General features: G+C 38.3%; 4 protein-coding genes and 2 pseudogenes across 9 annotated transcripts in view; all 6 read right to left on the bottom strand.

The window, feature by feature from the left end:
- Positions 1–6665, bottom strand: part of LOC131363654 (eukaryotic translation initiation factor 4 gamma 3-like) — a 9861-nt gene extending 3196 nt beyond the window's left edge. Inside the window, exons 1-11 of the mRNA XM_058406389.1 lie at positions 6608–6665; positions 6382–6455; positions 6093–6278; positions 5713–5925; positions 5374–5586; positions 5035–5247; positions 4532–4903; positions 3887–4231; positions 806–952; positions 391–600; positions 175–279 (exon numbers count right to left, since the gene is read on the bottom strand). Of these exons, the coding sequence (XP_058262372.1) occupies positions 175–279; positions 391–600; positions 806–952; positions 3887–4231; positions 4532–4903; positions 5035–5247; positions 5374–5586; positions 5713–5925; positions 6093–6278; positions 6382–6455; positions 6608–6665 (2136 nt within the window). The remainder of the gene's footprint in view (positions 1–174; positions 280–390; positions 601–805; positions 953–3886; positions 4232–4531; positions 4904–5034; positions 5248–5373; positions 5587–5712; positions 5926–6092; positions 6279–6381; positions 6456–6607) is intronic.
- Positions 6666–13262: 6597 nt separating this feature from the next.
- Positions 13263–19133, bottom strand: LOC131363247 (uncharacterized). 6 transcript variants are annotated; one of them, XM_058405587.1, is made up of 8 exons: positions 18946–19133; positions 18761–18810; positions 17792–17829; positions 16143–16173; positions 15924–15993; positions 14153–14261; positions 13919–14008; positions 13263–13546 (listed from the first exon to the last, which is right to left on the bottom strand). In XM_058405587.1, exons 1-6 carry the CDS (start codon positions 19114–19116, stop codon positions 14253–14255), a joined length of 369 nt encoding a protein of 122 aa, XP_058261570.1. In that variant the 5' UTR covers positions 19117–19133; the 3' UTR covers positions 13263–13546; positions 13919–14008; positions 14153–14252. The 6 variants fall into 6 exon arrangements, with proteins under 6 accessions (XP_058261570.1, XP_058261569.1, XP_058261571.1 ...); XM_058405586.1 differs by having other exon boundaries at positions 13264–13546; positions 17783–17829; XM_058405588.1 differs by lacking the exon at positions 16143–16173 and having other exon boundaries at positions 13266–13546.
- Positions 19134–36171: 17038 nt separating this feature from the next.
- LOC131363885 (uncharacterized) lies at positions 36172–39980 on the bottom strand. Its single transcript, XM_058406846.1, has 15 exons — positions 39649–39980; positions 38993–39030; positions 38828–38893; positions 38625–38714; positions 38459–38530; positions 38320–38367; positions 38163–38243; positions 37943–38074; positions 37792–37841; positions 37640–37709; positions 37445–37531; positions 37254–37352; positions 37060–37140; positions 36868–36966; positions 36172–36746 (listed from the first exon to the last, which is right to left on the bottom strand). Exons 1-15 carry the CDS (start codon positions 39800–39802, stop codon positions 36606–36608), a joined length of 1308 nt encoding a protein of 435 aa, XP_058262829.1. The 5' UTR covers positions 39803–39980; the 3' UTR covers positions 36172–36605.
- Positions 39981–44249: 4269 nt separating this feature from the next.
- On the bottom strand, positions 44250–52356 carry LOC131363653 (eukaryotic translation initiation factor 4 gamma 3-like; annotated as a pseudogene).
- LOC131364223 (small nucleolar RNA SNORD66) lies at positions 46093–46151 on the bottom strand (annotated as a pseudogene).
- Positions 52357–69580: 17224 nt separating the features above from the next.
- Positions 69581–71734, bottom strand: LOC131363900 (uncharacterized). Its single transcript, XM_058406872.1, has 4 exons — positions 71507–71734; positions 71194–71249; positions 70928–70966; positions 69581–70778 (listed from the first exon to the last, which is right to left on the bottom strand). The coding sequence occupies exons 1-4, from the start codon at positions 71669–71671 to the stop codon at positions 69602–69604; spliced, it is 1437 nt and encodes a 478-aa protein (XP_058262855.1). The 5' UTR covers positions 71672–71734; the 3' UTR covers positions 69581–69601.
- Positions 71735–72089: the final 355 nt, after the last annotated feature.

Here is a 72089-nt window from a genome sequence, read left to right as displayed (position 1 = left end):
CCAGGTTAAAAATATGGCAAGTGGGGAAAGTGCTGCTCTGAGCATGATCAACAAAATAAATGTGTTTGAACAACAAAAGTGCTTAAAAAAGTAGGACAATTAAAGGTAAAGTGATGAAGTGAGAGAGAGTCTCTTTTAAAATGTCTAAAGTCAAATAAAGAAAATGAAATGTACTTTTCTCAGGTCCAACACGTCCTGCAGCATGAAGCGGATCCTTGAAGATGTTTTTCTCTCCTTTACTATCTGCTCCATTTGTTGGAAGTACTGATCCATACAGGGCTATAAAACACACACACACACACAATTAACACACTGCAGCAGTGCTGAAGTTAACCTGACTAAAGAGAATTCAGCAGGGTTTGTGTGTGTGTGTGTGTGAGCACTAGTTACCTTTGACTCCTCGAGGTCCAGGTTCTTGCCGATGGTGGACAGGAGTCTGCAGAGAACCTCGAGGCTCTCCTCGTGGTTCTTCAGCAGCTTGACGATGCAGACGTGCATGATCTGCTCCTTCACCATCTTCAGCTTAAACAGCTCTCCGATGAATTTGATGTTGCCGAGGGAACGGCGGCGGGCTTCGTTTAGCCGCTGCTCAACTTCCTCCTGCAGGAAAACATCAGCGCTTAGTCACGGTGGTCACGCTGGTTACGACATTATCAGTGTAAGATTTACATACACAGCTTATTTTCTCCATGGTCTTAAACATGCTTTACATATAAAAGATCTGAAGAGTTCCTATAAATCCACATTGCGTAGTTAAAAGACGTGCGCGAGTGTGTGAGATAGAGAGATGGTGTGTGTGCAGCACCTCTGTGGCAGCATCCAGCTCCTTCTGCTTCTGCTGAAAGATCTCGTCATCGCCTTTGTCCTTCTCAAACTCTTTCTGGCAGCGATTCAGCAGCAGTCTGTGGAAACTCACAGTGGCTCCAGAGTTGTCAGAGGTGGGCACTTTCAGCTGGACAAAGGAGAAAAAAAGATGATTTAAAAACCAGACGATTATGTGCTTTTTTACTGTCACCAAACGTAAATGTCATTTTAAGCCAAAAGACACTTCGGTATATCGATGACAGCATCCTATCAAGTAACCTGCATAAAAATCAACACAGCCCTTTTGCATGTAGCTTTAGTTTTGCTGTTTTCCCCTTATGGGTAGAAATTTCTGGAAGACATGAACAGCTCTTGTGTATGTGTATAGATAGATAGATGAACAGCTCTTGTGTATGTGTATAGATAGATAGATGAACAGCTCTTGTGTATGTGTATAGATAGATAGATGAACAGCTCTTGTGTATGTGTATAGATAGATAGATGAACAGCTCTTGTGTATGTGTATAGATAGATAGATGAACAGCTCTTGTGTATGTATAGATAGATAGATGAACAGCTCTTGTGTATGTGTATAGATAGATAGATAGATAGATGAACAGCTCTTGTGTATGTATAGATAGATAGATGAACAGCTCTTGTGTATGTATAGATAGATAGATGAACAGCTCTTGTGTATGTGTATAGATAGATAGATGAACAGCTCTTGTGTATGTATAGATAGATAGATGAACAGCTCTTGTGTATGTGTATAGATAGATAGATGAACAGCTCTTGTGTATGTGTATAGATAGATAGATGAACAGCTCTTGTGTATGTATAGATAGATAGATGAACAGCTCTTGTGTATGTGTATAGATAGATAGATGAACAGCTCTTGTGTATGTATAGATAGATAGATGAACAGCTCTTGTGTATGTGTATAGATAGATAGATGAACAGCTCTTGTGTATGTGTATAGATAGATAGATGAACAGCTCTTGTGTATGTGTATAGATAGATAGATGAACAGCTCTTGTGTATGTGTATAGATAGATAGATGAACAGCTCTTGTGTATGTGTATAGATAGATAGATGAACAGCTCTTGTGTATGTGTATAGATAGATAGATGAACAGCTCTTGTGTATGTATAGATAGATAGATGAACAGCTCTTGTGTATGTGTATAGATAGATAGATGAACAGCTCTTGTGTATGTGTACAGATAGATAGATGAACAGCTCTTGTGTATGTGTACAGATAGATAGATGAACAGCTCTTGTGTATGTGTATAGATAGATAGATGAACAGCTCTTGTGTATGTGTACAGATAGATAGATGAACAGCTCTTGTGTATGTATAGATAGATAGATGAACAGCTCTTGTGTATGTATAGATAGATAGATGAACAGCTCTTGTGTATGTGTATAGATAGATAGATGAACAGCTCTTGTGTATGTGTATAGATAGATAGATGAACAGCTCTTGTGTATGTGTATAGATAGATAGATGAACAGCTCTTGTGTATGTGTATAGATAGATAGATGAACAGCTCTTGTGTATGTGTACAGATAGATAGATGAACAGCTCTTGTGTATGTGTATAGATAGATAGATGAACAGCTCTTGTGTATGTGTACAGATAGATAGATGAACAGCTCTTGTGTATGTGTATAGATAGATAGATGAACAGCTCTTGTGTATGTGTACAGATAGATAGATGAACAGCTCTTGTGTATGTATAGATAGATAGATGAACAGCTCTTGTGTATGTGTATAGATAGATAGATGAACAGCTCTTGTGTATGTGTATAGATAGATAGATGAACAGCTCTTGTGTATGTGTATAGATAGATAGATGAACAGCTCTTGTGTATGTGTATAGATAGATAGATGAACAGCTCTTGTGTATGTATAGATAGATAGATGAACAGCTCTTGTGTATGTGTATAGATAGATAGATGAACAGCTCTTGTGTATGTGTATAGACAGATAGATGAACAGCTCTTGTGTATGTGTATAGATAGATAGATGAACAGCTCTTGTGTATGTATAGATAGATAGATGAACAGCTCTTGTGTATGTGTATAGATAGATAGATGAACAGCTCTTGTGTATGTGTACAGATAGATAGATGAACAGCTCTTGTGTATGTGTACAGATAGATAGATGAACAGCTCTTGTGTATGTGTATAGATAGATAGATGAACAGCTCTTGTGTATGTGTATAGATAGATAGATGAACAGCTCTTGTGTATGTGTATAGATAGATAGATGAACAGCTCTTGTGTATGTATAGATAGATAGATGAACAGCTCTTGTGTATGTATGTATAGATAGATGAACAGCTCTTGTGTATGTGTATAGATAGATAGATGAACAGCTCTTGTGTATGTGTACAGATAGATAGATGAACAGCTCTTGTGTATGTATAGATAGATAGATGAACAGCTCTTGTGTATGTGTATAGATAGATAGATGAACAGCTCTTGTGTATGTGTATAGACAGATAGATGAACAGCTCTTGTGTATGTGTACAGATAGATAGATGAACAGCTCTTGTGTATGTATAGATAGATAGATGAACAGCTCTTGTGTATGTGTATAGATAGATAGATGAACAGCTCTTGTGTATGTGTATAGATAGATAGATGAACAGCTCTTGTGTATGTGTATAGATAGATAGATGAACAGCTCTTGTGTATGTGTATAGATAGATAGATGAACAGCTCTTGTGTATGTGTATAGATAGATAGATGAACAGCTCTTGTGTATGTATAGATAGATAGATGAACAGCTCTTGTGTATGTGTATAGATAGATAGATGAACAGCTCTTGTGTATGTATAGATAGATAGATGAACAGCTCTTGTGTATGTGTATAGATAGATAGATGAACAGCTCTTGTGTATGTGTATAGATAGATAGATGAACAGCTCTTGTGTATGTGTATAGATAGATAGATGAACAGCTCTTGTGTATGTGTATAGATAGATAGATGAACAGCTCTTGTGTATGTGTAGAATAAAGTGTAGGTTTTGACATGACCGATAAATGTGGACCGAGAGGCTGGGTGTGGCGACTCACCCCCACAAAGCAGCGGCACATGTTGGCATAAGTGACTGAGAAGTTGGGTTCAGAAATGGCTTTTTCGAAGATGAGGTCCACGACGCCTTTAAGTCTCTCCTCCGTGTCGATGGTCAGCTCCATGAACCGTTTCATGAGCTGCTGGAACATCTCCGGCGTCAGTTTATTCAAGATACTGCGCACTCTCTTGAAGAGCTCCTGGGTCTTGACCATTTCCTGGTCATCCTTGTTGCCGCGGGACTTCTTCGCCGCCGGCTTCCAGGCTTTCTCAGCCTTGTCCAGTTGCACGTCATCGTTCAGAGACACGCGGGTGATGATCTTGTTTGGCTTTTTAAGATCACACTGCTGAGAGACGACAAAAACAATTGAAAGGTTTATTTAAAACTGAAAGGCTGTGACTTCGTCAACTGCTTGGCTTATACTTTTAATTAATGCACCAAATAAAAGACTGATCAACTCTCAGATACTCAAGACTTTAATGTTACAATTAATAAAACTATCTGGTGTTTTGAAGTTCCTTTTGTGAGACTTACAGGTCCTCGACGTGCTCCAGGGCAATAAAAAGTGATATATTAGCCTGACACTTCATACTGAGTAAATCACTGTGCTCCTACAGAGCGTCATGTCACTAACGGTCATGTTTACCTTGTCTAGAACGACGCCGGGGATGTCTGGAAAACCCTCGGGTCTGCGCATGCTGGCACTGACGAACCGTAAACGCAGCAGGAATTCCCGATCGTACTTCTTCCTCTCTATTTGGTTACTAGGAGTGGCAGCGGGATGAAGCTCTGAGGGCTGGACCTCAACAGGAGCAAGCTCAAGAGTGTTGTTTGGCTCAGCCTCCTTTGGGGGTGTGGTTTGTAGAGGGGCAGGAGCCTCCACAATGTCACCCCCTGTAAGTTCCAGGTGGTCAGACAAGACATCACCAAAAATGATGTTGGCTTTCTTTGCCTTCTCTTTTTCTTCTTCGGTCATGAAGAATCTGACCGGCTCCCTGGACTTTTTCTGTGATCGGGTCTGAGGGAAAACACACACTGGATCAATGTAATGTTCATCATAATGTATCTAAACTGAAATAAAGTAATATTACACACAACACCACTAAAACAGCTGGAGTACACTGTGAAATTGTCCAGCTCAGTATTCACCTCTGAAGCAGGGGCAGTGTTTGGCTCCGCCTCCTTTGGGGGTGTGGTTTGTACAGGGGCAGGAGCCTCCACAATGTCACCCCCTGTAAGTTCCAGGTGGTCAGACAAGACATCACCAAAAACGATGTTTGCTTTCTTTGCCTCCTCTTTTTCTTCTTCCGTCAGGGGAATGAAGAATCTGACCGGTTCCCTGGTCTTTTTCTGTGATCGGGTCTGAGGGAAAACACACACTGGATCAATGTAATGTTCATCATAATGTATCTAAACTGAAATAATATAACACACAACACCACTAAATCAGCTGGAGTACACTGTGAAATTGTCCAGCTCAGTATTCACCTCTGAAGCAGGGGCAATGTTCGGCTCCGCCTCCTTTGGGGATGTGGCTTGTAGATGGACAGGAGCCTCCACAATGTCACCCCCTGTAAGTGTCAGGTGGTCGGACAACAAAGCACCAAAAACGATGTTGGCTTTCTTGGCCTCCTCTTTTTCTTCTTCCGTCAGGGGAATGAAGAATCTGACCGGTTCCCTGGTCTTTTTCTGAGATCGGGTCTGAGGGAAAACACACACTGGATCAATGTAATGTTCATCATAATGTATCTAAACTGAAATAATATAACACATAACACCACTAAATCAGCTGGAGTACACTGTGAAATTGTCCAGCTCAGTATTCACCTCTGAAGCAGCGGCAGTGTTCGGCTCCACCTCCTTTGGGGGTGTGGTTTGTAGAGGGGCAGGAGCCTCCACAATGTCACCCCCTGTAAGTGTCAGGTGGTCGGACAAGACATCACCAAAAACGATGTTGGCTTTCTTTGCCTCCTCTTTTTCTTCTTCCGTCAGGGGAATGAAGAATCTGACCGGTTCCCTGGTCTTTTTCTGTGATCGGGTCTGAGGGAAAACACACACTGGATCAATGTAATGTTCATCATAATGTATCTAAACTGAAATAAAGTAATATTACACACAACACCACTAAATCAGCTGGATTTGTTTCTTTCTTCCTGTGTAGTAGTATTTTTGTAGTACACTGTGAAATTGTCCAGCTCAGTATTCACCTCTGAAGCAGGGGCAGTGTTCGGCTCCGCCTCCTTTGGGGGTGTGGTTCTCGGGGGTACAGGATCCTTCACAGCGATGCTGCATTCAGGCCTTTTAGGAGGTGTCGTCAGTAAAGCCGACATTTTTACTCCATAGAGCTCGGCCATCATGTCTCGATCGCAGTCATCTGGGTCCGTGATTATAATCTGTAAGGAATTAGGATAAATACTTGATTCGTGAGCACAGAATGACTGTAATAAAACCAGCCAGATGTCTGCTATTCTAGCAGAACTTTATTTGATTCATTACCAGTTTGCGCTCCCTTTTCTGCAGAAGATGATGACCTTCATACAGAGGATGTAAGGTTGGATAAAACACTCCAGCTGAAAAAAAAAAAACAGACCCAACATGTAATTAATAACACCTCAGGCCCTGTCCCGAATCAGAAAAAGTTCAGCCCTATACATAATAAATTCATATTTTACCCATGTAATAGTTTTTAATAATGATAATAATAATAATAAAAAAACATTACCACTCATGAAGCCAGCACTTCTGTCCTGACCTTCCATAGGACTGGTCATTTCCGGCATCTGCCGGAAAAAAGTGCACAGTTCAATTAACTATTTTTTCTACACTATTTATTCAAGTGTTTGTGCAAAAGTGACGTGTAGTTCACGATGGAGTCGACTCCTTCAATTAGTTCATAAAAGAATCGATTCAATGAACCGACTCGCCCGTGAGCCTCACGGAGGATTAGCGATCTAAAGCGATAGCTGAAGCAAAAGCAGTAAGTAAATAAAGTTTTCTCACGGCACAGTTGTGGTGACAAGCATCGTCTCTTAGACAGCGCATTACCATTTTTAATCATAAAACGGTTTATAACTCATTATACTGACTTATAAATCTCCACAGGGTTTAGCTAGGCTAACATTACCGAGTGCTAACATTACACTCATTTATAAACGTACATGAACTACAGGAGTGTTAACGGAGCTAATGAGCTAACAAAGTAACGACAATTAGCTTTCCGTAAGCGAGTCTCGTTATTTATGAATATTAAAAGGGGTGAAGTTAATTTCCTGAAAACAGTCAAGAACATTAAGAAAACGCTAATGTTCTGTTTTATTTAAAAGACCAGTTGTTGTTAAAATACCTTTTTACACAAGCAGAAGTTGAAGTTTCTCTTGCTCGCCGGTTTTCTGACAAAATGATCTATTTGTCGCTGGTTTTTTAACAAAATGATCTCTTGTCGCTGGTTTTGTGACAAAATGATCTATTTGTTGCTGTTTTTTAACAAAATTATCGCTTTCTCGCGGTTTTTTTAAATAAAATGATCTTTTGGTTTTCGCACTCAAACTTGCGTCTTGCTTCGTCGCTGTTAGTCGATGTTGTGTTTAATCTTTGCCATGACAACCGAGGCGTCTGTTCTTAATGACGTATGATTTGATTCTGATTTCGGTTCCAACTCACCCCCCATCGCCCCCCCCTCCATCTCAACCCCCCCCCCCTCCAGTTCCAGCTAACCCCCCCATCATCCCCCCTCCAGTCTCAACCCCCCCTCCAGCTCAACCCCCCCTCCAGTTCCAGCTCACCCCCCCCTTAAACACTAGAATTGGTTATACCGTGTCTCATCAAGCACAAAGTGACTGACCCGATGCTTCATATGAAGATTGTCCACAGAAAACTGTAGAGAAAAACATCCCAAGAACAGAATCAAGAGCATAATCACTCCTAGCATTCATTTAGTGTTCATTTCTACATCATCATTCTACACCACTCTACTGAGCAGATATTAATGCCAGAGTGGATAAAACATTCATCTAGAAAACTACCATTTAAAACTCAATACTCAAATAGAAATCTTTAGTTTCTTATAATAAACTTATAATATGTATGTTTACTATTAACATTATAATTAGACTCATGAGACATTTATTATATATAGAAAATAAACATACATTTTAAAAATTAATTCTGTTTTTGTTTGCTCAAATCCTCTTTCTTTCTTTCTTTCTTTCTTTCTTTCTTTCTTTCTTTCTTTCTTTCTTTCTTTCTTTCTTTCTTTCTTTCTACTTAGTTTCATGTTTTCATGAATAGAAAATTGAATTTAATAATTCTGCAATTTTAAATAATAATTGTATCATGTTTCAGTTATTTATTTCGTTTTTCTATGGAAGACACCGAATCATGTTTGTTGTTTTTTTTAATGTGTATTGAGCCTCATTTATCAAGTTGGAGATGACTGGATTCATGTGTAAATTGTTTGTACGAGTGTTTACACATGAAAATTCTTAGTATTCTAAAAAAAAACAAAAAAAAAACCTGTGAATGTAAAGAAATAAATGCTGACATCCTCTTCGTGCTCGACCTGACCCATTTCAAATCTTATCATCTGAATGGATTACTGCACTTTGCTATCTGAAAAAAAAAACACTGTAGAGGTTAAACGACTTATTTTTAACTCTGTTTAAAGTGTTTAACTAATAAAAGAGAATTGGAGTCTCGATTAAAAAAAAAAAAACTCGATTAGTTCATTAGGTCAGGAAACATTTACTAAGAATAAGATTTTTACATTATTAAAAATCAAAAAAGTTTCGTATATATGTAATTACATGTTATACCTGTATATAACTTCCACTTGTGTTCCTTTACCCTGATGTTCATTTCATTTAATGCATTTCATGCTTAACACAGGCCGTGTAGATCAGCTTCCTGACCCAAAGTCCATCTCCTCTTCTGGTCACTAGCTCCCTGAGTGTCACAATCATGCCTATAATGATCTTGGCTATAAAATCAGGGGTTGAATGTCTTTGTCATGTCACACTCCAACCTGGTGGTTAATATGAAGCTCATATGAATGTAGACACTCAGGACTTTAAGAGTTTCTAGTGGTTCATAAGAATTTCTGTTCTTACATAGCCTACTAGTGGCAATATAATATAAACACACTCGTCTCACACTAAAAGCCCACTGAATGTCCTCACTCGTTTTATATCAGACTGATTTTCACAACCAGAAAATGTTAGTTTATTCTGAAGGAAAATATGCAGCATGTCCATTTCCATTCCACTGGTGCATTAGAACACCAGCATACTGATAGAAAGGGTTTATGCTCAAGTCATATTAATATAATATTTATTTTGTAATTATAAACAGGAAATGTTCACATTACCTATTTTATGCCCATGTCTCTCTAGAAGAACGCCAGCGCTGTACCCAACTCCAACTATGCTTCTGCTGCGGTAAAACTGATCACCAATGTGCTGCCTGTCCTGAGAAACCCTCACATCAAGGCTCTAAGGTGGGCTGGATCTCTCGTTTGTGTAGTGTAACTGTTCCTATAACATTGCACCTTGCTCATGTTACCTGTTGTTTTGTAGCCCTAGCTGTCTCCGGAGCCGCTGTCAATCTTATCGATCATCAACTCGTGGAAGAATTGCAGCTACCTACATCACCCTGCACCACCCCTCTCCACATCACGGCAGTCGACAACCAACCCATCGGAGAGGGCTACATCACCTGTCATACCATCCCTGTCACCATTCAAGTGGGACTCTTCCACATGGAGAAACTCTCCTTTTATTTCACCTCCTCACCCACCAACCCAGTTATCTTAGGTTTTCCATGGCTCCAGGTACACAACCCTATGTTCTCTTGTTGGGACAAAGAACTGACTCAATGGTTCCCATATTGCTTGAATCACTGCCTCAATGTTCACACCACCCGTCCATGCTTAACCATTCTGTGGAGAGCCCAGCCCTCAACCAGCCTACACTCATTCCTGGGGTCTATGACAATCACAGGGCAGTTTTTTTAGCAAAGAACGAGCCACTGTACTGCCCCCTCAATGACCATGGGACTGCTCCATTGTCCCAGGTTTAACTAATTCGAAGTGCTTGTCCTTAAAGTGGCACTCACAAAAAATACTTAAAAAATCCCTGCTATATCTTGCTGTGGCCACCGTGTATAGACGTTGATTTTCTAAAAGAGTTTGCACATCTACTCTCAGACCCATTGATTAATTCTGATAAATTGTTGATTGTTGGAGATTTTAATATTCATGTAGACGACAATAATGATGCTTTGGGACTCGCATTTATGGATTTGCTAAATTCCTTTGGGGTCAAACAAAACATTACTAGACCAACTCATCGTTTTAATCATATACTAGATTTAGTTATATCACCTGGAGCAGATGTCACTGATATAAATATTCTACCTCAAAGTGATGGTATCACAGACCATCAGCTTTTAGTGTACACTCTACCTGTAGAACATATTAGCAATGTCTCTCCACGTTATCGATTTCGTAGAACCATTATTCCGACCACTAAAGACAGATTCACAAGTAATCTGCTAGATCTGTCTCAACTTTTTACTAAACCCCTAAATGCAGATGATCTAGATGAAGTAACTAACAGCATAGGCCCTATTTTCATCAGCACACTAGACACTGTTGCCCCCATCCGACTACAAAAGTTCAGAGATAAAACACCTGCACCATGGTGTAATAGTCATTCTCACGCCATCAAGAGAGCAACTCGTAACCTCGACCGAGAGTGGAGAAAAACTACATTAGAAGTTTTTAGAATTGCGTATAAAGACAGTTTGTCCAGCTATAGACTGACTCTAAAAGCTGCTAGGGCTGAGCATCTGAGCAAACTGATAGAAATAAACCAAAACAATTCATTCATTCATTGTCTATACCCGCTTACTCCTAATTAGGGTCACGGGGATCTGTTGGAGCCTATCCCAGAGCACATAGGGTGAAAGGCAGGGGTACACCCTGGACAGGTCCCAAAACAATTCCAGATTCTTATTTAGTACAGTGGCTAGAGTAGCAAAACATCAGATATCTGAAAAGAGTACTCCATCACAGTTTAGTAGTGAGGACTTTATGAATTTCTTCACCGAAAAAATTGATAGTATCAGAAACAAAATATTGGATGTTGAACCTTTGACACCATCCTGTGATCCAGTCCCGCCTAAAGCTCCACATCTAGAGCTACAATGCTTTACAGGTATAGGACAGGAAGAGCTAGATAAACTTATGACCACGGCTAAATCAACAACGTGTTTGTTAGATCCAATTCCAGTTAGATTGCTGAAAGACATGATACATACAACTGGAGAGCCTCTTCTCAACATTATTAATTCATTATTAGTTCCTCGATATATTTAGGTCACGTCCCTAAACCTCTCAAGTTGGCTGTTATTAAGCCTCTTCTTAAGAAACCGAAACTAGACCCTAATGAATGATCAAATTACAGACCGATTTCTAACGCAGTACATGCAGCATGTTTTTATAAGAAATAAATAGAATAAAAAGTAGATAGAATAGATAGTACTAGTGTAAGTGGTCTAATTACTTACTGTTTACTCTTACTGGTCTGTTCTTATGCCATTGAGTGAACATTGTTATCTGTTACTTACACTGTCATAGCATTTGTTAAGTTTGTGTTTGTGTTTCTGATATTTTTGATATACTGTACTTGATCACTGGAAATACATGAAATATATATTTCAACATTTGAATGTGTATCTCGTATTATCCCTTTTTTTTAATGTAAGCCAATTATATTTCTGTCTGTGTTGTGGTAGTATAGATGGTGTATTTCTAGTGAGTTGTTGAGGGTTCATTTAGGCCTGTTTATTCATTTATAATTCGTCTGGTATTCTACCTGTTCTAATAGGGGTAGCCTAAGATTAGCAGTCTTGTGGATTAAATGAATAGGGTGGCGGTGACGGCAGCAGCAAAGGGATGGAGTCAAATTCCAGGCCTGAATTATTGTCCCAGTCCTCCACTGACCACACACACACACACACACACACACCATCACCATCACCATCGACATGGATAACTTTGAACAATGTTACAAGTACACTTGAAGGAAATAAGCACAGTTACAACACATAAATGTTAAACCTACACCTATTCTAAGCTTTAATTTGATAACGCACAATTTTGAGCAAAAACTGTGGGATTACAGAAACAAGACTCTTTGGAATTCATCACTTTCCAGCCCTGGTGACCTTCAATAGCATGGCTTACTCACCTGTTAGCCACCTCACTGCATATGTTATCATGTTAGAAAATGTACAGATCTGAGTGTCTTGTTGAACTGGATGTTGGATTTCCTCATTAATATTCTACAGTGTTATATATTTATATCTGTATTTTTGTAAAGCTGTACAGTTTGATTGCATCCTTGTGACTTTCAGAATAAAATTTAGTTTAGGATCGTTTTGCCTCGCCTTGTTTTTATTTATGTAAGAAATCCCTTTGCGTCGCCTCTATGGTTTAGATGTTAATTCTGATCTAACAGTATGTTTTTGTGTCTCTGCCTTTTTTTGACTACACACTTGACCACATTTCAGGTTTGTGTTTTAACTATTCTGACTTTTTTCTTTTAATAAACCTCATGTGTATGGATCCTTATATGCTTATATCTATGCTTATCTCCACAGTTACAACATTTAGGACCTACTCCTACCCACACTTGCTATATTGATGTTTTCTGCATCCAAATCCTAATTCTTTGGGTGTTTTGCCTTCAGCAAGTTCAATTTTTAATTCAGTTTTATTTGTATTGCACTTTTAACAAAGAGCATTGTCTCAAAGCAGCTTTACATAAGAAACAACATAAGAAAACAACAGACATATAAACAAACAGTCCTACACTGTAAAAAAAAAAAATCTGTAGATTTTACGGTAAAATACTGGCAGCTGGGTTGCCAGAATTTTACCGTAAATTGTATGGTGACACTGTTCACCATTTTACGGTATGCTTTATTAGCAACCGTAAATTTCACAGTTGAGAACGGTTCTTTATTTACAACAAATGACTGTTAAAAAAACAGACAGAATGTAAACCTGTTTACGGGAAACTACTGTAAAATAACAAATATACTGTAAACCTAATTACAGTCTTTCTCAGATAAAAACCACAACACAACCATGTATCATATTATGGTATTTTATTGTAAAGTTCAAATTTACGGTAAATTACTGGCAGCTGTGGTTGCCAGAATTTTACCGTAAAAAATACAGTACAACACATAATGCATTACAGTTGGTTTGCCTAGATTTTACTGTCAACAACTTTTTATGATTAATTACTACGTGAATAAGGTCCATTGTAAACCAAGGCACAAAAGTATTAAAATTAAAATTAAAAACATTTTGAATTGATCAAATACCTTGTCCAATACTCCCAAATTAGTAATGAAATCTTGACAAAACAGCACATGTCCATATGATGGATAATCCATGGTGAAATAAACAAACATTATGTATCAGGGCTTACTTGCCCTGGTTGAACAAGAGGAATAAGTCACTGAGTCCAGACTTGTGTGAAGACATGGGACAATGGTGACATGATGTTCGAGAAACTGGAAGCTACAGCCTTTACGGTCACTAGTTCAGCTTGAGGACTTGCATGTTGTCCAGTGTGGGCTGATCTGATCCTCTCTGCAGCCAGAAAACATACAGTACACAAAGCACATGTTAGATTGATGCAGTGTTTGACCATGATGCCTACAGAGAGATAAACAGCCTTCTAGTTGTTCAATAAGTGGTTCAAATATGTTAAACTTTGCTCCAATGAATTATACATTAACGAAGGCAATATTTATTAATTAATTAAATTATTAATATAGCTTTGCAGGTTATTTTTATAACTGATGGTCACAAGGAGAAAGTTCTCATTTCAGAAACATTTCATAAGCATTTATTTTATGTCTGTTGACATGAAGTCTAAACACAGTTGCCTCCATTGAAGCAATCAATAATCAAATTTACTACAACACTGACCAGTAACCAGTCAAATGTACAACCACTTACCAATATTTATCCTGGACAAGACCAGCGTCTGATCAAAAGGGGGGATTTGTAGAACAGGAAAGAGATTGATGAGGTCCATTTCAAGAACAACTGCTGGCAGATGACAGCAACAAAGACAGTAAGAAATATATTGCCTTAATTGAAAGTAAAATCATCTCAAGCATTTCTGTGTAGGTTGTGAACTACAAACAAATGGCTATATTAAATAAATAAATGGCTAATCAAGTGCCTCACCTGGTAGAACGCGTACCACATACTGTTCTTCAGGCAGTCAAGCTTCAGTTCCAGCTTAGGCCCTTTGCTGCAAATCATCCCATCTCACTCCACTGTGTTTTTACTGCCACTGTCCAAAAAAAGCCAAAAAAACAAAAATTACAATCTTTAAAATACAAAAAAAATGGTTTACTTCTTGGAGTTTAAAGAGTTTAGAATCTCACCATGTTCCTGGTCATGACAGTGGGCAGCCAGTGGTTTCCTCCAAGTCTATAACCGCTCAGGAGTTTAAATGCATACATGAAATGTTGCAGAAGTGAAATACTTCAACTTATTTTTATATTAATAATTTATTTAAAATAAAAAAATCAAAACTGTGTTCTGTTCATATGTCACTGGATCTGGCAATGAGCCCTGGAACCCCACAATTCACCTGGGACAGACAATATGGCTGGCCTCTAAAGACTTTCCCTTGTGGAATCCAAAAAACTCCTGCTTTGGTCTGTTGGCATATTGAAAATCCTGAGAACTCGGATTTCCCCATTAACTATAACTCCCCATGCACATTAACTATCACACAGTTTTCTTTTCTCTTGCCTTTTAAGGTCATTTAATCTGTTGCAAAAATTACTGATATAAATTAGTTAACTAATGTTCAGAGTGGAAAACATGCAGTCAGTTCCATGCACATGTTTGATTTCTAACCTAGATTTATTGTACAGTTGTGTGCATTTATGATTCATACATAGCTGCAGAGATCTTTTCTGATGAATGAATTTAGATTGAAATTCAAGTACACTTAAGGTCTCTGAGATTACACAATTAAATGTCATTTCCCTGTTTAAGCATCCTTCTTGTATTATTTTCAGTGGCAATGTCATAAAGGAATTTTAGGACAATGTAATTATATAATTTTAATATCGGTCGAAGCTTGTGCCTCGAATGACTTTTTAAAATTCTAGTACTCTAGTATTCTAGTATTTAGTAAGTGTTACTAAATTGCGTCATCTATTGTTGGACTTATCAAATGCATTCTTTTTATTCAGACTGGTGAAGCAAACGTATTCCTAAATGTGATAAAAAATTAAAAACAGAGTTTGAAGAATATTTATCATAGCTCAAAAGAAAGCAATCTTTTTTTCTCTATCAAAGTCATGATTCATGATTCTGGAACTTTGGAAACTTTGGTTTATGCTACCAAATATATATATATATATATATATAACTTGTGTGTGTGTGTGTGTGTGTGTTAAAAACTAGAAACAGGAAATATTAAAGAAACAATAAATCACAAAGCCTGAATTCTAAGCCTGAATATTTAGAAAGAATGTTCATTATAATATTATAGGCTGCTGTAATTAAGTTATTGTCTTTTATTTTCTCATTTTATTCACAATTATATATGAATTCTGTTATATTGAACTGAACCTGAAATTTATGGTCAGAATTCCAGTCTCTCATTTCATCATCTTCCAGATTTTGAATAAAATGATACAAGTTTTTGTTAAAGATATAATAATTTAAGAAGACAATATTCATTTTAATCTGATGACTTATTACTAAATTAATTAAATTAAACATACAGGGAAGATGAGATTTTCTACCTAAACAAGGACTATTCGTTGTGTATATCCAAACTTCAGAAATATTATTCCTTTCTTTAATTTCTTTAATTAGCAAAAATGTATCTTTTAAATCTTTTCTATAATTCAATGTTTTTTTTAGAATTCTGTTTAATATGATCTAAAACCTCTTTATCAGACATCTTAATACAGACTGTATAATTATTTACATTGATGAAATTCCATTCAACTTTATTCTTCTGGCCTTCTGTCCTTTCTGGGTTTGTTGATGGAGCAGTTCTGTAAGAAAACAAAAGGTTTTATTCTTAATAAATAGACAGACAGATCAGAACTAGAGCCTCATGTAATATATTGAAATAATCATCAATATCATTTATAATAATTTGGTTATTCTATGTAATTTGGATTTTTATCATTATAATACTCACTTTATCTCACAACTTTCATTGCTGATTTTTACTGAGGAACAATCACAAAATCATCATCATCATCATCATCACACACACACACACAGAATGAATTTAGATTCATTTGCAATTACTTTGAGATACTAAGATAAACATGCAAAAAGAAATAATTAAAGTTAGACAGTTAGATGTAGGCAGGATTGTTGCTTATTCTTAACCTCTGGTGGTAAAGAAGTGGAACACGGTTTCATAGAATCCTGATTAAAAAAAGAAACAGAACAAAACATTTTATTTACAGCTTAACTGAAAAATTGTTTCTTAAGCCCCCTTCATTCCTTCTCTCCTTCTCTCTCCCCTCCTGTTTCTCGCTATCTTTACTTGATTGTTTTAACTTTCAGTTTCAATTCTGTCCTTTTAACAATGAGCAATGAGCAAGCCTGAGGCGACTGTGGTGAGAAAAAACTCCCTGAGATCATATGAGGAAGAAACCTAGAGAGGAACCAGGCTCAGAAGGGAACCCATCCTCATTTGGGTGACACTGGACAGTAAATAATGTAAATGTAAATAATGTCCTTGCTTCAACAGCAACCAAGAGCTAGTTAGTGAGTTAGTTTTAGACTTAGCATTAATTCCTTCCTGCTGAATGCTGACTGATGCAGCGACAGTTCAGAGATGGTGTGATAGTCTCCAAGTGGTTCTATCTACAGCAGTCCCCTGGGTCTTTTTTTTATGTGTGCGTGTGTGTGTGTGTTCACAGACAATGCAATTCATGGTAAAATATAGTAAATTTATTCGAAAAATGAGGAAAGAAAACACAAATTAATAGTCAGCTTAGGCTAATGGGATAAACACGGGATAATGTTCAATGGCCTGTATCTTGTTCAGGTAGAATCGAACAACCTGTTCATTAATAATTTCAGTGATTTGTTTGCCTAATTCTTTAGTCCACACCTTCTTACATATATTTATAACAGTGTCAGTTGGAATTTTTTTTTTTGATATGTTCATTTTCTCAAATTTTGGGAATGTAACAGAAAACTTAACTTGCTGTAAATTATAATATTCAATAATTTTCATCCAATCGTCTTCCAGTTCTTTACTGTTTCCAATAATATCAGCAATGTTTTTGATAAATACATAAAATGTACTGAAGGCAATATACATTTTAATTCCATAGTTCTTACTTAATTTGACTGATAAATCAATTAATTTACACATACAAGGAATTTGACCTTTTCTCCCTATACAGGGACTATTTACTGTGTAAATCAAAATTTTAGAGTAATGAATGATCTCATTTTTTTTTACCAATTCAGAAATTTCTTCAATAATGAAATCTTCACTATGTCTGTGTCTTCGGGAAAATGGTCCTCTCATAAGTACAGATCCATCTTTCTTACATAAATATGCAACTGCATATTGGCGTCTCTTTTCATTAGGATCTATTCTGATTTTTTTTAATGTATCGTAACACATTTTAATATCTTCAATATATGGTGTGTATTTATATATTTCATTTTCATAACTAGAAGTTTCTAAAATAGATGGAATATACTTCAAAGTTACTTCCTTTATATTCTCATATATATACAATGTATGCTGACTAGTACATTCCAGTACATTTATGTTTAATATCATAAACATATATTTATCTTTATTACATATATTACTCTTCTGGTCAGGTGAAGGTGTATCTCCCAGAGCAGATCTACAAAACATGAACATACAACACAATACACGGATTAGTGAATACAAGCACACTACATTATTGACTTCAATCCTTAGGGCATTGGATATTCATATCTAATGTATGCAAAGGGTCAGACACAGCTGTATGTCAGATGTAGCTTGACACAGTTGGAAAAGTACAGGCATAAACTGTAGACATTTTTGAGCCGCTGTAAATTAAAATGTAAAACGTCTGCTTAGTTCAGTGAAGTGCTTATTTTAATTTGTGATGACAAGAATAGAAATAGATAGAAATAGAATTAAAATACTGTCAGTAAATATTTGTACTATAACAGCGCTTAGCTCTCAGATTCGATCCTGAGCTCAGGTTAATGTCTTTGTGGAATTGTACATATTCTCTCTGTGTCTGAGTGAGATTTCTACCAAAAGCATGTTACTCGCTGTAACACAAGCAAGAATAAAATGGATGAAGTGAATGAATCTTAGCTAACTGTATATGGTATTTAAATATTATTTAAAAAACACAATTATAACAACAATAGTTGCTCAAATATTACATGGAACAGGTGACAGGACCATTTTAATTTGGAGAGAAGTAAAATGTGTGTGTGTGTGTGTGTTCAATACACACACAGACACACACACACACACACACACAGACAGGGTGCACTAGTACATTAAGTTGTTGCCTTCATGTCGCTTTGCAATTTTTGTTAAGAAAGCATTATTTATTATTACTTCTACAAATAACATTAATATTATAAATAAAGTTAATAATAATGTGTACTATTTTTTAACATTGTTTCTTACACGATTCCTTCACCAAAAGGTTTCTGGGTGTGTTTAACAGTGTGTGCTTGTTATGATCTTGGTCTAGGACATGAGTTCATATGAGTTATATTATTATTCTAATGCAAAGCCACCATCAAACAGTTGTGTATTAGACTTACCTTGATGCCTCTGGTGGACAAGGAGAGGTGTTCATGGAATGTTGGTCAGTCTGATTCAAACAAAGACACACAGAGACAGTTTTTTCACACAACCCTCCATGAAATTCATTCCCTTCCACAACACACACACACACACACACACACACACACATACACTGTATGAAAAGTAAAAAATGAAATCTCACCATGATTTTGACTCCCAGTTCTTGAGGGCTGGGACACAGAACCGATGGCATAGACAGCGATGTCTCTGTATCCAAGTCCTCCTGGGATTTCTTTCTTTCTTTCTCTCCTTCAGAGATGACTGAAGTAATTGTTTGCTCGTGTTCAGAAGTGCCCCAGCCCTCTTCTAACATAGCTAAATAAGATAGAAATGCAAGTAATGATTGGCATCTACAGTTGTCTGTTCCTTTTTATTCCTGATGAAGTGAAACTGGATTCCAAGTACTTTGACGTACATCGCATCATAACAGACAACACCCACTGTTTTATCTCCAACTTTGACAGGTTGACAGCAGCACTAGAGAATGCTTCCTGGTTACTGAAATGCCCCCACAGGTAAATTAAACAATGACTGAAGACCTAGCTCTTCACAAAGTAGTGAAATTAACACTTGAAAAAAAAAGTTTTTATTAGTGTGCGTGTGTTTTGAGCGTTGTGCTATCCATCTCAACCATGTTTTTAGAATGATGTTACTCTTAGCCCCTGACCTCATAAACCAGTATAAGGATCAGTATCAGCATGAGGTTTATAGATAGGGAATGAACCGGCTCTCAAGGGACCAAAGGGAGCGAATCGATGCTGATAGACTCATTGAGCTGGCCTGCAGGAATGACTCTTGACTCTCTCTGAGCCATGTCTGTTTGTCATATCATGCATAAGAATCGAGGCAAACGAAGAAATCCACCCCATAGAACCCATTCAACTCAGACAGGTCAAACTAACCAAAGGAGAAATTGTGTTATTACAGTTGCAGCCCTAGCATCAATTCATGCGCTGCTCCTCTAGGACATCATCAAATGTTTCTCAGTCTGTCTTTGAGTCATGTGTTATAACATTCTTATGTCATTATTGATCATTTCTACATCATTATAAGACAATTAATAGAGCATTACTATACGATAAATAAGATAATTATTACACGCTTATTGTCATCATTATTACAACATTAATACATCACATAGTATTTCAGCACTATTATAGGATTATTGACTGTTATAACATTTCTTGGAAACTTTTCACAACATTTTGGAATGTGGGTGTGGGTATTAGTGAGGTTAAGCTGTGATCTTAGCCTGGCATGCATCAATATGCGAGACAAAGAGAAAGCAAAACAAATAAGACTAATGAAATGACAGTAGATATTTGTACTATAACAGCGCTTAGCGCTCAGATTCGATCCTGAGCTCAGGTTTATGTCTTTGTGGAATTGTGCATATTCTCTCTGGGTCTGAGTGAGCTTTCTACCAAAAACATGTTATTCACTGTAACACTAGCAAGAATAAAGTGGATAAAGTGAATGAATCTTAGCTAACTGTATGTGGTTTTTATGAAAACAACAATAGTTGCCCAAATATTACGTGGAGCCAGTCACAGGACCATTTTACTTTGGAGAGAAGTTAAATGAGTGTGTGTGTAATGAACATACACACACAGAAACAGATATAAAGCAGGGTGCCTTCGCAATCTTTGTAAAATTCATTGTTTGTTATTACTGCTACAAATAACATTAATGTTATAAATTACACTGTTATTACACCCTTATTGACATTATTATTACAGCTTTAATACAGCAGTATTTCAGCACTATTACAGGATTATTGACGGAATTATTCCACCATTTTCTACAGATTTGCTCTCCTATTGCTGCTATCACATCCGGCACTCTTCTGAGAAAGGAGACATTTCTCAGAAACATTTTGGAATGTGGGTGTGGGCATTAGTGAGGTTGAGCTCTAATCTTAGCCTGGCATGCAACAAAATGCGAGACAAAGAGAAAGCCAAACAAATATGATTAATGTAATAAGAGAAGATATAAGTAATATGGTGTAGATGTAAGCACTGAGAAATGAGAGCAAATGCAGTTTATTACTCGTGAATTTTGCGTGCAGTGATACAGAAAGAATCAGGTGACTTTTTAATGTTGAGGAAGTATTATCTACTGCTGCTGTCAAACTCTCAAAGCCGGAGATGAGCTGTCGGTATGGTATGATAATCGATGTACGTCAAAGTTCTTGGAATCCTGTTTGATTACATTTGGGACAAATTAGGAATCCACAAATGCAATGTCTAAATATAATTCTAAATTGTTTTGTTTTGATAGACTTAAATCTGAAACTTTTTGAATGTTGGCATCTATTCTGAAATGGACCAGAAAAGTGTGATCCCTGAGGAAGTATATTCATCTCTCAGTGTAGCACAGACCATGTTACTGTTCATTTTGCCATTTTACAGGCTACATAGAGGTTATGGAAAGTTGGATAGATGTACATAGATATAATTTAAATGTGACTTCTATTGACATCTGAATTCTTTCTGCTGCTACCGTCATCAGTTCCATCATCAGTAAAGATTAGAGAGAAGCAGACTTGCAAACCTGAGCCAACGCACCACTGCGTTTGACTGATGCAGCTAGTATGAGTTAGTCAGGTAGTGTAATAAGGATTAGGTTATGCTGCTAGCTCATACTACTAACTATTACAACATTAAAACAGTTGACATTAAGTTGACATTTATCATAGCTAGCTAAAGCTATCTTATCTCTCTAAAATTGTGATTACTCTAAAACTTCACTTCAGAAAAGAACAATGTCTTTCTCTGTTTCCAGCGCTCTGTGTGTCTGTGTGTGTGTGTGTCTGTGTGTGTGTGTGTCTGTGTGTGTGTGTCTGTGTGTGTGTGTGTGTGTCTGTGTGTGTGTGTGTGTGTGTGTGTGTGTGTCTGTGTGTGTCTGTGTGTGTCTGTGTGTGTGTGTGTGTGTGTGTGTGTGTGTGTGTGTGTGTCTGTGTGTGTCTGTGTGTCTGTGTGTGTCTGTGTGTGTGTCTGTGTGTCTGTGTGTGTGTCTGTGTGTGTGTGTGTGTGTGTCCATATGCTGAGAGAAGTTAGGTTATCTAACTTGTACTACTACTACTAATAATGCTAATTATGCTTCCATAATGCTAATGCTAAAAAAATGTATTTAGTTCCTATAGAAATTCCTCATACCCATATGGAAATTGAGAACTAGACTACTAAAGCCATGCCCCCACCGGAGTATAGGACTCAGTTCTGTATTCATTTTAATCACTGCTACTAAACATTTGTGAAAGAAGTTTGTCTGCAGTGGTGTAATATTTGCTACTGAACTATTAACCACTGAATCACTTTTCTATAATATTGACTATACTTTTAAGTAGTGATTCACTTTTCAATGTATAGCCAATGGTGTCACAGCTCAGCTCACTTTGACACACACACACACAAAAGAAGGAGAGAGAATGAATGAATGAATGAATGAATGAATGAATGAATGAATGAATGAATTCGGTGTGCTCTGTTCTAACTTGTTAATTTCCCCACAATTCCACTGCAGACTTTATATAGAGATATTTCTGTCTATTTATCTATTTTTATAGCAACTCTTCTAGGTTAGAACACAGACAAAGCTGAGACGAGGATTGTGGAAAACAGTGCTCTTTTATTTAGTGAAAAGGTGGTTGAAGGCATGGAGGGATTGACCTGTGCAGTAAACATCTTTAATGTTGAGGAGCAGGGACGAGGCATGACACAGGAGGCAGGGTACAGCGGTATCAGGGAGGGTCGTCTTCCATTTCTCTCACAAGCGCTGCGGATGAGACACAAACATGCGTTACTCCACTGCCTGACAAATGCATCTTATCTCCCTGAGGGTGTGGCACCCCATCAGACTCTCTCCTCTTCTCCCAGAAGGTGAAGAGTTTGTGCTGCCACTCTGATTGGCTGCCAGTTTTGGCGTGTTCTGGGCGCCCCACCCCTCAGCCAAATCCTCCACTGCAGTCCACAACAGTTGGGGTAGCAAAGTGGCTCTGTCCTATCAGCACTCGGCTTGCCATTACAGCTACAGAACTACTATAGTGCAACTCTTATCTTAAACATAGGGCAATCTCAGTGGACATAAGTTTTTGTTTCTTCCTCTGTCCTGTCACCTGGGGCTCAGTAGTCCATCCTGGCGCTGGTTCTCTTCTTATTGTACATTCTTCCACTTGATAACATTATTAAGAAATATAACATCTCCTTTCACCTCTATGCTGATGATTCACAGCTGTATCTTCCACTAAACCCTGGGTATTCCCTATAGTCTCTCCTAGGCAGCCTGTAGAACATTAAAAGGTGGATGGCAAATAATAATAACACCTTAAGCCATATGTAAACTATGCAACTTTACATCCACTTTTCAAAAATCTTGTTGTTATTCAAGAAATGTTGTTATTCCTGATTGGGAGCTCTGTTTTGATAAACAAATCAGTTAGGTTGTTGCTGATAGCAGCTAAGGATTTTTCCAAACCCAGTAATTTCTGTTTTTCTGTGATCTGGAAAAAGTCATCCACACCTGTACTACATCACTACTGGACTTTTGCAGTTCTGTATGCCTAGGTCTTCCCCGGTCACTAACACACTTGTAGAAGGTCCATAATGCAGCTGCAAGACTGTTGACTGGTACTGAAAATGTGCTTGGATTATATTCTGGCCTCTTTTCCCTTGATCACAGCCTGCCAAGAAAGTTCTCTTATGTCCAGTGTCCACGCCTCAAACCAAAAATTGATAGAGTCTTTTAACAATAGGCTGATCCCTAACGTGCAAGTCAGTGGTGATAGTGCCAAGAAAAAACTCCATAAGGTGATGAAGATGAAGAGGAAACCTTGAGAGGAACCAGACTCAAAAGAGAACCCATCCTCAGCTGAGTGAATCTGTTTGATAAATCATTTACTGTAACCATATACAGTATACAGAATGCACAACAATGGAGCAGAGGATGAAACACTACAATGCAGAAAGATTGACACAAGTTGAAGTTACTAACAGTACCTTCCATCTGTGAATATTATCATGTGGAGAGCGGAACAGGTGTAGGAGTGGCAGCAGAATTGGAGCAAAAAGACACAGACTAGAGACTGTAGTGAACTGACCTGCACAAACTAAAGAACACACACACACACACACACACACAAAAGAACACACAAAGAACAGGCTATGGTCAGCTGATGAATTAACATGATAATCTGGGCTAAGGGCAAAAAAGCAAAATGGGAAAGAAGAAAGAATCTGACAAAAACCTGTTAGGGGTGACGCTGAACCTAAGGTAAAAAGTTAGCAAATTCATCTTTGCCATCGGAATTTCTGCAGCTCTTTGATGGTCATGGGAATGGGCCAGTGGTCGATGGCAGTGACCTGGTCCTGGTCCATAAATGCCCCTTCTTGGCACTTGACTACTGGTCTTTCCTGGTATCTCTATCCAGGGCTTAGATGTTGGAGGGCTGCTGTAGCAGCTGATGAGGAAGCTGAACCTGTGTGTGTTTCCAGCAGCACCAGAGTCATTAGAGTTGAAATGGAAGTAGCATTCCTTATTTGTGCTATCTGAATTGATAATACAAAGTTTGAGTGACTGAGGAACTTAGAGGGACTCACTTTGTGGGAGCAAGATGTGGAGGATTTTTGTAACAACTCGGAAAGGCACTGGTTACACACAAGATCTGGGTTCTTAACAGGGTATACAACAAAAACCACACAACAACCCAACACACCCCAACAGAGACAGCCCATTTAAGCAATATATTTGAACCTTTATTGTCATTGGATCATCCTCACCTGTTTCTCAGTCCCCAAGGTGAACGAATCCACAAAGTTCACCAGAAAGTCCTTCTGTGTGGTAATCCACAATTTAAAGAAGAAAGGTATTCCCAAAGTAAAAGTTGCAATAATCTACTGCAGAGTTCCTTTTCCTACTGAGCCACAGTCATAGTCATATTCTCCTTTTGACATGAAGGTTGGTCTGGCCTGGCCAAGTGGAATTTGATGATGAGAGAGATGAGGGTGGTTTCCTGCTATGCCAGATCTGTGAGTGTAATGCAGCCACAAGAGAGATGCAGTACAGCAGGTGAAAAGTAAGGATCACCTACTCCCCCATGAAAAAAATAAAAATTCTATCTGTGTTTAGTTATAAGGGTTAATTTGGAAAAACTTAGGGAAATGTTCAATTCTCTCCATGCCTTCTAAATAGAGTAGAACCACCTTTTTGCTGATAATATCACTGAATATTTCATCTAAGTTTCTGTCCCACAAATCATTAAACAGCAATTTAAACTTTTCAAAAAAATCATTATCTACGCTCTCTCTTATCTCCTTGATACCTTTAAGGCTTAACATGAGTGTTTCTGCTGTTTCTCTTCCTGTCTGTTTCCACTCTTCATAAGTTCTTCCTGTCTGAACCGACTCTTTGCATTCATGAAGATGTTCATCTATATTTTTATAATCTACACGACATTTATCAGGAAGAATATCTTCCATGCATGATTTACATTTTTCTAAAATATTGAATTCAAATTGAAATTGATTTTGAAGACCCAAATTATAATATTCAATTATTCTCTTCCAAGAATCTTGTAATTGTTTGCTGTTATTGATAAAATCAGCAATGTTTTAAATAAATATATATAACTTAGTGAAGCCAATGTACATTTTAATCCCATACTCCATACTTAAAGTCTTTGATAAAGAGATTAAGTTATACATGCACGGTGTACGATTTAATATTTATTGAAGGAACATAGTGGAAGTGTTTTCTGTTGTAACTAAAAGGTGTAGCTTTTTACTTTCACACATAGGAGAGTCTTCAGGCTGTTGAGGGAATAATTATTTATAGCTGCTAGCTGCTACTTGATAAGTAATAGCAGGAAGTAACTCAGGGGTACCGTATGTGGGTTTGTGAATGAAACTCAAAATCTCATCTTTTTTATTATATTCATTTATTTTACAAATGAAAATGACAGACATCTGTATGTACTATGATGAAATGTTACCGTGACTCACATTCAAATAAGTCATACACTAATGAGGAGTGTGAGTTCAACAATCACTGAATTTCTACCTCCACTCCTCCATTAGTTCCTCAAGGACATTGAGTGACTTTGACTCAGTAGAACAGAGCTCAAGAAAAATAATTGTGCTATAGCTTTAGGCTGAGTTTTAGGCTGATGGTATCCTAAGTGAACCAGTGTTGATGTATTCACTGATAGAGACTTCAAAGCACTGTTGTATGTCACTCTGGATAAGGTCATAAGACAAATGTCATAAATGTAAATGTAAGAAAAGAAATATACAAATATGGTAAGTATTAAATATGGATTTTCAGGCGTGACAATAAACAACAAGGAGAAACCCATATGTGTGATGGAGTTTTGGGACACTGTGTGCCCTGATAATAATGGTTCCTTCACCAGCTTCTGTAAGTGTGAAGCTGTATTCAAAGTATTCGTCTCCATTAAGTAAGGATTAACCGACTTCACACTGTAGTGTAATTCTGATTATTTTCGTATAGCAGCATAACTAACATCCAAACATATCAATTCAACGTCCCCCGCTCCCTCCCCCTGCGGTCTCTTTAAAATGGGGGTAGCTAATGGATAGAAGAGTTAACAGAAAACCAAAGCCACAGGAATCATAAAACATAAATGACAGAAATCAAGAATGAGAAGGAAAAAAAATTACAGCATTCATTCTGAGTGATCATTGTTTTGTATAATAACAGTAAATTACTGTCAAAAACATTAACAGTTTATTAATGTTTATTTGCACTTTTTTTTTTTTTACTGTAAACTACAAATATGTTATCATATTGAGAAATGGTCAGCTAAGAAAAAAAGGAATTAATTTTCTAAAGTCCAGTCAAATCCATGGTAAATGGAAGCTGAAATGCGCTAGCCTGACAGATGAAAACTTCCAAAATGAACGTCAAATGCTCATCTTGTCTAGCTCTGTGTGTACTGTGTATTCCGGTTCAAGACAGTTAGGGTATGTCAAAAAACTCCCATTTCATTTTCTCCTCCAACTTCAGAATCGTCCTACAAACTCACAGGCACAAAAAACAACAAAAAATATAATTCATTATTGTATATTAATATTCTTATTACTGAGTGGACTTTTTCCAAGCTGCAACACAGAAGGTTACAGATCAAATTCAAATCCATCTTTTATTGTTCATATACACAACCATACACAGGACAGTGGACTGTCAAATGATTTTTTGAATGTCTGTGATATAAAAATAAATAAATAAATAAAAAATAAATAGAATTTAAATAATTCAGACTTTACTTCTATACAGGTAGGAAAGGAAAAAAAATATGAGGAGAAAATATAAAAATATAATAGAAGCAATACAGAGACTGGTGGCAGAAACAGTATGATGTTATTTTGAATACAGTGCAGATGTGTGCAGATGTTTGTGTGATGTATGCTCTGTAAATCCAGGCTGAGGTTGTGTGTACTATTGTCACGGTTGAGGACCAGAACTGAACATCCTGTGGGAAGAAGCTCCTCATCATTCTCTCTGTGTTGGCCTTCAGGGAGCAGAAGTGCTTCCCAGACCACAACAGAGAGAAGAGAGAGATGTTCAGATGTCTGAGGTCCATCACTATCTCAGTCCAGCACTGCTTCCTGTAGATTGTCTTGTCATCTTTTATAACACAACGAGCTGAAAAACACCCTTATTGCAATATATCTTTATAACACAGGGTTATTACTGCTTTGTTACACAGAATCTACTGCAGCGTCTGGTAGAGGAATGAATCAGGAATGCTAGGTTATATTTCATTGATATTTTTGCAGGAAGTCCAAAAACATTTTTTAGAACTAAAGATAGCGCTGTTTAAATAGAAGCTGATGTCCGGAATTGTTTGTAATGATTCATGATTCAGTCACACAGGAACACTGTAGTGTATTAAATACACATCAGCAATGTCTTTTAGTTTATTTACTTTTGCAAATAATTATGATGCTAATAATTTATTTGTGTTGAATTGTGCTGATTTGAATCAGGTCATCACTTTTCAGTGCAGTGTTCCACTTTCTTGTGATTCAGGTCCATGTTCATCTCCAGTAAGTGCTGTGTCCTGCAGAGTCGAGGAGAACATGCTGAAAATGTCCTGGTGTTGGGAGATGGAGAGAACCGAAGAACCCAGAGGCAACCTATGAAGAACATCACTCAGGAACAGGATGGAAAACTGGAAATGAGGGAAAAACATATAAACATATCAAGATTAGTTTTAAAAACAGTATATAAACCTGTGAGCAGTAGTTACAGAGTTTTGTTGAAGGTTGGGTTTATGGGAGAAAAGAATTCATGATTTTTGAATGCTGAGGTTTTATTCAGTGCTTTTTATGTCAAAGCGATGAAAAGTGATCCACAGTTCATAATGAACTCATTGTATAGTCATAAACATGTTATAAGTACATAATCAACAATAAACACTTGTTTACAAAACTTGTAGTTTTTCAGTATCATATTTAGAAAACATTACACAATGAATATGTCCCTCTGATCGACTCTTTTTATTTATACCCCTATAGTTCTTTTAATATATTTCAAATCATGTGTAAGATTGTAACCATAGGTTTTAGTTTACATGACAACACTGGACCTCTGCACAAGTGAAAATATCTTAACTCATTCTGGGGTTTTTATAGAACAGTTATAAAGATAAGATAAGATAAGATAAGATAAGATAAGATAAGATAAGATAAGATAAGATAAGATAAGATAAGATAAGATACACTATATTACCAAAAGTATTCGCTCACCCATCCAAATAATCAGAAACAGGTGTTCCAATCACTTCCATGGCCACAGGTGTATAAATTCAAGCACCTAGGCATGCAGACTGTTTTTACAAACATTTGTGAAAGAATGGGTCGCTCTCAGGAGCTCAGTGAATTCCAGCGTGGAACTGTGATAGGATGCCACCTGTGCAACAAATCCACTCGTGAAATTTCCTCGCTCCTAAATATTCCACAGTCAACTGTCAGCTGTATTATAAGAACGTGGAAGTGTTTGGGAACGACAGCAACTCAGCCACGAAGTGGTAGGCCACGTAAACTGACGGAGCGGGGTCAGCGGATGCTGAGGCGCATAGTGCGAAGAGGTCGCCAACTTTCTGCAGAGTCAATCGCTACAGACCTCCAAACTTCATGTGGCCTTCAGATTAGCTCAAGAACAGTGCGCAGAGAGCTTCATGGAATGGGTTTCCATGGCCGAGCAGCTGCATCCAAGCCATACATCACCAAGTGCAATGCAAAGCGTTGGATGCAGTGGTGTAAAGCACACCGCCACTGGACTCTAGAGCAGTGGAGACGCGTTCTCTGGAGTGACGAATCACGCTTCTCCATCTGGCAATCTGATGGACGAGTCTGGGTTTGGCGGTTGCCAGGAGAACGGTACTTGTCTGACTGCATTGTGCCAAGTGTAAAGTTTGGTGGAGGGGGGATTATGGTGTGGGGTTGTTTTTCAGGAGCTGGGCTTGGCCCCTTAGTTCCAGTGAAAGGAACTCTGAATGCTTCAGCATACCAAGACATTTTGGACAATTCCATGCTCCCAACTTTGTGGGAACAGTTTGGAGCTGGCCCCTTCCTCTTCCAACATGACTGTGCACCAGTGCACAAAGCAAGGTCCATAAAGACATGGATGACAGAGTCTGGTGTGGATGAACTTGACTGGCCTGCACAGAGTCCTGACCTCAACCCGATAGAACACCTTTGGGATGAATTAGAGCGGAGACTGAGAGCCAGGCCTTCTCGTCCAACATCAGTGTGTGACCTCACAAATGTGCTTCTGGAAGAATGGTCAAAAATTCCCATAAACACACTCCTAAACCTTGTGGACAGCCTTCCCAGAAGAGTTGAAGCTGTTATAGCTGCAAAGGGTGGACCAACGTCATATTGAACCCTATGGATTAGGAATGGGATGTCACTTAAGTTCATATGCGAGTCAAGGCAGGTGAGCGAATACTTTTGGCAATATAGTGTAAGATGTAAATGAAAAATAAATGAAATTATCTATATATACAAATATACAGAAGTACAGAATGTATTCAAAAATATAAATGAGATATAAAATATAAAGGAAAAATAAATGAAATGAAATATTCTATATATATACAAAATGTATTCTAAGTACAGAAAAGGTGCTAGGGAACTTGAACATATTGCAGATAATAAGATATTGTGATAATGTGATATTGCAGTCAGTATGGATACGACCATTAATCCTATTTCTAGACATCTTTTTTCATCAAAGCTTAAAGTTGCTTTATTATTATATTTGAAGATCATTCTTGCAGAATTCTAAAAATAAATGCTTAAAATCCACAACATTAAGCCACAGAATAAGACAATCTGAGTACAAATATCTAGAATTAGTTCACATACTCTGTGTGTGTGTGTGTGTTTATATTTAGTAATTTGGTAACACTCTTTACACTTTATTATTCACCTCTAGTCTGAACTAAAGGAACTGAAAAAAAAAACTACATTCAGAAAAAGTACCTTTTTAAAATAATTGCTATCATTATGTATCTTTCACCTAGTAACATGACGAGTGTAGGAAATCTTTTAAAGCACAAAGTGAACATTAAGGAGCAGCATTTTCATTTTTAAAGTTACGCTTTAGGGGTAAACTGCATTAAAACTATACACTACAGCTACAGGAACATACAGTGTGGTACCTTTATTCTATGGACTTTTGATCTGCCTCTTACACAGATTTTATAATATAAAGTGGACTGACAGTGAAATGATTTGATAACAAATTTCTGATGAATCACTGAATTATAAATCAGTCGCATCAGACACCTGAGACACTACTGGTCTGTGAAAAATATATATCTGTGTACTCCATTTACACCAGACATAAATACAGGAACCATATTCTGCAGTGGCTACAGAGTGTGAACTTCTCTCACAATGAATATATATATACTGTATGTGTGTATATATATATATATATATATATATATATATATATATATATATATATATATATATATATATATATATATATATATATATATAAAGGGATGTAAAAGAACTGTTACTTTCCAATAATTCTCTAAGGAGGGCAAAAATAGAAGTGTTCCTAAAATCTTTAGTACAAGTAAATGCTGTTTTAAGTCGATTTGTAATTTGTACCAAATTATATTAAATCTTTAACAGCACTGTCTCACTGGATAACAGACACAACAACTGCAGTCCAAAATTAAACAAGTCCAGACAGATATGAAGAAGATAAAGCAGTTTTACTATCCACTATCCCCTGGTGTGCAGGCACACTGGTCAGGAGTCAGGAGTCAGGACGATGATGGTGGAAGGAAAATAGTATAATTAATATCAGAAGGTTTATGAGGTTTTATTTCATTCAGAGTTAAATTAGACAGAATATGTTTGTAACAGGTCTTAGTGACATGTGTTTTGAATAAGTGTGACACTCTCATAGGTTTGACCAGAACTGAGGAGACAAGAGGCAGATATCAGACATTTACATTTACGTTTCTGGCATTTAGCAGATGCCCTTATCCAGAGAGACTTACATTTTATCTTATTTTATACAACTGAGTAATTGAGGGTTGAGGGCCTTGCTCAGGGGCCCAGCAGTGGCAGCCTGGTGGATCTGGGATTGGAACTCACAACCTTCTGATTTTATTTAGCTTTCAGTGATTTCATCTCAGTACACACACACACACACACACACACACACACACACTCTCTCTCTCTCTCTCTCTGACAGCATTTCACACAGTAACATGTCTGTTGTTTTAGAAAAATCCTGATATGTAATACAGCAATACTGTACTCTGTTTACTGTGTAATTATATGAGAAACAAATGAGAAATGTTTATGATGTGTTATAAAAAAAGACACTCGAGACAGGTGTGTATTGAACCAAAAAATAATGTACAATGTACAAGCAATGACAAACTGTACACTTATTACAGATATTAATATTTTATATAATAGTTTAACATTTTATAACACAACACTACATTTGTATAACTTAATATTAAAATCTAAATCTTAAAAATGTAATATTTACATATTTACAACAATGCATGATTCTACAACAATACAATTATAATTATTTATTAATATAAATTAGGATAATACACATGACATAAATAAACAACACTAATATTATAAAAATCCTATATATTTAACACAAACTAAATGCAAATGCAAAATGCAAAAGAAACAACAGACTCACATTTTTAACTAGATGCCATAACTAAAAGTCTAACTAAAAGACTAATGTTGAAATCTAGGGGTGAAATACTTACCACAGATACACTATATTGCCAAAAGTATTCGCTCACCCATCCACATAATCAGAATCAGGTGTTCCAATCACTTCCATGGCCACAGGTGTATAAAATCAAGCACCTAGGCATGCAGACTGTTTTTACAAACATTTGTGAAAGAATGGGTCGCTCTCAGGAGCTCAGTGAATTCCAGCGTGGAACTGTGATAGGATGCCACCTGTGCAACAAATCCAGTCGTGAAATTTCCTCACTCCTAAATATTCCACAGTCAACTGTCAGCTGTATTATAAGAACGTGGAAGTGTTTGGGAACGACAGCAACTCAGCCACGAAGTGGTAGGCCACGTAAACTAACGGAGCGGGGTCAGCGGATGCTGAGGCGCATAGTGCGAAGAGGTCGCCAACTTTCTGCAGAGTCAATCACTACAGACCTCCAAACTTCATGTGGCCTTCAGATTAGCTCAAGAACAGTGCGCAGAGAGCTTCATGGAATGGGTTTCCATGGCCGAGCAGCTGCATCCAAGTCATACACCACCAAGTGCAATGCAAAGCGTCGGATGCGGTGGTGTAAAGCACGCCGCCACTGGACTCTAGAGCAGTGGAGACGCGTTCTCTGGAGTGACGAATCACGCTTCTCCATCTGGCAATCTGATGGACGAGTCTGGGTTTGGCGGTTATCAGGAGAACGGTACTTGTCTGACTGCACTGTGCCAAGTGTAAAGTTTGGTGGAGGGGGATTATGGTGTGGGGTTGTTTTTCAGGGGTTGTTCTCGGCCCCTTAGTTCCAGTGAAAGGAACTCTTAATGCTTCAGCATACCAAGACATTTTGGACAATTTCATGCTCCCAAGTTTGTGAGAACAGTTTGGGGATGACCCCTTCCTGTTCCAACATGACTGCACACCAGTGCACAAAGCAAGGTCCATAAAGACATGGATGAGTGAGTTTGGTGTGGAGGAACTTGATTCTAGAGGAATGGTCAAAAATTCCCATAAACACTCTCCTAAACCTTGTGGAAAGCCTTCCCAGAAGAGTTGAAACTGTTATAGCTGTAAAGGGCGGATCAACTCCATATTAAATGTCATTAAAGTTCATGTGCATGTAAAGGCAGATGTTGAAAGATGAAAACTTTCATCAATATCGTGTAACTTATATTTGTTACTGCCTCTAACACGTCACTTCAGCGCCTCCTACTGGTGGTCGTGTAGTTTAGTGTTTGTCCCTTCAGTGTTGCATTAATCCAGGGATTCCCAAACTAGCAGTCGTTACCCTACTTTCACAATAAACAAACTCCTTTTTTTACTCAATTATTTTACATATTAAAAACATTGAAGATAGATTTTGTGTGCTAATATTTTTAAATGTTACTTTTTCTCTATTCTGACATGCTGCACATTTCCCCGCCCATCGCTCTCTGTTGAGTTGTGTCCCAAATCACAGCATTATGTAATACTCTAAAGCACTAACACTAACCGGCTCTGCTATTACAGTTAGTGTACAACTTTATTGTCATTACAAAGTACAGGGACATAGCAACGAAATGCTGTTTAGCATCTACCAGGAGTGCAGAGTAGAAAATGTGCAAATGAACAAGTGCAAATAAATATGTAAACATACACTGATCAGCCATAACATTATGACCACCTGCCTAATATTGTGTTGGTCCCCCTTTTACTGCCAAAACCCTGACCCATCGAGGCATGGACTCCACTAGACCCCTGAAGGTGTGCTGTGGTATCTGGCACCAAGATGTTAGCAGCAGATCCTTTAAGTCCTATAAGTTGTGAGGTGGGGCCTCCATGGATCGGACTTGTTTGTCCAGCACATCCCACAGATGCTCCATTGGATTGAGATCTGGGGATTTTGGAGGCCAATCAACACCTCAAACTTATTGTTGTACTCATCAAACCATTCCTGAACCATTTCTGCTTTGTGACACGGCGCATTATCCTGCTGAAAGAGACCACAGCCATCAGGGAATACCGTTTCCATGAAAGGGTGTACATGGTCTGTAACAATGCTTAGGTAGGTGGTACGTGTCAAAATAACATCCACATGGATGGCAGGACCCAAGGTTTCCCAGCAGAACTTTGCCCAAAGCATGACACTGTCTCCACCAGCTTGCCTTATTCCCATAGTGCATCCTGGTACCATGTGTTCCCGAGGTAAGCAATGTACATGCGCCAGGCCATCCACGTGATGTAAAAGAAAACGTGATTCATCAGACCAGGCCACCTTCTTCCACTGCTCCATGGTCCAGTTCTGATGCTCAGGTGCCTATTGGTGGTGCTTTCAGCAGTGCACAGGGGTCAGCATGGGCACCCTAACTGGTCTGCGGCTCCATATGCAACAAACTGTGATGCACTGTGTATTCTGACCCCTTTCTATCAGAACCAGCATTAACTTCTTCAGCAATTTGAGCAACAGTAGCTTGTCTGTTGGATCGGATCACACGGGCCAGCCTTCACTCCCCACGTGCATCAATGAGCCTTGGCTGCCCACGACCCTGTCTCCGGTTCACCACTGTTCCTTCCTTGGACCACTTTTAATAGATAATGACCAATGCAGACTGGGAACACCCCACAAGAGCTGCAGTTTTGGAGATGCTCTGATCCAGTCGTCTAGACATCACAATTTGGCCCTTTGTCAAACTCGCTCAAATCCTTACGCTTGTTCATTTTTCCTGCTTCTAACACATCAACTTTGAGGACAAAATGTTGACTTGCTGCATAATATATCCCACCCACTAACAGGTGCCATGATGAGGAGATCATCAGAGTTATTCACCTCACCTGATAGTGGTCATAATGTTATGGCTGGTTGGTGTATATAAAACTCTTATGTATGAATCTTCCTTCCATCCATTTTCTGAACTGTTTATCCTACACAGGGTCAATGAGAGCCTGATCCTATCCAAGGGGACCAGGGGACACCCTAAACAGGATGCCAGCCCAACACAGGGAACACTCACACACTGGACAATTTAGAGATGCCAATCAACCTACCACACATCACTGGACTGGAAGAGGTAATCAGAATACCAGGAGGAAAACAGACACACACACACACACACACAGAGGCAGGAACTGAATCACTAACCCCAGAGATAAATGTACTAAACACTAAGCCACTGTGTCTCTCCTCTGTATGAATCAGTTTTGTTGATAGAAAACACAAATGCAGAATTAGATTAGAAATGCAGATTATAAGAGTTAAGTAAGATTATTTATGTATGGAATACTTTACACATAAAACTACAAATTGTAAAATAAAAATAAAAGTAGTCTCTGCTAGATTTTGTGGCCATACAGCAACTTGTCATTTAGTCTGAGCTTAAAAAGAAACCATGGTGTAAAGCTTTTATAGGAGGATCTTTTACATTTCATTTCATCAGATAAAAACACACCCAGTCCTCCTCTATACCATGATGAACATTAGATATTTAACAACATAGAACAGAAGAATCTGAAAAGAGGGAATGATCACCATGAAATCTCAAATGTGAGCCAATATATTTTTATCATCTATATAAAATAATACAAAACAATAATAAACATTAAACATAAACTTCATAAATATCTAATAAATCTTAAATATCTAATAAAATGTAGAAAAAAGCTTAAATATCTAATAAAATGTAGAAAAAAAGCTTAAATATCTAATAAAATGTAGTAAAAAGCTTAAATATCTAATAAAATGTAGAAAAAAGCTTAAATATCTAATAAAATGTAGAAAAAAAGCTTAAATATCTAATAAAATGTAGAAAAAAGCTTAAATATCTAATAAAATGTAGAAAAAAGCTTAAATACCGAATAAAATGTAGAATAAAGCTTAAATATCTAATAAAATGTAGAATAAAGCTTAAATATCTAATAAAATGTAGAAAAAAAGCTTAAATATCTAATAAAATGTAGAAAAAAAGCTTAAATATCTAATAAAATGTAGAATAAAGCTTAAATATCTAATAAAATGTAGAAAAAAAGCTTAAATATCTAATAAAATGTAGAATAAAGCTTAAATATCTAATAAAATGTAGAAAAAAAGCTTAAATATCTAATAAAATGTAGAATAAAGCTTAAATATATAATAAAAGGTCAATGGAGAATAAAAGGTCAATAGAAATGTCTATGTGAACTCCAGCGATGTTTCTACAGCTGCTCAGGAATGAAGAAAAGTGAAAGAGGTTATTAATCAGTTCACAATAACAACAAACACTGAAATAACTATTTACTTACCTACAGAGAGCTCAAGCAACATGTCAAGAGAAAGAAGAGTGTTTAAAGTGTGACCAGGACATGGATTAGTTTATTAAACTTTGGTTAGTTATGAATAAGTTAATAATCATCTAGGATTAAACTAAATGGAGAATAAAAACAGTTCTATGTTACCAATGAGCAAAACATACAGAGTTTAATCTACTGATGAGGATCCAATAGCAAATAATAGATTTGTGTCCTGATCACTCTTTAAGACAAAAGGGATAGAGGTGTGTGTGTGTGTGTGTGTGTGTGTTAGAGGGGTGTGAATGTTGCTCAGACTCTCTCTATGGTCTTCATCATTTCCTGGACACGCTGCTTCACGATCTTCAACACTACGGAGGCTAAAGCTGCTGGATCTCCGTAAAGCTCCAGAGGCTGATGGAAAAGGTCCTCAAGCAGAACTGTCAGTATATTCTGTACACACACACACACACACACACACATATCCAGCATGACATTGATGAGATTGATCAGAGAATTTAAAGCAGATTCTTTAGAACGTGTATCATGGCATTAGAAAAAGTTCCTGACTTACAGAAAGCCTTAAAAAGAGTCGCTCTGCCTCAGGCTCCCTGACCTCCACGTCCCACTGGCTGATAGCTAAAAACAGAGGCTGCAATAATCCTCCATCCGACTTTAAAGAAGAAAAACGAGAAACATGATGTTACGTGATAGAACCTTCTCCCAAGTTTTGCTGGCAGTTCTATAGTGTTTATGAGACTCTTACAGCTGGAGGCGGCGAGCTGTGTATAAAGCACCTGAACAAGACGAGCTCGAAGAACACATCGAGGAAGCTGAAATGGTGCAGCTGTACAGGAGAGAAACGTTAGAAAAAGCAGTTCCATTTACACCTTAAAGACTCCATCTCTAATCCTTTCCATTTAGCCAGGTGGAATTGTAAACGCTTATTTCCCAGCTTACCTGAGCCTGGAGCAACTCCGCCTCGATCCACTCCCAGTTGGACGGCTTTCTCACGAAACGGATCACGGAGTCGTAGGCCCGCTTAACACCGTCCACGTCCTGTCCGGAAAAGGAGACACCTCGTCACTGCTGTGTCACCTGGGCTAACGCCGGGTGTGTACGAGACAGAACCGGGGGAAATCAGCACTCACCTTTTTGTTGGCTGCTGCCAGACGCATGAGAATCTTCTTCCCTGACAAGTACAGGAGGTTCTGCACGAGCATGCAGTCCAACATTCCCTGAACACCAGAGATAACACACAACACGAGTCAAGCCAGAGTGGAATCTACCGTGTAGGAACAACACGTCTTCAGAGAGACTAGACGAGTAAAGAAAGGTTGACTCACAGAGAACGCCTCGCGAATGGCAGGCAGCTTCAGAGCAACGTCTGTAACTCCATCGAGCCAGAGGTGTGCGCTAAAACAAAACACGAGCTGACGATGAGCCGATTTTTGTTACACTGACATGAGACAACGTCAAAAGGTGAAGATGACCCTACCTGATGAAGGGTACCTCGCTCTCCTCAGGAGAAAGATCATCGATACTTTCCTGCAGACAGAAAACAGCATGAGATCATTAAACAGCACACAGTACATTTATCCAGAATCCCACTGATGTAGATACAAATCCGGTCTGAGACACTGGATTACCTCAAAATCTGACTCAATATCCAAGTCAGCATGAGGAGTGAGGGATCTTTCCTCTTCCTCCAGATGGGACGTGTCCACCTGATCCTCCACACTCACAGGTAGGTGAGAGCATCTCCCCTGATTAAAGGTTTGCTGTGAATAAAACACAAACATTGACAGTGCACATGAACAAACCCCAGAAGTGAACTCCACAATGTAGTGGACAGAGGAATGAATTTACCTCGCCGTCCTCGTGAGGCACAGAGGTGACGGTCTCCACACCAAGGCAGGACTCCGGCTCTTTCACGCTCCCAGAGACTCGCTTATGAGGAAAAAAGGAGAAACTCAGTCGCTGTACTTACTAAAGCTTTGTGGTGCTGCAACAATTCAGCTCTTACCTGTACGCTGGTGAAAGACTCCTCACATGCGGTGGAGTTCGAGGATCCCTGTTAATAACAACCACGACAACTGCATGTCACTCAAACGCTCATCTATTCATAATGAATGCTTTATAAACAGAAAGAAGACTGCTATTACCAAAGGAACGCAGGAGGTCTCGGTGACGGTAAACCTCCACGGCTGGATGAAATACCTCCGCACTTCCACCGACTAGAGACAGAAACACAACACAGAGTGTGACTACGACATACAAACAAGAGCGTACATTCGTGTCTCTGCTGCTGCGCTGACTTTAATAAAACACCTGAAACTGGGAGCCGTAGATGTGGGAGGTGAGAAACCGGACGTTACTCCGAGCGCTGTGCAGGTCACCGGCACCACTGTGGCGTGAAAACTACAGCACAAACATTCCAGTGTGACTCTCATCAAAGCAGTTTCATACAAACACATGGAACAATTTCATTACAGTAAAAACTAGACTGAGAAAAGGAGGAAATATGAAATTACCAGGACGACAGCTGACGTCTGAGGGAGGAGTTCAGTGGGAGGGAGCTGCTGGATCGGCTCAGTGACCTTCATAAACACACACACTCTGTTAGAAATGATCAGCTAATAGAATTTTCATTGTAGTATGAAGTGTTTTAACTCTAGTGCTTTATTACTGACACATACCTGGACATCCTCCACTTCCTCCACATCAGCAACAGCTCCTGTAATCAATTGTACACATTTAACCAAATCACTATTTATTCATGTCCCTGCAGAGGGTGTGTGTGTGTGTGTGTGTGTGTGTCTGTGTGTGTGTGTGTGTGTGTGTGTGTGTGTGTGTGACAACAAGATCTCACTTGTTTCTGCAACATTAACTGTAACTTTAAAGTGTTAAAGATAATTGATGAAAGTTTTGAATAAAGACTGAAAATAGAGAATAAATCTCTGTGGTTTGAGAGGAAGAAGAGGAAAGCTAACAGTAACTCCGCTTCATGTCGGGCTTCTGGACATCACCCTGTCCTTCATTCATTTCATCTAAAAGCACAACTCCAAGTCTTTTATTCCTCACATCATCACTTTTAGACCTAAAATCCTCTTCTTAAGAGCCATGTAGCATCGCGGGCTAACGTTAGCTCGGCTAAGCGCTTTATAGCTAGCTCTGTTAGCTAAACTACACACCGGGGTTTATCCTGTTTATCCGCTGTAGCTGTGTATTAAAGTCTTTCATTTCTCTCACACACACACACACACACACACACACACACACACTGTGTCTCTGTAAACTGTAAGCTGATTATAAAGACACAAGCTAAGTGCTAAGTGAGCTCTTCTCTTCTTACCTGGAGCAGGTTGAGGATCGGCAGCGGGCAGACCGCTTCTCCTCTTCAGCCTGTGATAAGCCCAGTATCCCGCAGAGGCGAGCGCGAGCAGACCGCCGGCGCAGGCCACACCCCGGAAAGTGCTCGCGCTGGGAAGAAACTTACTGAAGTTCATCTTCTTGGTAGAGTAATCGTGGATTTGAAGCAGCGAGAGTCCACTAGCAGTCCAAATTGTTGTTGTTTGTTGCCGTGTTTAATTTTAAATACCTCTAGAACGCCTCCTGGTTACGTCACGCATTTTAAAAATCAACTACATGGTGACGTATGTTTCGTGTATTTATTTAGGTATTAAATAAAATAATAATTAATAATGAAATTATTCGTTATTAATTATAACGAGGCGGGAGTGGTAAAATAATTTTAATGAAATAATTTTAATTAAAAAACATGTCAATTCTATATTTTTAAACAGTATCGTGTTTTGTACCGGATATTGATATGGACACCGACACGCCAATGCGTCCGCCATATTGGAAGGGGCAGAAGTCGTTCATAATCCAGTGCAGGTTTTATCTACAATTTGTAGTCGACCTTTATAAACTCATGCTGTAACTCGCTTTGTCTTTGTTACAGATGACCTCCTTTTCGTAGTCTCCATCTATCTGCAGATCTGCTTTGACACATTTATATCTTCCACAACACTTCATTAATAAAAATGGAATAATGAGTCGATCATGTGCTCCAAACCAGGGGCGTCGCTAGGGCTATTCATTCGGGGCTCGAGCACACGAACACACACACACACACACACACACACACACACCTTGGATGAGCTTTTTATTGTACATCTGTCATTATTGGTGTTTTATTGGATTATTAAGGATTGTTTTCTCTGTAATGTTTGATGTGTTTTGTCTGTGTGTGTTTGCTGGATTGCTATTAACTGGATCATTGCCAGAAATTAAACCATCATCTCAAGAAGTGAGAAGCATTTCCACTCAGCAAGTTTTGGAGTTTCCGCCATATTTCTCTGAATAAATATAGTTTGGCTGGGTTTTTTTTCCTCAAACCTGGCAAACCTGGTTAATAATACTACCTCGAGCTGAATCATTCAAAATGAGCTGCTAGACTGTACCCTAGAGGATTCTGTTGTTGACTTTCAAGGGCTAATTCTAGAATTACTCTAAAATTTCTCTAGCTGTCTGCCAACCAAAGGCTACGGTCACGAGTCACTGCTGCCACCCAAAACGCTGCTATGAGACCATACTTTTTGTAGAACGTCTTGCTAATTAAAATAAAAAAATGAAAGAAAAGGGTTTAGGATGCCAAAACACAGATACTTCACTGTAGTGAACCAGTTTCTTATATAGTTTTGAAATAACAACCCTTATGGCTTTTGGTCACATCTTCGCATCTTGGCCTCTCACTACAATCATCTTCCCATGTCCTAATCTTATTGTTCATTTGTGTCAGGGATCAAATCTAACAGTGCGAAAGTTCTTGAGCCTTTTCATCAAGTTCCTTAATTATCAAAAGTAACAAAAATGGTCAAAGAGTGTATAAAAAGAAAGTGACAGTGACATAATGGAAATTATATCAGTCCAAAAGTTTGTATCCCCCTTTATGAAATTTTTTCTAATACTTTGTATGTCCTCCCTTTGCCTTTATAACTTCCTCCAACCTTTTTGGGTAACCTCTGAGCAGCTTTTGTATCCTCTCAGGTGTAATTTTAGCCCATTCCTCCTGGCATATTTGTTCCAAGTCTACCAGATTGCTTGGCTGTGTGTCCTGCACGGCCTTCTTCAAATCTATCCACAGGTTTTCTATTATATTCAAGTCTGGAGACTGGGAAGGCCATGGCAAAACATTCACCTTATTCTTTTTAAACCATTCCTGAGTTGACTTTGCTTTGTGTTTTGGATCATTGTCTTGTTGAAGATCCACTGCCTTTTCATTTTTAGCTTTTTGACTGATGGTGGAAGGCTTGGCTTTAAAATCTGATATTGGGCTCGTTAATTTGCAAATCGTGGTTAAAATCCTGTAGTGTGAACTCGGCTTTAGTGTGAGTCTTAAGCCTAGTTCACTCTACAGGATTTTAAGACCGACTTGTAAATTAACTCTCCAGCTTTATGAAAGTTTACCAATTTAATTTTTAGATCTTCTGACAGCTGTTTCCCTGATCCCATTGTTGCTTGAGACTGCTCCTGGAGATCTATAAAATTCATGCTAATTTAACATACCTGGTGTCATTCATCAAGCATTAAGTGTTGATGATGTTTCTTAAAGGATCAGACACTCAACTTTACATATTAAGTCAAATACCTAGAGGGTTAATCAAAGGGGATGTAAACTTTTTAGCTTGCTATTAAAAATAAATTTAGACTTGGACTCTGCTATTTTAACATTGAGGAAATACCGTAAAAGGTTATAGATACATACATACATACATATATATACAATAATATATATAAACACACATACACTACCAGTCAAAAGTTTGGACACACCTTTTAATTCAATGTTTTTTTGTTTAGGGATTTATTTTCTACATTCTAGAACAATACCGAAGATTTCAAAACTATGAAATAACACACATGGACTTAAGTAATCCATATGTAATGACAACCAAAATCAGTCAGTTGTTATTTTAAGACACGAAGGTCAGGTGTTCTGGAATAGTTCTTGCAAGAACAGTATTGTCAAGTGCATTTGCAAAACCCATCAAGCACCATGATGAAACTGGCTCACATGAAGACCATCCCAGTAAAGCAAGACCAAAACTGACCTCTGCTGCAGAGGAGAAGTTCATTTAGAGTTACCAGCCTCAGAAATCACCAATTAACAGCACCTCAGATTAGAGCCATTATGAAGGCTTTACAGAGCATCAGTAGCAGACATATCTCAATATCAACTGTTCAAAGGACATTATTGTGTATTTCGGTCGCCTTCAGCATTGTTTTACAATGTAGAAAGAAATAAACATCAGGAAAGACCATGGGATTAGAAGATGTGTCCAAACTTTTGACTGGTAGTGTATATATATGTATAATGTTCCATACAATGTCAAATAGCATATACTGAGAAAATATTTCATATCCACTGCTGATTCAAGGTCAATTCATTCAGCATGATGTCAAGACATCCCTGATGCTAAAATGTGAAGAATCTCTTCAACAGTGTTCCTGTGGTAAAGCAATAGATACATTTACATTTACATTTCTGGCATTTGCCAGACGCTCTTATCCAGAGCGACATACGAAAGTGTTTTAAGTCTCTGTCATTGAAAACATTAACACTGGTTCAATAGGTTACAGACTTAGGATACCATTAGCTTAAAATTATAAAACATATAAAAATACATAAACAGGGAAAGATAAGAGCTAGTTTAAGTGCTTCAGGAAAAGGTAGGTCTTAAGCCGTCGTTTGAAGATAGTCAGAGACTCTGCTGTACAAACATCTAGGTTGAAGTTCATTCCACCACCTCGGTACCAGAAGAGAGAAGAGTCTAGATGAATACCTACCTTTTACCCTGAGAGATGGTGGGACCAGTCAGGCAGTGCTAGTGGATCAGAGGGAGCGAGGTGCAGTGCGAGGAGTAATAAGATCTTTGAGGTAAGATGGTGCTGGTCCATTCTTAGCTTTGTAGGCAAGCATCAGTGTTCATGTTAAGCTGCACAAAAAAGCAAGTGTGATAGAAATCCCCAGTACAGCATGTGCCCAAAGATTGCAGTGTAGTCAATGATAGGGCACAATCATGTCCATGTCCCAATAGTCATTCATTGTCATAGCAGCAGCCTATGTGCTTGTCCCTTTAGAAAAACATGTGAATCAGAATCAGCTTTATTGTCAAGTCCTGTTGGTTTTACATGTACAAGGAATTTGCCTTGGTGTATTGGTGCACAACAATAAAAATCTAAATATAAAAAATATCAAGAAAAGTCTAAGCAAATCTTTAGCAAGAGGAAATGAAGTGTGTAACAGGGCAGTATTATATTGTATAAAAAGTGAACCAGTGCAAGCAATAAATTAGCAGTGCTACGGTCAGTGCAGATAGAAACATTAAGTGGACATTCACTGTACATTAGTGGACCAATGCAAAACTCAGTTTGAGGTAGGAAGGTAAAATAAGGTGCAGGTGCAGTATGGCTGTCTGAGTCGAGTGTGTTAATGTGACATGTACAAACAAAACAAAGGGGGTTTGTGCGTCCAAGGAGGCAGAGACCATGGTGCGTCCTGCATGTTGTTGATGAGGCCAGTTGCTGATCAAAAAAGAAAGTTTTTATGCCATGAGGTTTTGTCTTGATGGACCACAGTCTTCTGCAGGAGGGGAGTGCCTTGAAAAGATGATGTGAAAGTCCTTAGGTGAAAATGATCAAAATGAAGGAGGCTGTGTTGTAGTGGATGTTGGAGTCTGGTGCAGCCATGCTTGTAGGCCATAGTGCATTGTGGGAAATGAAGTTTATCTCTTCACATACTAAGAACTGTTATCACATGACAGGTTTTATGAGTGATTCAACTTCTAAATCAAGTCTATGGAGCAAAAACAAGCCCATGGCCATACATTTCTACACACAATGTCACTAATGTTTCTTTCAATGATTCTTTTATTGTCAGATAACTGATTAAATATTATTGCTCAGCTCCTTGGCTCTCAGCTCCTTCTTTCTCAGCTTCTCCAGCTTCTCCTTCTTTCTTTAGCTCCTTCTTTCTGGGCTCCACACCAACGTAAACTCCACTTTCTACAAACAAAGAGCATTCGGAATCAGATTGAAATTTTGGTTGGATGAAGAAACTATTTATTATTTTGGGGGTTCAGTGTAAAAACAGACCATTGTCTGAGGGAAGCTCTAAATGAAAATCAGTAGGTAATTATAGACACAAGTTAAATACAATTTGTACAGAGATTATTTTCTCTTTTTAAGACCAACAAAACAAAGCAAACCAACACACACAGAATTTGACTTGCTGCAGAGGAGTCGAATTTCTTTCTTCGTGAGAGTTACACCGTGCTGAGTGCAGTGTTCAGCTGTGTGTGGGGAATAACACACACACACACACACACACACACACAGAGGTATATAAAAGCAGTCTTGTTACCTGCTCTGCCACAAACTTGTTGACATCCTCATCCTCAGGTAGGAAGTCCTTCCAGTTGAGTTCAGCATCAATCCACAAAGCACCAGCTTTATTGTGACCCTAAAAATAAAAGGAGGAAAAATTATAAACATTTACATTGACGTTCTAGACGCCTCACATGTTACTTTAGAGTGTAGAGTCAGCAGTAACCAGGGCAGTAGCAGAACTGATCATTTCATATGAGGTAGTAACTGCTCAGATATTTCAGATCTCAAACAGAGAGAGAGAGAGAGAGAGAGAGAGAGAGAGAGAGAGAGAGAAAGAAAGAGAGAGAGAGACACGTACCAGTCGGTTGAGGATGTGAACCAGCAGCACAGCAGCTTTTCCTATTGGCAGCAATGGCTTCGTCAGCTCTCTACACACACACACAGTGAGAGTTTATGTTAATTACCTACAAATATTACATTATCTGTTAGAAATAGTGGAAGCAGTACAGCAGCATGTGACTGTGTCTCTGACAGAAGAACAGTTCATCAAATCACAGACTTCTGCACAACCCTAAACCAGGATACAGTGTTATTACTGCCTGAATCTTAACCTCCAAACCTTCTGAAAGCTCTGCTTCCAGTTGCACTCTTCTGGATTTTGAAGATTATTCAATATTTGGGAACAGTGAGGGGTTTCTGAGGACATCTAGGTTTTGTGTCTGATGTGGCGTCTAGTGAACGCTTCTTCAGTGTAACTTATGTGAGCAGTTTAAACTCACGCAGGTCTCACGTACGCGCTGCTTCCTTCTCTAACAGAGCTATGATTAGTCGTGATGTACGAACTGTAACCGCCCCGTTTTTCAAAACACAGACTGAAATTCGTGTATTATTGTATCTTTTTTCACCTAAATCGGGTTCCTATTTCCAGAATGTGCTTATCCCTATCACGCTGTGAAAGGAAGGTTTTGCTGCTCGATAAACACCGTTACAGTAAGAAGTGTACCTGAAGAGCGGCCCCATGGGGATTCCTCCATCATGCAGCATGGGTGTGATGATCTCTGCCAGATACTGCCAGATGTGAGGAATGTCGATGGCCATGTCATCAGCCACCTCCAGAATCTCCCGAAGCCTGAAAAGACACACACACAATTTTATAGACGGTTCAAAGAGTCCACCATAAGCACCCCCAGATTTTTAGCCTCTAAATAAAAGTTTGCCTCTCAAAAGACAAATAACTCGATCGATAAAGTATTTATTTTTTGTGCCATAGTTCTGCATTGCAGAAGGACAATAACCTACATGTTGTGACATTGATGAGCTGCACTGCTTGGAAAAGTTGAAATCATTTTAACATAAGACGCGCGAGGGGCTGCAAAAGATGCGCACGCAACGGTCAAACACATTCGTATATCGCATATAGTGGCCCAGACACGTTGCACAAAACTGAGGTCATAATCCGAGCAGGGTGACGAGAGTGAAGAATATAAGGACATGTATCACGATGATATAAAAAAAAAACTGACAAAGTCTATTGGGACATTTATCAGTAATGTAAAATAGCAGGGGTTTGTGATTAATGTCTGTGGAACCAACAGCGTTCTCCTGCTGGTCTGAGGAACACTCACCCTCTGAAGTACTGCTCAGGAGGTAAAATCCTGGTGCTGATCAGTTCATGCAGCAGAAGGCCCAGGCGCTCTCGGGCGACGGTGCTGCGTTCGAGCGTCAACTCCACGGCGTTACGTACGAAGACGAAGAGCACAGACGCACTGTTCAGCTCCTCTACACACTGCACTGCCTCCTACAGGACAGAGAGAGAAAGAGTTTGAACATAACACTTCTGGCTTTAAAGCGACTGCAGTACAGAATTTCACTTGCAGTCATTTTCACCTTCAGGTCGTTGATGTGCAGGTACTCCTCGATGATGGCGGTGGTTTTCTTCTCCACCTCCTCCTCACTCAGGGCCGGTTTGCAGATACCTTTTCTGTCCAGCCCCTGGTCCTGGGGAACTCTGCACTTAGAGTCCAATGAGGATGAGCAGGATGTGGATGAAGGTCCTGACTGATGAAGGACTGAGAATCGGTTCAGGGTGCACATGGCCGACTGTCCTGCATCAGGCTGTGACAATAAAATAAATAAAGAAATAAATACACACACACACACACACACACACCAAACTGACCTTAACCCACTTTATGGTCTATGAGCATTACGTTCATTTCAATTTCTCAAACAAACTCGTCATAAATTGATGGTTTTGTTGTTTTGCACTCAGGTGTTCAGTACCTCGGTGAGGCGGGGCGTGTCGATGGGCTGCTTCATGGTCCTGTTGGGTACCGCGTTCCAGCCCTCGTCCTGAGGGTGATTCATTTTGCCTCGTCTTTCTTGACACGAGTTTTTCTTGGACTGAAGCAGCTGCTGCACTTTAATCAGCTCTCTTTGTTCCTCCAGTTCTGCATCTTTATGGATCTGGCCAATGGTTTTAGGGCCCTGGTCACCTCGCCGGGGAACCCAGTTATTCTGTACACACGGAAAAGAGCAGGAGGATCAGAGGCAGAAGAATGTGAACAAACTCAAATCCTTCTGGCTCACTCAGATATCTGATCCACCATTATCTGGCTTGGATCTGGTCTGATAACGATCCTGCATGCGGATTCAGTGCCTCCTCTACTGTTTACACCATGTTTTTACACCCAGTATAACGTGAATTATTACACCCTTTCTTATGACACAACACAAAACAGCCCTAATCTTTTATAGAAACACTAAAGAAAAAGCTCTTCAAAACACCAGGTTAAAAATATGGCAAGTGGGGAAAGTGCTGCTCTGAGCATGATCAACAAAATAAATGTATTTGAACAACAAAAGTGCTTAAAAAAGTAGGACAATTAAAGGTAAAGTGATGAAGTGAGAGAGAGTCTCTTTTAAAATGTCTAAAGTCAAATAAAGAAAATGAAATGTACTTTTCTCAGGTCCAACACGTCTTGCAGCATGAAGCGGATCCTTGAAGATGTTTTTCTCTCCTTTACTATCTGCTCCATTTGTTGGAAGTACTGATCCATACAGGGCTATAAAACACACACACACACACACACACACAATTAACACACTGCAGCAGTGCTGAAGTTAACATGACTAAAGAGAATTCAGCAGGGTTTGTGTGTGTGTGTGTGTGTGTGTGAGCACTAGTTACCTTTGACTCCTCGAGGTCCAGGTTCTTGCCGATGGTGGACAGGAGTCTGCAGAGAACCTCGAGGCTCTCCTCGTGGTTCTTCAGCAGCTTGACGATGCAGACGTGCATGATCTGCTCCTTCACCATCTTCAGCTTAAACAGCTCTCCGATGAATTTGATGTTGCCGAGGGAACGGCGGCGGGCTTCGTTTAGCCGCTGCTCAACTTCCTCCTGCAGGAAAACATCAGTCACGGTGGTCACGCTGGTTACGACATTATCAGTGTAAGATTTACATACACAGCTTATTTTCTCCATGGTCTTAAACATGCTTTACATATAAAAGATCTGAAGAGTTCCTATAAATCCACATTGCGTAGTTAAAAGACGTGCGCGAGTGTGTGAGATAGAGAGATGGTGTGTGTGCAGCACCTCTGTGGCAGCATCCAGCTCCTTCTGCTTCTGCTGAAAGATCTCGTCATCGCCTTTGTCCTTCTCAAACTCTTTCTGGCAGCGATTCAGCAGCAGTCTGTGGAAACTCACAGTGGCTCCAGAGTTGTCAGAGGTGGGCACTTTCAGCTGGACAAAGGAGAAAAAAAGATGATTTAAAAACCAGACGATTATGTGCTTTTTTACTGTCACCAAACGTAAATGTCATTTTAAGCCAAAAGACACTTCGGTATATCGATGACAGCATCCTATCAAGTAACCTGCATAAAAATCAACACAGCCCTTTTGCATGTAGCTTTAGTTTTGCTGTTTTCCCCATATGGGTAGAAATTTCTGGAAGACATGAACAGCTCTTGTGTATGTGTATAGATAGATAGATGAACAGCTCTTGTGTATGTGTATAGATAGATAGATGAACAGCTCTTGTGTATGTGTATAGATAGATAGATGAACAGCTCTTGTGTATGTGTATAGATAGATAGATGAACAGCTCTTGTGTATGTGTACAGATAGATAGATGAACAGCTCTTGTGTATGTGTATAGACAGATAGATGAACAGCTCTTGTGTATGTGTATAGATAGATAGATGAACAGCTCTTGTGTATGTGTATAGATAGATAGATGAACAGCTCTTGTGTATGTGTATAGATAGATAGATGAACAGCTCTTGTGTATGTGTACAGATAGATAGATGAACAGCTCTTGTGTATGTGTATAGATAGATAGATGAACAGCTCTTGTGTGTGTATAGATAGATAGATGAACAGCTCTTGTGTATGTGTATAGATAGATAGATGAACAGCTCTTGTGTGTGTATAGATAGATAGATGAACAGCTCTTGTGTGTGTATAGATAGATAGATGAACAGCTCTTGTGTGTGTGTATAGATGGATAGATGAACAGCTCTTGTGTATGTGTATAGATAGATAGATGAACAGCTCTTGTGTATGTGTATAGATAGATAGATGAACAGCTCTTGTGTATGTATAGATAGATAGATGAACAGCTCTTGTGTATGTGTATAGATAGATAGATGAACAGCTCTTGTGTGTGTATAGACAGATAGATGAACAGCTCTTGTGTGTGTGTATAGATGGATAGATGAACAGCTCTTGTGTATGTGTATAGATAGATAGATGAACAGCTCTTGTGTATGTGTATAGATAGATAGATGAACAGCTCTTGTGTATGTGTATAGACAGATAGATGAACAGCTCTTGTGTGTGTGTATAGATGGATAGATGAACAGCTCTTGTGTATGTGTATAGATAGATAGATGAACAGCTCTTGTGTATGTGTATAGACAGATAGATGAACAGCTCTTGTGTGTGTGTATAGATGGATAGATGAACAGCTCTTGTGTATGTGTATAGATAGATAGATGAACAGCTCTTGTGTATGTGTATAGATAGATAGATGAACAGCTCTTGTGTATGTGTATAGATAGATAGATGAACAGCTCTTGTGTATGTATAGATAGATAGATGAACAGCTCTTGTGTATGTATAGATAGATAGATGAACAGCTCTTGTGTATGTGTAGAATAAAGTGTAGGTTTTGACATGACCGATAAATGTGGACCGAGAGGCTGGGTGTGGCGACTCACCCCCACAAAGCAGCGGCACATGTTGGCATAAGTGACTGAGAAGTTGGGTTCAGAAATGGCTTTTTCGAAGATGAGGTCCACGACGCCTTTAAGTCTCTCCTCCGTGTCGATGGTCAGCTCCATGAACCGTTTCATGAGCTGCTGGAACATCTCCGGCGTCAGTTTATTCAAGATACTGCGCACTCTCTTGAAGAGCTCCTGGGTCTTGACCATTTCCTGGTCATCCTTGTTGCCGCGGGACTTCTTCGCCGCCGGCTTCCAGGCTTTCTCAGCCTTGTCCAGTTGCACGTCATCGTTCAGAGACACGCGGGTGATGATCTTGTTTGGCTTTTTAAGATCACACTGCTGAGAGACGACAAAAACAATTGAAAGGTTTATTTAAAACTGAAAGGCTGTGACTTCGTCAACTGCTTGGCTTATACTTTTAATTAATGCACCAAATAAAAGACTGATCAACTCTCAGATACTCAAGACTTTAATGTTACAATTAATAAAACTATCTGGTGTTTTGAAGTTCCTTTTGTGAGACTTACAGGTCCTCGACCTGCTCCAGGGCAATAAAAAGTGATATATTAGCCTGACACTTCATACTGAGTAAATCACTGTGCTCCTACAGAGCGTCATGTCACTAACGGTCATGTTTACCTTGTCTAGAACGACGCCGGGGATGTCTGGAAAACCCTCGGGTCTGCACATGCTGGCACTGACGAACCGTAAACGCAGCAGGAATTCCCGATCGTACTTCCTCCTCTCTTTTTGGTTACTAGGAGTGGCAGCGGGATGAAGCTCTGAGGGCTGGACCTCAACAGGAGCAAGCTCAAGAGTGTTGTTTGGCTCCGCCTCCTTTGGGGGTGTGGTTTGTAGAGGGGCAGGAGCCTCCACAATGTCACCCCCTGTAAGTTCCAGGTGGTCAGACAAGACATCACCAAAAATGATGTTGGCTTTCTTTGCCTTCTCTTTTTCTTCTTCCGTCATGGAGAATCTGACCGGTTCCCTGGACTTTTTCTGTGATCGGGTCTGAGGGAAAACACACACTGGATCAATGTAATGTTCATCATAATGTATCTAAACTGAAATAAAGTAATATTACACACAACACCACTAAAACAGCTGGAGTACACTGTGAAATTGTCCAGCTCAGTATTCACCTCTGAAGCAGGGGCAGTGTTTGGCTCCGCCTCCTTTGGGGGTGTGGTTTGTACAGGGGCAGGAGCCTCCACAATGTCACCCCCTGTAAGTTCCAGGTGGTCAGACAAGACATCACCAAAAACGATGTTTGCTTTCTTTGCCTCCTCTTTTTCTTCTTCCGTCAGGGGAATGAAGAATCTGACCGGTTCCCTGGTCTTTTTCTGTGATCGGGTCTGAGGGAAAACACACACTGGATCAATGTAATGTTCATCATAATGTATCTAAACTGAAATAATATAACACACAACACCACTAAATCAGCTGGAGTACACTGTGAAATTGTCCAGCTCAGTATTCACCTCTGAAGCAGGGGCAGTGTTTGGCTCCACCTCCTTTGGGGGTGTGGTTTGTAGAGGGGCAGGAGCCTCCACAATGTCACCCCCTGTAAGTGTCAGGTGGTCGGACAAGACATCACCAAAAACGATGTTGGCTTTCTTTGCCTCCTCTTTTTCTTCTTCCGTCAGGGGAATGAAGAATCTGACCGGTTCCCCGGTCTTTTTCTGTGATCGGGTCTGAGGGAAAACACACACTGGATCAATGTAATGTTCATCATAATGTATCTAAACTGAAATAAAGTAATATTACACACAACACCACTAAATCAGCTGGATTTGTTTCTTTCTTCCTGTGTAGTAGTATTTTTGTAGTACACTGTGAAATTGTCCAGCTCAGTATTCACCTCTGAAGCAGGGGCAGTGTTCGGCTCCGCCTCCTTTGGGGGTGTAGTTCTCGGGGGTACAGGATCCTTCACAGCGATGCTGCATTCAGGCCTTTTAGGAGGTGTCGTCAGTAAAGCCGACATTTTTACTCCATAGAGCTCGGCCATCATGTCTCGATCGCAGTCATCTGGGTCCGTGATTATAATCTGTAAGGAATTAGGATAAATACTTGATTCGTGAGCACAGAATGACTGTAATAAAACCAGCCAGATGTCTGCTATTCTAGCAGAACTTTATTTGATTCATTACCAGTTTGCGCTCCCTTTTCTGCAGAAGATGATGACCTTCATACAGAGGATGTAAGGTTGGATAAAACACTCCAGCTGAAAAAAAAAAAACAGACCCAACATGTAATTAATAACACCTCAGGCCCTGTCCCGAATCAGAAAAAGTTCAGCCCTATACATAATAAATTCATATTTTACCCATGTAATAGTTTTTAATAATGATAATAATAATAATAATAAAAAAACATTACCACTCATGAAGCCAGCACTTCTGTCCTGACCTTCCATAGGACTGGTCATTTCCGGCATCTGCCGGAAAAAAGTGCACAGTTCAATTAACTATTTTTTCTACACTATTTATTCAAGTGTTTGTGCAAAAGTGACGTGTAGTTCACGATGGAGTCGACTCCTTCAATTAGTTCATAAAAGAATCGATTCAATGAACCGACTCGCCCGTGAGCCTCACGGAGGATTAGCGATCTAAAGCGATAGCTGAAGCAAAAGCAGTAAGTAAATAAAGTTTTCTCACGGCACAGTTGTGGTGACAAGCATCGTCTCTTAGACAGCGCATTACCATTTTTAATCATAAAACGGTTTATAACTCATTATACTGACTTATAAATCTCCACAGGGTTTAGCTAGGCTAACATTACCGAGTGCTAACATTACACTCATTTATAAACGTACATGAACTACAGGAGTGTTAACGGAGCTAATGAGCTAACAAAGTAACGACAATTAGCTTTCCGTAAGCGAGTCTCGTTATTTATGAATATTAAAAGGGGTGAAGTTAATTTCCTGAAAACAGTCAAGAACATTAAGAAAACGCTAATGTTCTGTTTTATTTAAAAGACCAGTTGTTGTTAAAATACCTTTTTACACAAGCAGAAGTTGAAGTTTCTCTTGCTCGCCGGTTTTCTGACAAAATGATCTATTTGTCGCTGGTTTTTTAACAAAATGATCTCTTGTCGCTGGTTTTGTGACAAAATGATCTATTTGTTGCTGTTTTTTAACAAAATTATCGCTTTCTCGCGGTTTTTTTTAAATAAAATGATCTTTTGGTTTTCGCACTCAAACTTGCGTCTTGCTTCGTCGCTGTTAGTCGATGTTGTGTTTAATCTTTGCCATGACAACCGAGGCGTCTGTTCTTAATGACGTATGATTTGATTCTGATTTCGGTTCCAACTAACCCCCCCATCGCCCCCCCCATCTCAACCCCACCCCCAGTTCCAGCTCACCCCCCCCTTAAACACTAGAATTGGTTATACCGTGTCTCATCAAGCACAAAGTGACTGACCCGATGCTTCATATGAAGATTGTCCACAGAAAACTGTAGAGAAAAACATCCCAAGAACAGAATCAAGAGCATAATCACTCCTAGCATTCATTTAGTGTTCATTTCTACATCATCATTCTACACCACTCTACTGAGCAGATATTAATGCCAGAGTGGATAAAACATTCATCTAGAAAACTACCATTTAAAACTCAATACTCAAATAGAAATCTTTAGTTTCTTATAATAAATTTATAATATGTATGTAATTAACATTATAATTAGACTCATGAGACATTTATTATATATAGAAAATAAACATACATTTTAAAAATTAATTCTGTTTTTGTTCAAATCCTCTTTCTTTCTTTCTTTCTTTCTTTCTTTCTTTCTTTCTTTCTTTCTTTCTCTCTACTTAGTTTCATGTTTTCATGAATAGAAAATTGAATTTAATAATTCTGCAATTTTAAATAATAATTGTATCATGTTTCAGTTATTTATTTCGTTTTTCTATGGAAGACACCGAATCATGTTTGTTGTTTTTTTAATGTGTATTGAGCCTCATTTATCAAGTTGGAGATGACTGGATTCATGTGTAAATTGTTTGTACGAGTGTTTACACATGAAAATTCTTAGTATTCTAAAAAAAAACCAAAAAAAAAAACCTGTGAATGTAAAGAAATAAATGCTGACATCCTCTTCGTGCTCGACCTGACCCATTTCAAATCTTATCATCTGAATGGATTACTGCACTTTGCTATCTGAAAAAAAAAAAAACACTGTAGAGGTTAAACGACTTATTTTTAACTCTGTTTAAAGTGTTTAACTAATAAAAGAGAATTGGAGTCTCGATTAAAAAAAAAAAACTCTATTAGTTCATTAGGTCAGGAAACATTTACTAAGAATAAGATTTTTACATTATTAAAAATCAAAAAAGTTTCGTATATATGTAATTACATGTTATACCTGTATATAACTTCCACTTGTGTTCCTTTACCCTGATGTTCATTTCATTTAATGCATTTCATGCTTAACACAGGCCGTGTAGATCAGCTTCCTGACCCAAAGTCCATCTCCTCTTCTGGTCACTAGCTCCCTGAGTGTCACAGTCATGCCTATAATGATCTTGGCTATAAAATCAGGGGTTGAATGTCTTTGTCATGTCACACTCCAACCTGGTGGTTAATATGAAGCTCATATGAATGTAGATACTCAGGACTTTAAGAGTTTCTAGTGGTTCATAAGAATTTCTGTTCTTACATAGCCTACTAGTGGCAATATAATATAAACACACTCGTCTCACACTAAAAGCCCACTGAATGTCCTCACTCGTTTTATATCAGACTGATTTTCACAACCAGAAAATGTTAGTTTATACTGAAGGAAAATATGCAGCATGTCCATTTCCATTCCACTGGTGCATTAGAACACCAGCATACTGATAGAAAGGGTTTATGCTCAAGTCATATTAATATAATATTTATTATGTAATTATAAACAGGAAATGTTCACATTACCTATTTTATGCCCATGTCTCTCTAGAAGAACGCCAGCGCTGTACCCAACTCCAACTATGCTTCTGCTGCGGTAAAACTGATCACCAATGTGCTGCCTGTCCTGAGAAACCCTCACATCAAGGCTCTAAGGTGGGCTGGATCTCTCGTTTGTGTAGTGTAACTGTTCCTATAACATTGCACCTTGCTCATGTTACCTGTTGTTTTGTAGCCCTAGCTGTCTCCGGAGCCGCTGTCAATCTTATCGATCATCAACTCGTGGAAGAATTGCAGCTACCTACATCACCCTGCACCACCCCTCTCCACATCACGGCAGTCGACAACCAACCCATCGGAGAGGGCTACATCACCTGTCATACCATCCCTGTCACCATTCAAGTGGGACTCTTCCACATGGAGAAACTCTCCTTTTATTTCACCTCCTCACCCACCAACCCAGTTATCTTAGGTTTTCCATGGCTCCAGGTACACAACCCTATGTTCTCTTGTTGGGACAAAGAACTGACTCAATGGTTCCCATATTGCTTGAATCACTGCCTCAATGTTCACACCACCCGTCCATGCTTAACCATTCTGTGGAGAGCCCAGCCCTCAACCAGCCTACACTCATTCCTGGGGTCTATGACAATCACAGGGAAGTTTTTTTAGCAAAGAACGAGCCACTGTACTGCCCCCTCAATGACCATGGGACTGCTCCATTGTCCCACTGCCCCCCAGATGCTGGATACACCGATCTGGCATAACATTATGCCCAATTTTGTGTTGGTCCCCCTTTTGCTGCCAGAACAGCCCTGACCCGGCGAGGCATTTTTGGGAGCGTCCTAGGCTCTACTGTGCTGATTGCCTGCACCCTAGCAGAGTTGGAGCAGAAGTCCTCTCGGACAACATTTCCAGGACACTACACACCCTCTGACTGGTAAGTCATACCTCAGATCACAGCTATGGTTCAACTCACCAGATTGCTACAAGTGCACACATAGCTTCTTACTTTTACTCAGGAAACAGGACCCAGGTTTAACTAATTCGAAGTGCTTGTCCTTAAAGTGGCACTCACAAAAAATACTTAAAAAATCCCTGCTATATCTTGCTGTGGCCACCGTGTATAGACGTTGATTTTCTAAAAGAGTTTGCACATCTACTCTCAGACCCATTGATTAATTCTGATAAATTGTTGATTGTTGGAGATTTTAATATTCATGTAGACGACAATAATGATGCTTTGGGACTCGCATTTATGGATTTGCTAAATTCCTTTGGTGTCAAACAAAACATTACTAGACCAACTCATCGTTTTAATCATATACTAGATTTAGTTATATCACCTGGAGCAGATGTCACTGATTTTTTTTAATTTTTTAATTTTTTTATTGAAATAACTTGAGACAATACAACATAGAATACAAAGCACATTAAATACAGTTTAACAATAACAACAACAACAACAACAAAAAAAACATTAATTACAACAAATCAAACACAAAGGACAAAAAATTATAAATAATATGGCAGTCCAAGTAACGTTAAAAGACACGAGAGGAAAGTTATGATATATAAACAGTGGGAAAGATGTAGCAAGACATATATTTACTTCAATTAAAAACAGTGTCATAGAAATGTAGAAGTCTATTATTCTTCTTATTAAATCGAATTAGTTTAAGAGACTTAAAAAGTGAAGTCATTTCCATTATGAAAAGGGGGAAATTCAATTGTTCCTTTCGAATTCTTTGTTTATGTATAAAGAATTTTGCATTTAAGACAAAATAATTAACTACAAATTCAAGAGGTTTATTTTCCGAATTCTCATAATAGAAAATTATGTCTTTAATGCCAAAGGAGTGAGATACATTGAGGTGGTCCAAGAGGTGGCATTTTAGGAGTGTTGCAGATGTCACTGATATAAATATTCTACCTCAAAGTGATGGTATCACAGACCATCAGCTTTTAGTGTACACTCTACCTGTAGAACATATTAGCAATGTCTCTCCACGTTATCGATTTCGTAGAACCATTATTCCGACCACTAAAGACAGATTCACAAGTAATCTGCTAGATCTGTCTCAACTTTTTACTAAACCCCTAAATGCAGATGATCTAGATGAAGTAACTAACAGCATAGGCCCTATTTTCATCAGCACACTAGACACTGTTGCCCCCATCCGACTACAAAAGGTCAGAGATAAAACACCTGCACCATGGTGTAATAGTCATTCTCACGCCATCAAGAGAGCAACTCGTAACCTCCACCGAGAGTGGAGAAAAACTACATTAGAAGTTTTTAGAATTGCGTATAAAGACAGTGTGTCCAGCTATAGACTGACTCTGAAAGCTGCTAGGGCTGAGCATCTGAGCAAACTGATAGAAATAAACCAATAAACCTGTTGGAGCGTATCCCAGCGCACATAGGGTGAAAGGCAGGGGTACACCCTGGACAGGTCCCAAAACAATTCCAGATTCTTATTTAGTACAGTGGCTAGAGTAGCAAAACTTCAGATATCTGAAAAGAGTACTCCATCACAGTTTAGTAGTGAGGACTTTATGAATTTCTTCACCGAAAAAATTGATAGTATCAGAAACAAAATATTGGATGTTGAACCTTTGACACCATCCTGTGATCCAGTCCCGCCTAAAGCTCCACATCTAGAGCTACAATGCTTTACAGGTATAGGACAGGAAGAGCTAGATAAACTTATGACCACGGCTAAATCAACAACGTGTTTGTTAGATCCAATTCCAGTTAGATTGCTGAAAGACATGATACATACAACTGGAGAGCCTCTTCTCAACATTATTAATTCATTATTAATACCTGGCTATATTTAGGTCACGTCCCTAAACCTCTCAAGTTGGCTGTTATTAAGCCTCTTCTTAAGAAACCGAAACTAGACCCTAATGAATGATCAAATTACAGACCGATTTCTTTTTTGTGAACAATTGTTTTATTAAGGAAAATAGTTCAGTATAACACAAAAAACAACACATCAATTTAGTCTGTAGCCATAAACCCCACCCTCCCGGTAGACTCAAACTGTACTAAGAAAGCGTAAGAGATTGCAGTGGAAAAAGGTACAAACTATAATGCTTAATCACAAAGATAGAAAGAAAAGAAAAATAAATGAACAGTAGTAGAAATAATAATAATATATACATAAATACAAAGAAAATTATACATCAAAGAGAGGAAACAAAGGATTTAACAGTTTCCAAAATAGCCCTCCAGATCTTCAGAGTTTTTGTCTTTGCTCCATGAATGCGGGCTGTTGATAGTTCCATAGAGACAATGTCAAGCAGAGATAGGCCCCATATACGTCTGGACATTAAATGGGGAGGAGCCCAGCGACTGACTAACATTTTCTTAGCAGCAGTAAAAGCAGCTAAAAGTAAGTATCTTTGTTGTGGAGACAGAGCCAGGTCAGAAAAGTTATTTAAGAAAAAAAGGTCTGGAGTCAAAACCACATCCTTTTCTACTAAAAAATATATGTCATGAGCAAGCTGAGACCAGAAGAGAGAAAGTGTAGAACATTCCCAAAAAAAATGTAAATAGGTACCAAGTGCCCTCTGTGGACATAAATTGCAATTTGGGGAGGATAACACATGCATATAAAAGAGTTTTACAGGGGACAAATAGAGTCTATGTAGTAATTTCCAGTGGGTCATCTGATGATTGGGGTTTTTTGAGGATGATGTGATTGTTATCCAAATTTGATCAGAGGATAAAGTTTGTGTATCATAACTGATATCCTTAAACCAGATGGTTGTTATGGGTAATGGTTTGGATGAGTTTGGAGGAGAAAAGAGTAAATAACTGAGGCAGAAATAACAGAATTATCAGTGGAGAGAAAAACTTTCCGCAAAGGATGTACAGGTAATTGTGTATCCCAGGGAACTCCATATGCGCGAAGCGCTGACCTAATGCGAAGGTACATGAAAAAGGAGGTTCCTGGTAGATTAAAGAGGGCCTTAATATCTTGAAACGATTTCAAACCTTTGTCATCAAAAATGTCACCAAAGGAATTCACTTTGCATTTAATCCATTGTGGACAGTAAAATGGGTTTTTACCTGATAAGAAATTATTATTATGAAACAAAGGTGAATGGCGATGCCACTTCACGTTTGGGTCTATCTTCCTGGTCACCGTTCTTCAAGTGGAGATAAAATGTGTTATGATGGGGCCAAAGCGTAGTTTACATTGTCTAAGAGAGACACCAGCAAAAACCAAATGCTCTATATTGTGAGGGAGAACAAGAGATTCTTCAATAGTCCACCATGAAGTTGACACATTTGGCTTAAACCAGGCTGAGAGTGCATGGAGAGTGAAGGAGTCAGCGTATAATTTAAAATTTGGAAAGGACCAGCCCCCATCTGATCTGCTGCGCTGTAGAGTGGATAATTTGATTCTGGGGCGTTTACCATTCCAAATATAGTGGGAGACTACTGAGTTAAGTTTTTTCCAATAGCCAGCAGGTGGGGGTAAAGGAATCATGGAGGAATAAAAATTTACACGAGGAAGGATGTTCATTTTAATAACAGATATCCTTGCATGGAAAGAAGTAGGAAGATGCGTCCAATTTGCGAGATCTGAGGTGATTCTAGTCAGGTTGTTATTCAAATTTTTTGAGACAATATCTCGCAGGGACGGATAGATATCTACACCTAAGTATGTAAAGGAATGCACCACCGGAATAAAACCAGAGAATGCTGCAGGTCCAACCCGAGAATTGAGAGGAAGCAGACATGACTTTGTCCAATTAATTTTGTACCCTGACAGATTACTGAACTGATTAAATAAATTTAAAACGTGGGGGACTGATAGAACTGGATTGTCTAAAAATAGCAATATGTCATCTGCAAATAAAGATATATGATGTGGAGTGTTCCTAACCAATATAGGAAGTATAAGTTCTGACTGACGCACAGCTTGAGCAAGAGGTTCTAGAGACAAGGCAAACAGTAGAGGTGAAAGAGGGCAGCCCTGACGGGCGCCTCTTCCAATTAGGAATGATTGTGAACTTATCTGGCCAGTAAGAATGGTGGCTGAGGGATTAACATAAAGAATTTTAATCATGTTTATAAAGTTAGAGCTAAATCCTAAGTGATCTAGCACTGCCCATAAATAGTTCCACTCCAAATGATCAAAAGCTTTCATTGCATCTAAAGAGAGAATAGCAGAGGGAGAAATCGACTGTTCGGATGAGGAGATTATGTGAAGAAGTCTACGCAGATTGTCTGAAGCAGAGCGAGATTTAATAAACCCTGTTTGGTCACAATTGACAAGTTTAGACATAAAGCCTTCTAAGTGGCAGGATAAAACCTTTGCATAAATTTTAACATCTGTACCTAATAGAGAGAGTGGGTGGTAACTAGAACATAAAGTAGATTCTTTATCTTTTTTTAACAGAAGAGATATAATGGCCATATTCATGTTTTGTGGAAAGGATCCTTGATCTATCGAATATTGCATCATAAGTAACATAAGTGGCCCCAAATCGGACCGGAAGGTCAAATAAAACTCAACTGGTATGCTATCTAGGCCTGGGGATTTCCCTTTGCTCATAACTTTGATCGAAGACTCTAGTTCAATAAGTGATAAAGGTCTAGCTAAAAACTCTGAATCTGAATCTGACAGATGTGGAAGATTAAGAGAAGATAAAAAGGAAGTGTAGGATGTGGGTTCACATTTAGAGTTGGAGCTGTATAGTTCACAATAAAAAGAGCGAAAAGTGTTATTTATGCTCTTCTGGTCAGTCAGAACCTCATCGGTATGAGATTTCACCGCTGTAATATTAGCAAATTTTTCACTATTACGTAGTCTTAGAGCTAGTAAATGGCTAGGTCTGCTACCTTGAAAGTAATAATTTTGTCTGGATCTTTGAATAAGAAATTTGGCTCTGCCTCTATATAATAAATTAAGTTCTTTCCTAATAGTTTCAATTTTAACTGCCGTACACTCCGAAAAAGTGTGCTGGTTTGTCTGTTCTAATGATCGGAGATTGGATTCCAGGTCAAAAATTTTCTTTCGATGAATTTTCCGGCAATGGGAAGCATATGAAATTGAAAAATTCCTGATAAAGCCCTTTGTCGCCTCCCACAATATCCGTGGGTCGTCTACCGAGCCTTTATTGATGGCGATAAATTCACGTAGTTTACTTCTGAATTGATCACAAAAAGACTCATCTTTTAATAGATTGGTATTAAAGCGCCATCTGGGTGCTCGTGAAGGACGCTGGATAATTGAAAGTTTCAAGAAATTAGTGCTATGGTCCGAGAGCGATAGAGGAGAGATGTCAACTTCACATATCATTGAAGTTAAGGAAGAGGAAGCAAAAATGTAGTCAATCCGTGAATATGATTTGTGTCTAGCTGAGAAAAAAGTATATGTTTTTTGGGAGGGGTTGAATAATCGCCATAGATCTACTAGTGAAAAAGAGGTTATGCATTGGTTAAGGTGTTCAGTGTGTAAGAAAAATCTGGGAGTAAGAAAAATTGTCACCGGATCTATCAAGGTCATTGGACATTACAGCATTCATAACTGCACCCATTACTACCTCAAAGTCTGCTAGATCAGTGAAATAGGTAGATAATTCGGAGAAGAAAGTTGGATCTGGGCTACATGGTGCGTAAACTGAGAGAAATGCTAACTTCCTATTCCCAACCATGGACTTCATATAAGCTATTCTTCCAGCATTATCACCACTTCTGTCTAGAAGAAATGTCTGGAAATATTCAAATGTCTTCTAACGATTATCAAAACACCTTTAGATTTATTGTCAGTCGCAGCAAAAGAAACCACCTCGTAGTATTTATTATTGCATCTGTGAACATCATCCTTCTGCAAATGAGCTTCCTGGATTAAAGCAATGTCAATCTTCCTTATGGGGGCCATTTAAACCATTAACAGTACAACTCAGTATCTTCATTTCAGTCATAACTATCAAACAAATAAGTGAACCGAACCAATGGGACAAAGTAATACCACTGCAAATGAATTCTTATAAGTCTACCTTTAACCCAACCCTCCCTTACTGAAAAACCCAACAACCCACCGTAAACCCACCCCATAGAACTTTTACAAACTGGGGTGGAAACAAACCCCAGGCTGCCACCTTCCCTTGTCTCAATCAGTGACAGTAACATGACAGCCCGTATGAAACTCTAAAACACCGCCATTAACCCTATTATGAGAAAACAGAATAACCTCAAATTCGCCCGAGTAAAAAAGTGGGGTACAAAAACAAAAATAAGAAGTTTTAAATAAAGTGTATATACTCTTCATAATGAGGAAGTGACCATAAATAGTTAAGTCGTGTATATTGGAAACTGTACATTAGTGATACCAAATTTCCTTACATGGAGAAACAGCCAGTAGAAGATTGTCGTATTGAGATCAGGATGAGCAAATTAGGAGTGGAGTCACTCAGTATTATCTAGCCTTTGTGCCACGTCCATCCTAGGAGAGTGAGGACCGGGGATCGAGCTTAGGAATTGACGCGCTTCATCCGGGGAATGCATTAATTTGGTCTCGCCGTGTTTCATGACGATCCTCAGCGTAGCTGGATACTGAAGAAAGGTCTGCAGGCCTGCCTCTTTCAATTCCCTCCGTATTGTACCGAAGGAGCTCCGCTTCTTTGCCGTCACAGGAGAGAAGTCGGGGAAGAAGCTCAGCATCGCGCCGTCACTCGTTGTTACGGGGCCGTGATGTCTTGCTTCATTTAAAATCAAATTCCTGTCGTTATAGCGTAACAGCTTGAGGAGATACACTCGCGGTTCAGAATGATCAGTTGAAGCTCTGGAGTAAACACGGTGTGCACGTTTGATCTCGATATCTTTACCCGCAAGTGATGGGATCCAGATCGGCAGTGACCGCCTCAGAAAGCCAATTGGGTCATCTTTTTCTGCCCCTTCAGGTAATCCCAGTAGCCGGAGATTATTACGTCTGCTGCGGTCTTGAAGATCAGTCAATTGTTGCTCGAGGGCATCCAGACGGCTAGTGTGTTCGTTGATTACTCTCTTTTGTTCCCTCTGTTCCCTGGTTAAAAACTCAACTTTAGAGCACATATTCTGGATTATAGTCATGTGAGAGACAAATTCAGTGTGCATTGCTGCTAATTCAGTTTTTAGAATATCCTCAAACCGCTTTATAGTGGCCGCCATGTTGTCCTCCATATCCGCTCGGCCTGCCGCGATTGCTGGTTTAGATTTCTTCTTAGTTGGCGAGGATGACGGTGAAGGATAAGCGAGTTTCCGATTGTGTGACATCTACAAACCAATGGCGAACAGAAAAAAACTACCCCAATGTACAAAAAGAAGACGAACAACAGTAAAAAAGGGCTACATGTGCGGAGCTTTACTAATGTGCGACTTGGTTCATGAAAACGTCAAGTGATCTCCCCACAGACCGATTTCTAACGCAGTACATGCAGCATGTTTTTATAAGAAATAAAAAGAATAAAAAGTAGATAGAATAGATAGTGTAAGTGGTCTAATTACTTACTGTTTACTCTTACTGGTCTGTTCTTATGCCATTGAGTGAACATTGTTATCTGTTACTTACACTGTCATAGCATTTGTTAAGTTTGTGTTTGTGTTTCTGATATTTTTGATATACTGTACTTGATCACTGGAAATACATGAAATATATATTTCAACATTTGAATGTGTATCTCGTATTATCCCTTTTTTTTTTAATGTAAGCCAATTATATTTCTGTCTGTGTTGTGGTAGTATAGATGGTGTATTTCTAGTGAGTTGTTGAGGGTTCATTTAGGCCTGTTTATTCATTTATAATTCGTCTGGTATTCTACCTGTTCTAATAGGGGTAGCCTAAGATTAGCAGTCTTGTGGATTAAATGAATAGGGTGGCGGTGACGGCAGCAGCAAAGGGATGGAGTCAAATTCCAGGCCTGAATTATTGTCCCAGTCCTCCACTGACCACACACACACACACACACACACACCATCACCATCACCATCGACATGGATAACTTTGAACAATGTTACAAGTACACTTGAAGGAAATAAGCACAGTTACAACACATAAATGTTAAACCTACACCTATTCTAAGCTTTAATTTGATAACGCACAATTTTGAGCAAAAACTGTGGGATTACAGAAACAAGACTCTTTGGAATTCATCACTTTCCAGCCCTGTTGACCTTCAATAGCATGGCTTACTCACCTGTTAGCCACCTCACTGCATATGTTATCATGTTAGAAAATGTACAGATCTGAGTGTCTTGTTGAACTGGATGTTGGATTTCCTCATTAATATTCTACAGTGTTATATATCTATATCTGTATTTTTGTAAAGCTGTACAGTTTGATTGCATCCTTGTGACTTTCAGAATAAAATTTAGTTTAGGATCGTTTTGCCTCGCCTTGTTTTTATTTATGTAAGAAATCCCTTTGCGTCGCCTCTATGGTTTAGATGTTAATTCTGATCTAACAGTATGTTTTTGCGTCTCTGCCTTTTTTTGACTACACACTTGACCACATTTCAGGTTTGTGTTTTAACTATTCTGACTTTTTTCTTTTAATAAACCTCATGTGTATGGATCCTTATATGCTTATATCTATGCTTATCTCCACAGTTACAACATTTAGGACCTACTCCTACCCACACTTGCTATATTGATGTTTTCTGCATCCAAATCCTAATTCTTTGGGTCTTTTGGCTTCAGCAAGTTCAATTTTCAATTCAGTTTTATTTGTATAGCACTTTTAACAAAGAGCATTGTCTCAAAGCAGCTTTATATAAGAAACAACATAAGAAAAGAACAGACATATAAACAAACAGTCCTACACTGTAAAAAAAAAAAAATCTGTAGATTTTTGGCAACCCAGCTGCCAGAATTTTACCGTAAATTGTATGGTGACACTGTTCACCATTTTACGGTATGCTTTATTAGCAACCGTAAATTTCACAGTTGAGAACGGTTCTTTATTTACAACAAATGACTGTTAAAAAACAGACAGAATGTAAACCTGTTTACGGGAAACTACTGTAAAATAACAAATATACTGTAAACCTAATTACAGTCTTTCTCAGATAAAAACCACAACACAACCATGTATCATATTATGGTATTTTACTGTAAAGTTCAAATTTACAGTAAATTACTGGCAGCTGTGGTTGCCAGAATTTTACTGTAAAAAATACAGTACAACACATAATGCATTACAGTTGGTTTGCCTAGATTTTACTGTCAACATCTTTTTATGTTTAATTACTAAGTGAATAAGGTCCACTGAATAAGGTTTGCTAAAATCTGACTCCAAACTCCACATTGACCCGACAGCTCAGTTAAACAGGACTCTAACTAAAGAAGACGAATCATGCAGACTGGATGAATGCAGATACAAGGTTTTATTTGTAATCAGCGCTGGTTACAAGAATTGAGCTACTCATGAATGAACATCCCAACAACCTCTGAAATAATCATCACAAAACATAACCTTTTATTCTTTTCTCTTATCTTTTCGTAATATTCAAACCAAACCCTCTTTACTGAGAAAATCCCACCTATCTTTTTCTTGGAATTTCGGGTTCTGCACACCATTATCTCTTAATTTATAACTCTCACACATTCCATTACAATTGGACTTTCGAGATCAGTCATATAAAAATAATGGACATCTGTGCTCTTATCAGTGGCACTTTCTAGCTTTTTCCATTTAGCAGTTCACTCTGATCTCTGAAGACAGCATGGTTGAGCCTCGGGGCCTCTGCTCCATCTTTAATTGCTTTGGTTTAATTTATTGCTTTATTTTCCTTTACATTTGCACTAGCCTGCAGTTTTAATCGCGTTCTCTCACGTACTCACAGCTCTATCTCTTCTGACCTCTGACTGAGGGCCCAACTCTCCCCTCCTTGAGGTACCCATACACCTATAGTTGGTTTCAACGACCCTTAATACGGCTCCAAGTTTTGTCCACCACTAAAAAGGCCTGCCAAACTGACGTTACCCCCACCGTTAATCACTCTACACAGCAATCTCAGTCCAGAGTTAGCGACCATACCCAAACCTCTCATCCTCATGTGTGTGTGCGGGACACCGGACAAACGAGTGTGTGTTGGTCCGTGAAATTTTGAAAAGCACATGACTTGAGGCTGAGCTCTGATTGGCTTGTTTCAAATTGTCCTTGAACCTGCCCAGTTTTGTTAGCGAATCAATTTTGTTTTTATATATTTGGCCTCGTGTGATTGGAGCATTCTCAACGAGTCTCATTAGCACTCAGCAGATTGTCAGTTAAGAGCCGCCACTGATTGTGATTCTTCTCAATTCACCGGGTGGGAAACAACCTCAACTAGTACTTTAAAAGATAATAGAGCATTTCACCTAACATTTCCTTAAATGAACTCAGGCTTTAATGGGCATTAAACGATAGATATCTACAAAATATGTTTGCAACCATCTCCAAAGCACTTAAATTTCTGTGAAGCCTTCAGTAAAGTACAAGTTGCAGCGACAAAAAATAAACCGGGGCAATATCAGACACAAATAAACACAACATAAACAAACACAAAACCACAAAACAACCACAAACACTGAAACATTTACAGCCTATAATCATTTTTATTGGATATAGCACATTAATTATCAGATTCAGCCCATATTTAAACATATTTTAATTTGAAATCAACCTAATTTAACAAACACATTCCATATTTTTAACATCTTGTTTCTGTAGAAATGAAGGTATGTTTTGCTGTATGTTTTTGTTTTTTAGGGCTTAAGAAAAGTTTTTGTTGCCTGGGGGCAACGCTGTGCAGTACAGGGTTAATAATAGTTTAGTGATGAAGTATAATTTTCACTCCTAATTTGGCCATAACTTTCAGTGTATTTCAGTAAATGGAATGATCTTTGGTGACGAACCTTAATTTGACATAACATTTGGAAATATGATTAAATGGTCAATAATACACATATTTCAATAGGTCAATTCACTACCCTTATTTTATGTTCTGGATGAAAACATCCACTAAATTAATCTGCTGTAAAAATATATCAGATAAATATTTTTTTTCAACTTTGTTTCACTTAAATCTGTTAATCAACTTCAGTCCTGATCAAAACTACTAAATATTTTTCAATAATCCAGGATTTTAACTCTTTAATTGTAAATTTCATAAGTGATGTCACTGATTTGGTGTAAAAAATGACTGATTTTCAATATAAAATGTCTTGGAAATGTCAAAGATTAGTAACAACATTGACTCTGATGCATTGTTAGTTTTTGTGCAGCATCAGATTTTACATTTTTCTGAATCATTTACTGTTCCTGGATGTATTTGCCCCATTGACTGTCATTATATCGACATTTTGTGACTGCACAGCCATGACACCATATAATCATGCATTCTTGATAGTTGCTGGTTTTCCCTTTTGAGAACAGGTACAATTTGTGATTTTTACTGTTGAAAACCAAGTGGCCCCATTAACCCTTTACATAGGCCTTTACAAGGTTTGCACTTGTTATGACCTTGCTGTATTACCTACCATAAACTGGCTGCTGGATGCTGGATGTACCAGGATGGTTAAGAACTCCATATACGGCATATAATCCATATACAGCAACTGCATATCTCACAACAGCGTTAAGCTAAAACGATACACCAACTGAATGAATTGCACTGCAATAACAGGCAGTACCATAGAGAGTGGTACATAAGAGAGTGTGTAGTTCCAAAAGATCCGAAATATATTCTAAAAAGGATTATCTAAATTATGGAGGAAGAAATTGACACTAATTCAGATGTCAGTTATTTTCTTCCTCCTTCTCATTTGATGCATTCCTGTAAGAAAATGAAAGGTTTTATTCTACCTGGATACGTAGCTGGAGCAGAACTACAGCATGATCACACAACACAGCAACAAAAAATAATTATACTTTCAAATAACACACACACACACACACACACACACACATCTTCTGCCTGTTTTTTTCATTGTGATTTTTGCCTGCCGTTTTGGACTGTTTGCACTATTTGTGAATAAACCACATTTGAATTCTATACCATCTGCTTCCATGAATTCTTCACTATAATAAAAATTGATAATTATTACAATACTTGATTCTTCTGAAATTCAGGTTCCCTTTGACTCAGTAGAAAATAGTTGAACAGATAAATAATAACAAAAATAATACAAATTAAAATAAAAATTAAAATACATTGACAAAATTACTAGTATTTTTAATATTTGTAACAGTGGCCATAATAATAATAATAATAATAATAATAATAATAATAATAATAATGGTCACTTTTATAGTCAGGTGCAGGTAATGTGTGTGGAGTCTCAACATGTGTGTGGCATTTCTCATACAATGGCAATGATTTATTAAGTTTCGCTTTTAGTTCCTAAAACAAAAGAGGAGTTTCATTTCTCAGGAACCATTTTCCAACATGTTGTAAGAGGTGTGTCAAATCCTCCTGATGTTGTAAGATGTTGTGTCAAAGATGGCATCCTTGGCATCCTGTTCGACTACATCTGGGACAGAAGGTGCACCAAAATATAATGTCTAAATGTTATTCCAATGAACTTTTAATTTTGGTTTTCATTTTAAATTGAAAGCAAAATATACTTTCATTTTGTCAGTGGTTTCACAACAGTCCTGAGTGTAACACTAAATTCTAGGATCTTATTACTTTGGAAATATGAACTTGTAGCACAGACTCCGCCCTCTTGCCGCTCTGTGAAGTACACTGATGCACTCATTTTAGGGCATTTTGCTGTTTGAATGCCAGTTTCACACTTCACACCTCCCAATGTTTGCTGAACAGTAGTAGGAGGTGGGGGTCCCAGCAAAATAATACACCAGTGTCACTGGGTCTGGCAATGAGCCCTGGAACCCCACAATTCACCTGGGACAGACAATATGGCTGGCTTCTAAAGACTTTCCCTTGTGGAATCCAAAAAACTCCTGCTTTGGTCTGTTGGCATATTGAAAATCCTGAGAACTCGGATTTCCCCATTAACTATAACTCCCCATGCACATTAACTATCACACAGTTTTCTTTTCTCTTGCCTTTTAAGGTCATTTAATCTGTTACAAAAATTACTGATATAAATTAGTTAACTAATGTTCAGAGTGTTAAACATGCAGTCAGTTCCATGAACATGATTGATTTCTAACCTAAATTTATTGTACAGTTGTGTGCATTTATGATTCATACATAGCTGCAGAGATCTTTTCTGATGAATGAATTTAGATTGAAATTCAAGTACATTTAAGGTCTCTGAGATTACACAATTAAATGTCATTTCCCTGTTTAAGCATCCTTCTTGTATTATTTTCAGTGGCAATGTCATAAAGGAATTTTAGGACAATGTAATTATATCATTTTAATATCGGTCGAAGCTTGTGCCTCAAATGACTTTTTAAAATTACACCATCTATTGTTGGACTTATCAAATGCATTCTTTTTATTCAGACTGGTGAAGCAAACGTATTCCTACCTGTGATAAAAAATTAAAAACAGAGTTTGAAGAATATTTATCATAGCTCAAAAGAAAGCACTCTTTTTTTCTCTATCAAAGTCATGATTCATGATTCTGGAACTTTGGAAACTTTGGTTTATGCTACCAAAACTGTGTGTGTGTTTATATATATATATATATATATATATATATATATATATATAAAACTTGTGTGTGTGTGTGTGTGTGTGTGTGTTAAGAACTAGAAACAGGAAATATTAAAGAAACAATAAATCACAAAGGGACAAGTTAGCATTAGCGAGATTTATTCCAATTGTATTCCAATTATTCCTCATTAGCCAAATTAAAGCAATCCTCCAAATCAACCTGGAAAAACTCCAGATTAGGACAAAAGTCATGGATTTTCTCTAAAATGGATGGAACTACATGTCTGTTGAGATTTTCATCTATGCTCAGAGTCCACCATTTCTTACACTCATCTGTAATCTCGCTGAACTCTTCATCAGAGCTCTCCATCATCTCTCTCCTTTCCATCTCTTCTCTCAGTTTGGACTCAAGCTCTGCTAATATTTCTGATCCTGTCTGATGCCAATCTTTATACATCTTTTCTAATCCTAAATATTTAGAAGGTATATTCATTATAATTTTACAGGTTGCAGTCAGGCAATTGTCTTTTATTTTCATCTCTCTCCTTTTCTTCATCTCTTCTCTCAGTGTGGACTCAAGCTCTGCTAATGTTTCTGATCCTGTCTGATGCCAATCTTTATACGTCTTTTCTAAGCCTGAATATTTAGAAAGAATGTTCATTATAATATTATAGGCTGCTGTAATTAAGTTATTGTCTTTTATTTTCTTATTTTCTTCACAATTATATTTGAATTCTCTTACATTGAACTGAACCTGAAATTTATGGTCAGAATTCCAGTTTCTCGTTTCATCATCTTCCTGATTTTGAATAAAACGATACATGTTTTTGTTAAAGATATAATAATTTGAGAAGCCAATATAGATTTTAATCAGATGACTTTTTGCAAAATTAATTAATTTAGACATACAGGGAGGATTAGGTTTTCTACCTAAACAAGGACTATTCGTTGTGTATATCCAAACTTCAGAAATATCATTCCTTTCTTTAATTTCTTCAATAATGAAGTCCTCACTATGTCTTTTTCTCTTTGGATAAAACGGAGGTATTACTTCTGTTTTTTCTTTATTATTTGACTTATTATTCAATTTTAAAATAGCAAATGCTCGTTGCCTATATTTTTTTCCCATAAAAAGGCTTTTTTTTCTTTTTTCTTTTTTGAGCATTTGCAAAAACAATTTTTTAAATTTTTTTTTTTGATAATTTGATGTTTTCTTAATATTCTGTTTAATATGATCTAAAACCTCTTTATCAGACATCTTAATACAGTCTGTATAATTATTTACATTGATGAAATTCCATTCAACTTTATTCTTCTGGCCTTCTGTCCTTTCTGGGTTTGTTGATGGAGCAGTTCTGTAAGAAAACAAAAGGTTTTATTCTTAATAAATAGACAGACAGATCAGAACTAGAGCCTCATGTAATATATTGAAATAATCATCAATATCATTTATAATATTTTGGTTATTCTATGTAATTTGGATTTTTATCATTATAATACTCACTTTATCTCACAACTTTCATTGCTGTTTTTTTCTTTTTTACTGAGGAACAATCACAAAATCATCATCACAAACAGACACACACACACACACACACACACAGAATGAATTTAGATTCATTTGCAATTACTTTGAGATACTAAGATAAACATGCAAAAAGAAATAATTAAAGTTAGACAGTTAGATGTAGGCAGGATTGTTGTTTATTCTTATGTAATAACAATAATGTTATATATATATATATATATATATGACATTGTTGAGCTTACGGTGATGTTGGACCGCCCTCTGGTGGGAAAGAAGTGGAACACCGTTTTATAGAATTCTGATTAAAAAAAGAAACAGAACAAAACATTTTATTTACAGCTTAGCTGAAAAATTGTTTCTTAAGCCCCCTTCATTCCTTCTCTCCTTCTCTCTCCCCTCCTGTTTCTCGCTATCTTTACTTGATTGTTTTAACTTTCAATTTCAATTCTGTCCTTATCACACATTTACTCGTTATACCATGAACTTGCACACACACACACACACACACACACACACACACACATGCTGTCTGAAAAGTAAAGAATGGAATCTCACCATAAATCCCACTCCCCTTTCTTGAGGGCTGGGACACGAAGCCAATGGGATATGCATTGGTGTTTCTGTATCCAAGTCCATCAGTACTACAGTACTACTACTACTGATTTTCATAGTGTCTTCAGAAATTTCTTTCTCTCCTTCAGGGTTATCTGGAATAGACATTTCCCTGTACTTCTTCTGTCCCAGCCCTCTTCTAAAATATATTATATAGATATTATATTTCTTAAGTATCTTTAAGAAATGCCGTCTACAGTTGTCCGTTCCTTTTTATTCCCCATGAAGTGAAACTGGATTCCAAGAACTTTGACGTACATCACGTCATACCAAACAACAACAACCACCACCAATGGCTCATCTCCAGCTGCAGTAATCATCTCTAGCAGCATTAGAGAATGCTTCCTCCATATTTATTTATGTATTTATCACACAACAGTGTCAAGTTTTACTTTTAGTTGCTAACAACATAAGATCAGAAGAAAATGCTGACCAGTCATACTACATTTTCATTTTAATTCTGTATTAAGAGATATGAATTTGAATGACATTTGCACATAATGTCTTCATCAAACAATGACTGAAG

This window comes from Hemibagrus wyckioides, linkage group LG13, assembly GCF_019097595.1.
Source record: "Hemibagrus wyckioides isolate EC202008001 linkage group LG13, SWU_Hwy_1.0, whole genome shotgun sequence".
In the NCBI taxonomy this organism is placed as follows: Eukaryota; Metazoa; Chordata; class Actinopteri; order Siluriformes; family Bagridae; genus Hemibagrus; species Hemibagrus wyckioides.
The sequence above is the reverse complement of the archived record's forward strand: the minus strand, read 5'-3'. Positions and strand labels throughout refer to the sequence as shown.

What these genes read in the sequence shown, in the direction of transcription:
- LOC131363247 (XM_058405583.1), bottom strand. Translation starts at nt 19,116, where the DNA reads ATGTTAGAAGAGGGCTGGGGCACTTCTGAACACGAGCAAACAATTACT. An exon ending in AACTGGGAGTCAAAATCATG is followed by an intron (nt 18,811 to 18,945) that starts GTGAGATTTCAT and finishes TGTTTGAATCAG; the next exon opens with ACTGACCAACATTCCATGAA. An exon ending in TGTCCACCAGAGGCATCAAG is followed by an intron (nt 17,830 to 18,760) that starts GTAAGTCTAATA and finishes CATGTTTTGTAG; the next exon opens with ATCTGCTCTGGGAGATACAC.
- LOC131363885 (XM_058406846.1), bottom strand. Translation starts at nt 39,802, where the DNA reads ATGAACTTCAGTAAGTTTCTTCCCAGCGCGAGCACTTTCCGGGGTGTG. An exon ending in CCATTCGCGAGGCGTTCTCT is followed by an intron (nt 37,532 to 37,639) that starts GTGAGTCAACCT and finishes TCTGGTGTTCAG; the next exon opens with GGAATGTTGGACTGCATGCT. An exon ending in CGGAGTTGCTCCAGGCTCAG is followed by an intron (nt 37,141 to 37,253) that starts GTAAGCTGGGAA and finishes TCTCCTGTACAG; the next exon opens with CTGCACCATTTCAGCTTCCT.
- LOC131363900 (XM_058406872.1), bottom strand. Translation starts at nt 71,671, where the DNA reads ATGTCTATTCCAGATAACCCTGAAGGAGAGAAAGAAATTTCTGAAGAC. An exon ending in GAGGGCGGTCCAACATCACC is followed by an intron (nt 70,967 to 71,193) that starts GTAAGCTCAACA and finishes ATTGTTCCTCAG; the next exon opens with TAAAAAAGAAAAAAACAGCA. An exon ending in AATGAAAGTTGTGAGATAAA is followed by an intron (nt 70,779 to 70,927) that starts GTGAGTATTATA and finishes GTTTTCTTACAG; the next exon opens with AACTGCTCCATCAACAAACC.